The sequence below is a fragment of the Glycine soja genome, chromosome 17 (assembly GCF_004193775.1).
Source record: "Glycine soja cultivar W05 chromosome 17, ASM419377v2, whole genome shotgun sequence".
Lineage (NCBI taxonomy): Eukaryota > Viridiplantae > Streptophyta > Magnoliopsida > Fabales > Fabaceae > Glycine > Glycine soja.
The window spans coordinates 26023651-26095739 of NC_041018.1; the positions used below are offsets into that span (position 1 = coordinate 26023651).

General features: G+C 30.7%; 1 protein-coding gene and 1 long non-coding RNA gene across 2 annotated transcripts; both read left to right on the forward strand.

Annotated features, from left to right (window-relative positions):
• Positions 1-28477: 28477 nt before the first annotated feature.
• Positions 28478-29385, forward strand: LOC114391602. Its single transcript, XM_028352589.1, has 3 exons — positions 28478-28921; positions 28997-29059; positions 29281-29385. Exons 1-3 carry the CDS (start codon positions 28478-28480, stop codon positions 29383-29385), a joined length of 612 nt encoding a protein of 203 aa, XP_028208390.1.
• Positions 29386-45379: 15994 nt separating this feature from the next.
• LOC114393305 lies at positions 45380-49445 on the forward strand. Its single transcript, XR_003662527.1, has 9 exons — positions 45380-46437; positions 46537-46623; positions 47191-47255; positions 47535-47662; positions 47833-47873; positions 47973-48083; positions 48525-48781; positions 48932-48997; positions 49092-49445. It is a non-coding gene; the product is annotated as an uncharacterized LOC114393305 (long non-coding RNA).
• Positions 49446-72089: the final 22644 nt, after the last annotated feature.

The window sequence follows — 72089 nt, forward strand, 5'->3', positions numbered from 1 at the left end:
CAATAGTCACACTAGAAGGAGGATTGAATAGTATGTTAAATAAAATTTTTAGAAACCTTTACCAAAATGGAAGTGATTTATTAAACAAAGTAGTTTACAAGGATTACCATCCAGTGACAAAAATTTCTTAAGCAAAATATGACTGTCATCCAGTAGTTTATAAAAGATAGTTTTTAGTGTAAGACTTGCATGCAAGGATGTGTCAATAATATGCCTTGAAAATATTCTGACAAGCTAAAGGAGAGTAGTCAAAACACTTAGTTTTATACTGGTTCACTCAACCTGAGCTACATCCATTTTTCCTTTACCAACCAGTAAAGAGTTCCACTAATCAATTTAGATTACACCAAGTTTTCTATCCTACAACTCCTAGCTTACAAGTATTCTCTAGATCATTACTGGTACAACCCTTAGACTCCCCCTGAATCTAAGAACACTCAAGTATTATTTAGTCACTAAGCCATTGTTGGCTTTCACAAATAGTAGTTTGAAATAGAATCAAAGATTCTAACACTCATAGCGTGTTTACAATGAATTTTTTAATCTAAAAAATAACTTTGTAATACAAAGAATGAACTCTCTAAGCTCATTGTTTCTCTAAAAAATGATGTTCTTGTGTTTCTCTTTTGAATGTGCAACTTAATCACTTTCCTTTTATTGGTTGTTGTTTTCTTTGAGTTCTTGATTCCGTCTTTATACTAAGAGGTTCATAAATTCTTGAAGGATCTTGAGCATGAAAATATGATTGTTTTCTATCTTTGATTCTTTTTTTGCAACTAATGATAGTTAATGCACGTCTGGATTGATTCTGGATCAATATTTTCTAAAATATTCCTTTATATCTCAGAATAATCATTAAACATATAAAAGGAAAGATAATATAGGTTATCATATATGTTCCTTTTAAAAGGATCACTTTTACATAGCACAATTTGATTCACTTTGATGATGATGGATATTGAGATGTATGTTTGGATTGATTGGACGATAGTTAGCTTTAATAAAGAACGAGTGTGTGTTTGTGCAATGGACGAGTTATACAAAACAATGTAGATTTTACATCGTGTTACTTCCATTAATCAATCATGTTTTCTTACATATAACCAAATAGTTAACATAAACTTATATCTTTGATTTCATCAAAACCTTAAGAGATGTGTGGATTGTCTAGTTCTAACAATCTCCTTTTTTTATGCTAACAAACTATATAAATTTTGATCAAGAAAAAAAAAACATATTTGTCATCAAAATGAATCCAGTATGTATGATGAGTGATTAGAGTACTATGTTTGGAAGTTCTCAACTCCCATTTAGTCTAATAGTTTTATGTGTGATAGTATGTAAATATGAACAAGTGTATAATAGACTTTCAAACACCTTATTTTATTAAATAGTACTTGGTGTATACATCAACATTCTTTCCTAAGACTTCTCCCCCTTTTGTCATTAGAAAAAAGATAGTGTGTTTGAAGGTGAAAGAAATGATGGAGGATATTATTGTTGTCCTTAAGTAGAAGGTGTGGTTAAGATAGTGGTGGATGATTTGGAGATAAGGGTATATCAAAGTTGGTAGGTGGTGATGGAAGTGGTTGAGGGATGGTTTTTTGTGGTTGAGTGTCTATGGAAGCAATGCCTTCCAAGATTATTTTGACGATGCCAAAGAATCAAGAGTCAAGCAAGTTCCAAAGAATCAAGAGTCAAGCACGTTTCAAGAATCAAGATCAAGATTCAAGATTCAAGAATAATCAAGATTCAAGAATCAAGATTCAAGATTCAAGAATCAAGAGAAGACTCAATCAAGATAAGTATTAAAAGAGTTTTTCAAAACATTGAATAGCACAAGAATTTTTCAAAAAGAAAAATCTTTTACCAAGGAGTTTTACTCTCTAGTAATCGATTACCAAAAGACAGTAATCAATTACCAGTAGCCAGTATTCTTTTCAAAACCGATTTACAAAGTTGTAATCGATTACCATAATCATGTAATCGATTACCAATGCTTTAAAATGTTAGATTTCAAATTTCAAGAGTCACAACTTGTGATAAAAAAAATTTCAAATCATTTCAAACTTATGTAATCGATTACACAATACTTGTAATCGATTACCAGAGTTTCTAAACGTTTTGATTTTCAAATTTAAACATGAAGAGTCACATCTGTTGATGTGTAATCGATTACACCTTGATGGTAATCGATTACCAGTGACTGATTTTGAAAAATAAATTTCCAAAAGTCACAATTCTTAAAGTAACTTGTTTCTGAAGATTTTTTCAAAAGTCACAACTTTTTAAGTGACCAGTTTTCACAAAAATCATAACTCTTAAAGTGACTAGTTTTAAAGAAATTTCCAAAAGTCACAAACTTTAATTTGAGTCATCAAATGATTATAAATATGTGACCATGGCACGAATTTCAAAGACAGATTTCCTTTCATGCATAAGAGATTTCCTTCGTCTTTCTAAAAAATTTTGTTCAATACTTTCTCTTTCAAGAAAAGTTCATTGACCAAAAACTTGTGCTATTCTTTTTCTTCATTCCTTCTCTCTTGTCAAAAGATTCAAAGGACTAATCGTCTATGAATTATTTTGTTTCTTCCCTTCTCCCTCTTGACAAAAGATTTCAAAGGACTAACCGCCTGAGATATCTTTTTCCCTTTCCCTTTAAACAAAAGATTTCAAAGGACTAACCGCCTGAGATATCTTTTGTTTCCCCTTACAAATATTCAAGGGACTAACCGCCTGAGAATTCTTTGTCTTAACACATTGGAGCATACATCCTTTGTGGTACAAGTAAAGCATACATCTACTTGGGTTGTGATACTGAGAACAAGAGAGGGTACATCTCTTGTGGATTAGTTCAAGTGGAGCGTACATCCACTTAGTTGTTCAAAGAGTGCTTGTAAAGGATTTTACAAGGTTATTAGAAATCTCAAGAACCGGTGGTTGCTTGGGGACTGGATGTAGGCACAGGTTGTTGCCGAACCAGTATAAATCTTGTGTTTGTCTTCTTCTTCCCTACACTCTTTAATTTCCGTTGTGTACTTTTTATTTCCGCTTTACTTTTGTCTAAGTTATTGCTTTTGTTCTTTACTTTCTAATAACTTAGTAGTAAAGCCTAATTGAATCAGTAACATTAAGAAGGATAAGTTTTTAATTAGTCAAGGCTCATTAATAATTAATTCAACCTCCCTCCCCTTCTTAATTATTCTGAGGCCACTTGATCCAACAAGTGGTATCAGAGCAGGTTTCTTGAGAAAAGTTTCACAACTTCAAGATTCATGGCCTCCTCAAATTCTCTATTTCCCGAGGGAAACTCCATCCATAGGCCACCTATCTTTAATGGTGAGGGTTACCACTATTGGAAAACCCGAATGCAAATCTTTATTGAAGCCATATATTTAAACATTTGGGAAGCAATAGAAATAGGACCTTATGTACCCACCATAGTAGATGCAAGCACAAGCACAACAACAGAAAAACCTAGAGATAAATGGACTAAAGAGGATAGAAGAAGAATCCAATATAATCTTAAAGCCAAAAACATTATTACTTCTGCCCTAGGAATAGATGAATATTTTAGAGTGTCTAACTGTTCAAATGCAAAGGAGATGTGGGATACTCTCCAACTTACACATGAAGGCACCACTGATGTGAAAAGATTTAGAGTCAACACCCTTACACATGAATATGAATTATTTAGGATGAACACTAATGAGAAGATCCAAAGCATGCAGAAAAGATTCACACACATAGTCAATCACCTTGCCTCCTTAGGAAAAATCTTTCCTAATGAAGATTTAATTAATAAAGTTTTGAGATGCTTAAGTAGGGAATGGCAGCCCAAGGTAACTATCATTTATGAAAGTAAAGATCTTTCTTCTATGTCTCTTGCCACTCTTTTTGGCAAACTGCAGGAACATGATATGGAACTTCAATGTCTCAACCAAAATGAAGAGATCGACAAAAGGAAAAGAAGCATATCACTCAAAGCCTCCTCCTCAATGCAAGAAGAAGAAGAAAAAGAAGAATCTGATGATGAAGAGGACTTCTCACTCTTTGTGAAGAAGTTTCATAAATTAGTTAAAAATAGAAGAATGGAGAGACGCCATAGCTTCGACAATGGGAAGAGATCTCAAGAAGGTTCCCCAACACTTAAATGCTATAGTGTAATCGACCCAGTCACATAAAGGCACACTGCCCCACAAATGAATCATGGCCAGAAAAGAATGAGAAGAAAAGCGATGAAGAAAGAAGATCCAAGAAGGCGTATATTGCTTGGGATGACAATGACTCATCCGATGGTTCACAGAAGGAGATCAACCTTCTATCCAAGGACTATGAGAGCGATGAGAACATCTCTCAAGAAGATTAAGCAAAAAGCAAAAGTCTGACTTCCATCTTTAAAGATCTAAGCACTTAAATCATGAAAAAGGTAACATCAAAACCATTATCTTTTAAATTAAGTTGGTTGAAACTTTCCTTTCAATTAACTTGTTTATATGATGACTAACAAAATTTTATTTGTTTGTCTTGTTTGATTGCTATAATGAGTTTGTGCTCATATGTTTAATTGAGTTATTTTCCTTTCTCAAAGTATGAAGCTTATCATTAAAATAAATCTAAATGGTTGATGATGCCATGATCTATATCTTTCAATTTTTGTATGATTACTTGTATGATATGTTTAAAAGTATTTGATTGATTGCTCATGTTTTTCAAAACTATTATATTCTATTTTCAAATAAAATTATTTTGATATATTAAAACTTTCTATGTTAAACTAAAATTCATCTTAGTAAGTGTTGATATTTTTTTTACACTTAGTTTTTAGATAAAGTGTCTGGTAATTGATTACCTTCACATGTAATCCATTACAGGCAGTTAGGCTAAGTGTAATCTATTACAACATTCCAGTAATCGATTACAGAGTGTCTGTGTCTATAAATTCGAAATTCCAAAAACCGCGAGAACGCAATTTTTGCAGCAATGCGACCCTAAAATCCCTAAACTTCAGAACTCAATTTCTCTCTCAATTCTCAACCAAATCACGTCCCGCAAAGCCCAAAATTCATCATTTTTCATTCTCTTTCATCTCCACCGATTAAAACTTCCAAAAACTCCTCCAAATGGCAGATCCATTGAAGAAGCGAAAGGGGGTTGCGACTTTATCTGCAGTCACCGAAACTCAAGCCACGAAACATCCAAAGCGCAGACATCTCAAATTCCTCCCTCCATATCATCTCCTACATTGTTTTCCATGGAAGAACAATGTATCCAGTACAATTCTCTTTTCTCTTCTCGTTCCATTATCGACCCTAAGTTCATAGACTTAGCTTTCTTTGATGATGAAGTGTTTGATTGCTTTCAAGAATTTCAAAATTCTGGTTTAATTCAGTTTATCTCCATGAAACTTCCTTTTTACCCTGAATTGGTTAAAGCCTTTTATTCTAACTTGTAAATTCAAGAATATTCCTTGATTTCCGAAGTTTATGGGATTAAGATGGTCATAGACCAGTCCCTTTTCTTTGAACTCACTCAATTATCCAGCAACGGTGTACCATTTGAGGGTACACTTGATGATGAGTGGAAGTTTGATTTTCTATTTCTGATGCCCGCCGGATGGTTTGCACCAACCAAGCGGATATGACCGGAAGGCTTCTTGCTGGTTCATTGGCATTCGAATGTCGCATCATGCACTACTTAATTGTGTGCATCCTACTCGCTAGATCTTCCAACCTTGCATAGGTTTCTGAGGAAGATTTGATAATCATGTGGGTTTTCTTAATCGGTCGTCAAATTGACTGGGCCCATCTTGTGAGATATCACATGCATAAGGCATTGCAATCAAATGCTCCACTGGTCTTGTCCAAGTAAGGGTATCTAGAGACAATGGCGTCTACAGATAGAGCCCTCTAAGCATAATAAGGGATATAGATGTAATCATACAGGTTGATGTGGTTTCTCTGGATAGGTACTTGAAGAAGATGATGGATGATGTCACTCTTCTTGTAGTAGTTTTGTTTTTTTTTTTTTTTTGAAGAAAGCAACAAGAAAATTCTTATGAGCAATTACTTCAGTTGTTGGTTGCTCCCATGGCCTCCAATTCCTTCTCCATGTGGATCCAAGACGTTTAAACTTGGATACATTGATAGGTGATAGAGATTTTTGTTGTTGCATAGGGGGTGGACTTGATGGTTGAGGAGTGGGTGATGGTGTTACCTCACTTTCGGACAAGCTAGAGCCATCATAGGGTGGTTGTATAGGCAACACTTTTTGAGTGATAACTTTGATGAGTCGAGTTACTCTTGTCTTCCTCTTCCTTGGAATGGTAGAAAGAATGATTGGTTGCCCTTTTTCTTCAATTTCCTACTTCTTTTGGCAATAGGAATTTGTGGTTCTTCAAATTTGCACTTCCTTGGGATATGAGGAGCGTCATCCTTAATTTCACTCATATCCCTCAACATTTGAGCATTGGAGGCTTGCTAAATAGTTCCTGGGACTTCTTTTGACAAAAGCAATCTTTGGACAAGCAAGTAGATGTTGGATCAAGTGGCCTCGGAATAATTAAGAAGGGGTGGTTGAATTAATTATTAATGTGTCTTGACTAATTAAAATTTATCCTTCTTAATATTACTAGATTCAATTAGGCTTTACTACTAAGTTATGAGAAAGTAAAGAACAGAAACAATAACTTAGACAAAAGTAAAACGGAAATAAAAAGTGCACTGCGGAAAAGTAAAGAGTGTAGGGAAGAAGAAAGCAAACACAAGATTTATACTGGTTCGACCATAACCCGTGTCTACGTCCAGTCCCCAAGCAACCCACGGTTCTTGAGATTTCCAATAACCTTGTAAAATCCTTTACAAGCAAAGAGCCACAAAGGATGTACCCTCCCTTGTTCTCTTTGAACAACCAAGTAGATGTACCCTCTACTTGAAGTGAACCACAAAGGATGTACCCTCCCTTATGTTCACTATTACAACCAAGAAGCTACCCGCTTCTTACACAGAATTCTCATATGGTTAGTTCTTTGAATTTAGTGTTTGGGCAAAGAATTCTCAGACGGTTAGTTCTTTGAATTCTTTGTTTGGAGAATCAAAAGAATTCTCAGATGGTTAGTTCTTTGAATTCTTTTGGCAGGAGGGAGAAGGAAAGAATCAAAAGAATTCTTAGATGGTTAGTTCTTTGAATTCTTTTGGCAAGAGAGAGAAGGAATGAAGGAGAAGAAAATAGAATAGCACAAGTTTTTTGCCAATGAACTTTTCTTGATAAAGAAAGTATTGAACAAAAAAATCTTAGAAAGATGTTGAGAATGAATCAGAAATTCCTCTTTTTGAATGAAAGAAATCTGTCTTTCTTAAAATTCGTGCCATGGTCACATATTTATAGCCATTTGATGGCTCTTGAAAAACCAAGTTAAAAGTTGTGACTCTTGGAAATTTCTTCAAAACTAGTCACTTTAAAAGTTGTGACTCTTGAAAAAAACTTCAGAAACTAGTCACTTTAAAAATTGTGACTTTTGACAATTTATTTTTCAAAATTAGTCACTGGTAATCGATTATCATCATAGTGTAATCGATTACACATCAACAGATATGACTCTTCATGTTTAAATTTAAAAATCAAAATATTTAGAAACATTGGTAATCAATTACAAATGTTGTGTAATCGATTACACAAGTTTGAAAATGTTTTATCACAAGTTGTGACTCTTGAAATTTGAAATCCAACGTTCAAAAACATTGGTAATTGATTACATGCCCATGGTAATCGATTACTACTTTGTAAAACAGTTATAAAATTGTTTGGGCTTCTGGTAATCGATTAATGCCTTCTGGTAATCGATTACCAGAGAGTAAAAATTCTGGTAAAAGATTTTTCTTTGAAAAATTCTTTTGGACAAATTGTGCTATTCAATCTTTTCTTTTGAAAAAATATTTTTATACTTACTTATCTTGATGCTTTTCTTGAAGTTCTTGCATATCTTGAGTCTTTGGCATCATCAAAATAAACTTGGAAAGCTTTGCTTCAACAGTAGAGGTACTGGTAGAGAAGGATTAGATGCTTCATGCTTCTTTTTTGTCTTGAGTTCTTTAGCAAGAATCTTTTTTTCTTCTTCCTCCTAGTGAGCTTGTCTTATTGTTTTGACCTTGCTCTTTTGCTCTTGAATGATCCTCTTGACCCTTTTGGCAATGCCAAAGGTGTGGAGAGCTCTGTCTTCTTTAGCAATAGTTTGAGTGAGCTTCCTCTGCCTCCTTTTTTAGATATCTTCCTCATCCACTGGAGTAACTGTCATGTTCCTCTTGATGTCCACTTTCATTGCCTTTAGATTGACAGCGTTGAAGTGTTGTTATCTTGCAATAAAGGTGCTTTTGGTGATGATGGAATGCTTTAACTCCTCGTCCATTCTCTCGAACACATGATATACTTGGTGTTCCCAGATAAGCTTATTGATTAGGGAAACATAGTATATGTCATCCAATCCTTTGAGAGTCTTCATGGTGAGCAAAATGTTGATGTAGACTGTGTGTGGAAGGTCAAAGAGAATCTTTTCCATGAGGTGGAAGAGCACAAATTTGTGAAGATCTTCTAGATCATGTTTGACCAAACATTCACCATGTCGCACATCAAATTGTACCGAACCTTCTTCTTTCCAATAGCTTCTTTGAAGTTGTTCCTATATAAATCCTTCAAGACATAGCTCTCATACTTCTTCTCCCAATCTTCTTGGTACGTGTTTCCTTCTCTAATGCACCCTATGACTTGTGCAATAGAGTCCATGGAAATACCAACCTCTTTCCTAAGAACTTTAGACACGATGGTATTCCAGTCCTTGAATTAAGCATTCCTCTCAAACATTCTGATAAGTTTTGGGTATATGAGTTGGGAATCATTGAAGTAGCCATGAACACCATAGAAGATTAAGGTCTCCTAAATGTTGAGGCCTAATCCTTCTAGAATGCCAATATCAAAGTAGTGTTCAATGTGGATGATGGCTTCTCCATCAATGTGAATAGAGGTGGTGTTAGTGGTGATGACGGTCATCTCTGTGGCATTGGTGTCACTGGCACTTGACATGAAGGTTTGTGATTTTAGGGTTTATCTTATAGTATTAGGGATTTTCAGAGATTCTGAGAGATAAAAAAGATTGTGAAAGGTTGAATGTGATAACTGAACCGTTGCACTGATCATGAGTGATATAAAGGGAATGTGAGTGGTTTCTTTAGGCTTTTTGAAAGATAATAAATTGTCCTATTACTCAATGATAGCTCAACATACTAATTGTTGTGTTTCTTTATCAAAAACACATCATTTTACTTAGTGACATGATTTTCTTGTACCCTTGTCCATTAGTGAAAATGTCAGCAAGTTGATTTTTAGTGGGCACAAAATGTAGTTCAACTATTCCCTTCTAAACATGGTCTCTAAGAATGTGATGTTTAATTTCTATTTGCTTATCTCAAGAATGTACAATAGGATTTTTAGAGATACTTATCATAACCTCATTGTCACTGAAGATTGTTATGTTGCCTTCAAGAATGTTGAATTCTTCCAGTTGATTCTTGATCTAGATTAATTGAGTGCAACAACTTGCTATTGATATATATATTCTACTTCTGTAGAGGAAAACGCTATTGATCCTTGCTTTTTGTTGATCCATTTGACTAGATTTCCACCAATGAGATGGCAGCTTCCACTTATGCTTCTTCTTTCAATTTTGAAACCAGCATAGTCTACATCACAATAACTAATCAACTTGAATTCCTTTTTGTGCTTAAAGTAAAGACCATTAGGAGTTCCAATTAGATATCTAAATATTCTTTTAACAACAATTAAGTGAACTTCCCTTGGATCTTGTTGGAATATGGCACATAGACAAACATTGAACAATATACCAGGTCTGGACACAGTCAGATATAGCAATGAGCCAATCATTACTCTGTATTAGGAGTTGTCCACTTTATTGGATTCCCCGTCCAGTCCAAGACATGTTGGATGCATGGGGTTTTCATCTCTTTAGCATCTTCCAGGTTGAACTTCTTTAGATGTTCGTTAAAATATTTGGTTTGATGGATTCCATTGCCAGTTTGTTTGATTTGTAGTTCTAAGAACTTCAGTTCTCCCATCATGCTCATTTCGAATTTAGCCTGTATTAACTTAGAAAAATCCCCACATAAAGGTTCATTAGTACACCAAATATGATGTCATCCACATAGATTTAGACTAATATACATTGGGAGTCATAGTTTTAATGGAATAGAGTTGTATCCATTTTCCCTCTTTCAAAACCATTTTTCAAAAGGAATGACCTAAGTTGTTCAAACCAAGCTCAAGGAGCTTGTTTTAGTCCATACAAAGATTTATTTAGTTTAAAAACATGTTGGTGAAAAGTGTTACTCTCAAACTCAGGGGGTTGTTCTACATAAACTTCCTCTTGTATTAGTCCATTGAGGAATGCATTTTTTACGTCCATTTGATATAGTTTCATTTTAGTATGAGCGGCAAATGACAGTAAAATGTGTATTGCCTCTAGACAAGAAACATAAGCATAAGTTTTAGTGTAGTTTATACCTTCTAGTTGTGAGTACTCGTTGGGAAGTTCAGATACAACAATTGTATTCAAAAACTCTGGAGTATGTACATCATTTGGTGTATCCATATTTCCATTTGTTGAACATGGTGCATCAAAACTTAAGTAGGTATTTGATTCTCTAGGAATCAATAGCATAATGAATTCATTCAACTCATGAACAATGTCATTAGTTAGAGCTAAAAATAGCTATCTAGTGGAAAAAAAAGATGAGTTTGCAATATTTTTTAAAAGTGAAGGGTATATGTTTTGACAATATCTACAAAAGAATCTCTTGTATTGTCCATAAGCATATCAAATGGTATGTCAATGGTAATATCTTCAGCAGTTATTTAACCAATTGTACCATTTCCAATACCCAATACTCAATCCGAAAATTATTTCACTTGAGTCACCTCTTCAGTTGAAGTTTTAGATTACAGACTCATGTTTTTTTTGTTAAGGTTAAAGCTTTACATAAAGGCGAAAGATATGAAACATTAATACTTGAATGAACAACATCTTGTCTTGTTCCCTTTGGTATGACTGAAAGTATTTGTCTGAAAGTATTTTATTATATCCCTTAACGTTCTATCAACAACTTCAAAACAATGTATGAGTCATAGCAGCTTCACCCCAAATTATGAGTTTAGGCATTGAGATTAACTCAGCTAAAGGAGTACCTTGTTTTATGTTGGAAGTAGAATCTTAATTGACATTTATTGGAATATGAAATCTCGAATGGGATGCTTTTCCGCCTAGAATCAACAAAGCATCCATTCCATCAGATGCCACAGTTAAAACAATTTCTCCTTTAGATCTAAATGTGGCAAAAAAAAGCTCTTCAAAGAAAATTTATGTGTCCCTCCATAACCATAAAGAAAAAACAATATTGCATTATTTAAATTTTCACTAAGCATGATTGTATCATATATCTTCCATTTCTTAGTCGTCATTGTGGACAACAAATGATTATGTTCAATTTCAAGCAAAATCATGTCATAGTTCAATTAATCATAAATTGGATGATTTTGAGATTGACACTTGATGAAATTTCTAGAATAGGCATTAGAGGAAAATCAAATAAACTTTTATTGTTACTTTGTAACAATTTTTCCATTTCTATGAGTGAATTATTTTTCAACTCTTCATCTGTAAACAATAAATTTTTCATGAAAAAATGTAGATAAATTATTAATAGATTAGTATATTATATTATATTATATTAAAATAGAAAGGAAAATGGACAATCGAAAAAAGTTATAATAACTAACATTAATTTGAAGAAGCAATCTTTGTTTTTGAAGAATATCACCACTTAAATACTTCCAAGTCTTTTTGCCAAACACATTTTGGCCTAGACATTTCATTTGATAGAAGTAATGTAACAAATAATCTTCCCAAATAAGATTATGATCCCAAATGACTTGCTTTAGTAATAACATCAATATATTCTCGATCATCATTTAACAAACTTAATGCATAGCAAGCATCCTTAATCGTGGGATAAAGGACATTATTAATTATTATTATATAAGAAATTATGCTCCTTTTGAATAATTAAACAAAATCCTTAATATAACTCTCTAGTTTCTAGAGGAATAAAGTGAAATCTTCCAATTGTTGTTCCTTTTTTTCTAGGACGCCATTGATTTTCTTTTTGCTTCGAAATAAATTAAAACAAAAATTGAGCATACAAAATACTTTTACCTTCAAGATAAATTTTATTTGCATTCATCCATGCCAAAAACTTAGATGTGTTATTTTTTGGCTTACAAACAACATATTCGATGGTAGCATCTTCACCATACATAACAACAAGTTGGCCTGGTAAATGGAATGACAATCTCTCAACAGCAGGTTCTCTATAATGAGTGTCAAAAACAAAAATTCTTCATGTTGCCTCACATGAAGACAAATATCTACAATTCATAGTGCATTTGGATCCCATCAACAAATTGATACTCATTTTGTGTAGTTGCACTATCATAGAAGATGGCAATTATTCAATCATGACCTTTATTGACATATTTAGAGAGATATTTTATAGAGCGTGACCAATTACACCACTCGACATTGATATGTGCATTGTATTGTAGAAGCAGATAACATTGTAAGGACAACATACATGTTATCAATTTCAATGTCACCTTTAATAACATGACCATTATCCGCTCTTCTATACAAAGAATAACCTTTTGCATCAAAAGTTGTCTTGTCAACAAACTTCTTTCCAAATTATCATGTACATTTACCCTTCAGCATGCAGGGAGATCTTCTATTTAGTACACCACATGGTCCATGAATCATCATTGCTTCTACAATCTTATAAAGATGTGGATCTTGTTTTTGATTTGAAATTTCAACAGATATTATTTTGTCAATATCAAACGGGTGCGGATGCATGTAATTAGGATGCAAAAAACCCAAAATATGGTCATGTGGCAGTCCTCATTTTTGGAGTTCAATTCAATAAATAATTGCAATAAATTCAATAAATAATTGCAATAAATATATAGTATTGGTAAAGTTAATTTAAAGAATTTTCAAACATGAAAACAATAAGTAATTAAATATGAAGTTATTAAATACCTGAATTAATCTTTCCAAATATATTTTCTTGCTTAATTTCTAGTATCAGTTGACCAATCTTATTTTGAAAACTCTACATATCAAGTCTAATCTACAGATTTTAGACCATGTCTTTCAATAGTTCTACTTATTTCTGGCCACTTTTGATTGTAGGTAAAAGTGATGAATAAATCTGAATATCCCACCCAAGAACCAATTGTCATGACATCTTGATAATTGTGAAACTTATAATATGTCCCACCATTAAAACTTGATGGTAGGACAATTCTTTTACCCATTGTTGAAGGATTATTTTTCCCTCTTAGTAATGCTTTTGTATGGTTATTATAAATCACATCAGAGAGTTGTTTCTGATGATTTCTTACATAATACAATTTAGATGACTTTATCATAAAGATTTAAATAATATCGTTGATTGTATATTAGTATTCTGAATAGTAAAAAATGTATGGATTAAAAACAATTATGTAGATTATTGTTATTATATATAATTATTAAATAATTAATTAGAATATAACAAAACTGGTTATATAAATTTTTAATTATCTCTTAAAATATTATATATTACCTTGTAAAATACATCTATTGGTTAAGAAAATGAAAACATGACTTTTTTTTAATTAGATATAAATGATAAAAAAAAATAGAAATATGCTAAATTAATATTTGTTTAATCTTAATTACAAGTTTATAAATAGGGAACAAGTGGAACCCTAACATACCATTGAAATGGAATTCATTCATATAAGTTGCCAAAGGTAAGAGAAAGACATACCTCGTCGCTAATACCGGCACCAAGATTGACAACTTTCTTTTTGTAAACTCATCAATACTGTAGAGAGTGGCCACCGAGAGCGAGAACACGATCAACACCGAGTGTGAGTAGGGCTCAAGCTTCAAACAAGCGCGAGTGGGAGTGAGAGTGTGGGCGAGAAGAGGGAGGAGTTGGAGCATCGTGGAAGTGAGAGCTTTAGATCGAGAGTACCAGTGAGAGTGGGCGTGAGAAGAGAGCCCAATTATATATATAAGAAAAACAATGTTGTTTTTTATGAAAACCGACGCTAACATAAAAAATGTTTAACACCGATTTTTTTCATCGCTTAGTTAAGATTGATTTTTCAAAAACCGATGTTAACATTGCTTTGTTGACATTGGTTTTCCAACAAGAGGTAATGACATAATTTTATGTATATAAATGTGACTTTTAAATATTTTTCCACAAATCCCTAGCATGGCATAAAATTGTTGTTGAATTTACCATGCATCATATGGCTAGTAAGTACATTTTCATATTCTAACTAGTATAATTTAATTCAGAATATGAAGTCGCTAGATATTTCAATTTTCAAATATCTTTTGATAGAAGAATAGCATATGAAATTCTGCCAATCAGTGTCCTTAATCTTTATGAATTTGCAATAGTATGAAGTCGTTAGATATTCCAATTTTCAAATATTCCTTTATTGTTTGCATTGCCATCGTCATAGTCTTTGTTAATTTGCAAGCTATTTATTCAATAATAATTTGAATATATATATATATATATATATATATATATATATATATATATATATATATATTATTAATACCATTCTTATACAAATTGTTTGGGTTGGTTCCGGTTTTGATTTATAGGTTGGTTCATTGTAAAAATAGACAAAATATTAAAAAAATTGCAAAATACAACATCAGTTGGTCTAAAATGATGTTGAATGTGTTATACCATATTGGTTTTGGGCAAAATCTATGTTATAAAGGTACATTCAACATCGGTTTTGACAAAAATCAATGTTATAAACGACTTTCAATATCGATTTTTTCATAATCGATATAGAAAACATTTTAGAATGCACAATTTTTATCACATTTCTACATCGATTTTAACCAGAACCGATGTAAATAATGATTTTCAACATCGATTTTAAAAATGATGTTGGAAAGTACCTACTTTCAATGATGGCTCTTTCAACATCAATTCTAAATCGATGTTAAAACTCCTATAGAATCGATGTTTAAAGCCCTTTTATGTAGTAGTGAGCCTATGGTATGAAAAGGGATCCTCTATAACCGATGTTAAAGCCTTTTTTAAACATCGTTTTTTTTTATCTTACATTGTTTTAGTGAAAGAGTTCGTTCTTATAAAATCTATTCTTTTTAAAGAAAAGAGATTAAGAGATGCTAACCATAATATATGAACGGTATATAGCATATTTATTCTTAGTTGGATCTTTAAATTATAATCGTTACACAATATATAACATTTTTTCATTTTTTTTATAAAATAGCTTAGTTGGTTGAGTAAGATGTGTGAGCGATTATAATCTTCTAATGCGTGTCTTTGATTCTTATCGATAAAAAAAATTAAACAATATATTTCAATATATTAAACATAAATAAATAATGTTAAAATAAACTATAAATATATTAAAAATAATAATTTTACACTCAAAATTTGTTACTAATTAAAAGTTAAAAAAAATCATCAATCTTAAAGTTGTAATTTCAATTTGTTGCAAAATTAAATTTGTTCTTTTTTTTTAATTAATCAAATTCATTCTAATAAAAAATAAACTTTTCGATCTTAAATTTGTTAGTGATTTATTAATATACTAATATAAATGAGAATGATGGAGTAAAATTGATAATGTCATCAATTTAATACAAACAAATTAGATTAATTATAATTATGATAACATTATGATAACGTGTCAATTTACCAATCTAATTTCAAAATTATTCAAATAAAAAATATATTGAAACGAAAATAAAATTGGTCGGTCATCTATCAAATTAAATTGGTCACATTTATTATTTATCTTATTTGTTTTTAATTGATACATAATATTGTAAAAATATATAACATTCAAATAAATAGTTCCAATTTAAATTGGGAAATAAAAAGTTTAATCATCAATAAGAAGTTCTGCAACATTATTTTAAATGACAACTTCATATAAAAGTATTTAAACTATTCTAATGATTTTTGTTTATTCAAACAATATATATTACATCAGATTTTATATTTTCTTGGATCTTATATATAAATGTATTTCTTATATTTTAATTATAATACTACTATATAAATTATTGCAAAGCAATTTGTTAATTTAAATAATTAAAATATTTTAAAATGGATGTTATTATATATAATTTAATCATTTATATAATTAAACATAAATTTAAATTTAAATATTAAATTAAAAAATATATTAACATTTGTTCATTCTCAAACTTATATATTTGATTATTTTTTGTTGATAGGCTAGCCAATATGGCTTTTAACGAACGGAGAAGATTCCATCTCAAATTTCTATTCGCTGCTTTTTTTACGGTAATTTTTAATTTTCTATTTTTCTTAGTACATGATATAAGGACAAATTTTGTCCATTATGTTTTATAATAAATTATTTTTCGTTTAAAAAAATAATTATTATATATTTTTTAAAAAAATTGATTATAAATATACATAAATTAAAATTAAATATTTTAATTATTGAAATTTAATAGAGTACTTTTTGGAGAAAAATAATTTGTTCATAATTTATATAAATAATTATAAAAAAATATTTCAATAAAGTAATCAAATCAAATGATATGATTGATTAATTAAAATTAACTAATTGACTATCACAAAAATATGTCAAAGTTAGTATATAGATATTAAAAGTCATAAGATCATTATACATTAAACATTTAAATTTGGTGTAACTTTTATAATACTGGTATAATTTAATCTTATATATATATATAGTTTTAACATTTTTAAATTTGTAAATAATAAATATGAAATTAATTAATTAACTTAGTACTTATTTTTCTTATTTCAAATAACTATTTACGTTTTTAATCAACTATTTATTATTTATGTCAATTGTATTAACTATTTAAAAATGAATTTATTTACTACAAATATTTCCGTTAATAAGTAGTGAAGATATATATAGAAAAATGCTATAAAACCACAAAATATAAAATAATAAAATTAATTAAAGCTCTAATTACATATGATATAAATAAAAATTGAATTGGATTTCTCAAGATTTTATTTAAACCTTAGGGTTAAAAAGATATTTTCCTACAACGAATTGATTAATTTCAAGTTTTTCTTATTTTATATTGATAACGTGAATTGATTATTTTGGAGGAGAATTAAGTTTAGTAACTCAATTAACGTGATATCAATTATGGAGAAATAAATAATTTTAAAATAGTTTCAATTTAAATTGGGAAATTAAAAAGTCGAGTTGCTTATTTTTTTTATTGATTTGGAATCGAGACTATCAAAAGTTGATTGAGACTTCGTTTATCCTCAAGTCAATTTGAAAGAATTTAGTGACTCGATATTCAAAATAGGTGATGGACTTGCTGGGGATAACGTTGAAGAGGAATCTGAAAATTTAAATACCTCGAGATATGTTGATTAAAAATTCAGAAAACACTTCGGATGATTTAATTGACTTTGCATATCCAAACATGTTAGAAAATTTGGAAAACCCACAATACTTTAAGCAGAGAAGCATTTTGTGTCTCACATTGGATGTTATGTCACAAGTAAACAATTATATGATGAGTAGGATTATAGGAGACTAAATAACATTTTTTAGTTCGGATTTAGTTAGAAACTTTTTCACCAAAGATGTTAAATGCAATTAATTGTTTTAAACTTCCTCCTCATAAGCTAGATTTAAAGGTTGGAGTGTCTGTAATGCTATTGAGGAATATTGACCAATCAAATGGATTATGCAATGCTAGAAGATTGCAAGTAAGGAGAATGGGAAAACATGTTATTCAATGTCAAATTCTTACTAGAAAAAAGTTGGTGACATTGTGTTTATACCACAGATGAATATGATTCCTAGCAACAAATGTCACTAGTAAAGTTCCAAGGGAGACAATTTTATATTGTTGTCTCATTTGCAATGATAAATAAATCTCAAGGCCAGACACTTTCTTCAGTTGGAGTATATCTTACAAGATCTAGGTTTACCTATGGACAATTATATTATTTTTTTTCTAGAGTGCATTCTAGAGAGGGATTAAAATTTTTACTAGAAAATCATGAGAACATGTTTGAAAACTGTATAATTAATGTTGTATATAGAAAAGTTTTCGAGTATCTATCTTAATATAAAACATATTTATTTAGAATAATTTTTCGTATTCTTAAGTTTTATTAGTATTAATACAAAATTTTGTACTCTTTTTTGCATTTTTTAATTCACAAATATTTTAATCTTTACATAGTTTTTTCAAACTAACGCATGCATCGCATCAACCCATGCATCCCACGGGTATCAAACTAGTATATTATATAAAACACAGTTGTTGATGGTACATGTTTGCACACATGGCAAGCAATGGTGAAATTAGGTTCTCGGTAATTAATTTCATTTTTACAATAAAACAAACAAAATAAAATAAAATTCAATAAAAATAAAAAAAATATCAGTAATCAAAATGAAATCGCATTAATTTTTTTTTTGTTAAAATAAATCACGTTTAAATTAGTATGAAGGAAAAAATAAAAAATGATTAAAATCTTGGAAACATAAAACTCAATCATGGGAAAACTCATTTAATATTTTTTTTTAAAAAAATTCGTTTTATACCAACCTTTCTATTAGAAACTCTAGTATGACTTTTAAAAAAAAAATCCTTTTATATTAACCCATAACAATATATCTTCTTATTTAATATTTTTTTAAAAAATTAGTATTTATGACAAACTCATTTACTTAAAAAAAAGGTTGGTATAATTTATTTGTTTAAATCAATAATAATATATTAATTGATTTAATTAAGAAATTGATATATTAAGAGAGTAATTATGGTAATTAATACATTCAAGTATGTAATTGAGGTAATTAATATATTTAAGTAGATAATTATGATAATTAATATTACAATTTTAAGATTCAATTGTACCTTTTTCAAAATACATTATAAATAATCTATTGAGTGAACCTTAAACCTCTTACCGTCAAACCTTGCAAGAACTTTTTCTTCTACTCCCTTTTAAACATCACTATTATGAGTTTTTATCTTGCAAGAACTTCTTTTTCTACTCTTTGGTAAACATTACTATTTTTTTTTGTTACTAAATTTATTTTTTTGTATCTTCTTTCTTTAGGGTAAGTTTCTACCTTTTGAAGCAAATTGTCATGTAGAGTTGGTGGTATGTCAATGATAGTTGTATCTTTTATTAATGTTATTTTAAAAAAAGAATAAGAATTTTTATATGGCTAGCTAATGGTATTTGGTGTTGCACCGACATGAGCTATTATGAGTTTTTTTTTTTTTTTATGGTGATTGGATCTTCCTTCCTAGCACATCTTATGCTTACTAATTAACATATTTCAATAATAGTATTCATTTGCTTTTAAAAAAAACATGTAACATTAGCATGTTAATATTAGTTCGTTATTTCTACGTAAGAAATAAAAAATAGTAATATTTAATCAATATCATTCGTATCAAATTAATTATAATGTTTAAACAAAAAATTAATTAGTTATGAAATAAAAAACCAAATAACTATATGTATCGTAAAACAAATAATATAGATTAAATAAATAAATAAAATAATCTAATATATTAATATTTATTTCAATAATAATAATTTATCTTTTAAAAAAATAGATTTATATGTATCGTTATCATATTTATTTTCTTCCTCTAAAAAAATTTGTTTAATTATTTTCACAATGATTAATAAAAAATAAATTATTTTTTATCATTAAAGATTAAATATTAGTACAAGACATTATGCAATGGTAACAACTTTTTATTCGTATAAGTTTTATAAATGAAATCAATAATAAATTATTTCTATAAATATGAAAATCAGCAAAAAAAAAAATTAATTGGTATTTTGTCTTACTAATGTATATATATTCACACATTTATAAAATGAATCATGTATAAAAATAACATGTTTTTATATAAAACATTAAATAGTGTAAGACATGAAAATTTTATCATGATTACAAAAAGAGTGGAAAAAGTCATAATTACAAAATATTATCATTAAAAATGTAGTATCATAAATATGTAAATGAATTTTGGTAATAGTATTGTAAAACTAAAATTTTGATATTTGAAGAAAATTGTAATTTTTTGCTAAGGTGAATATGTGAAAAATCATTTTTGTATTTTTTGCCTTAAAAATAAAAGATTATAATTAAACTAAAAAAGGTTGATCAAGCTTAATATCATTTCAAAATACGGTGGCAAAAAAACTTTAAATAAGAAAACAATTTTTTTATTCTACTAATTTAAATTAAATTGGGACAATAAATTAATATAGTATTACTCTTTAATTAAATCAATATCACGTTAATGTCAATAAAAAACTTTTGAATTATATTATATAATTAATTATTAATGATAATTAATTAGATAGTTTAAGTTCAAATATGGGTGATGAATGTAATTGTACAACTAATTTATGTATATTAAAAATAGTATATTAGAATTAACATAACATTTTAATCTAAGAATTATTTAAGACATTAACTTCAAATTTATTTACTTATACTATTTTAATTAAAATAAAATGTACTTACTTATTTAGTTTATTTATTATAATTATCTATATTGTTTGTTATATTTTAATTTTGACTAATTAGCAATTAATAGATGAATATGAGAGACGAAAAATATTATACATTGCATAGAAAGTTAACGTAACATTTTAAAATATATGATGACATTATAATATTGATAAAGTAACATTAATAACATATTAGTAATTTAATTAAGAGCTGATAAAAAATAATTAAGAGATATTAATAGAGGATAATAAAATTTATTAATTATGATAGCTTACAAATATAAAATTAAGTGTTAGTTAGTATAAAGTTTTAGTAATTTATGGCATGTTTCAAAAAACTTGTTTTTTAAAAACATAAAACTATTTTTTAAGCAAAATAAATTTAAGTAAACAACCAAAAAATATAAATTTTTTATTTTATGAAATAAAAATGTTTTTTTAACAAATAATTTAAACAAACGGACCTTTAATTAAAAGTTGATAAAATTATAATTTAATTAAGAAATGTATTAATAAAGAACAAGAACACTATAACTTATTGACTATGGCATATTATATATATATATATATATATATATATATAATTATAATTTAAAAGTCGTATTTAACAATATAATTCTTTAATTTAATTTAGAGTATGAAGTTTTATTATGTAAATTCATTTGTTTATATATTATTTTTGAACAAATTAGTCTTTTTTTATTACAGCTATACAAATTTTTTTAACTTTAAATTTAAATTTATAATTGTATAAAAAATAATCACATTCAAATATCTTTTATTACTTTTTATTAATAAATAAGTTCTATATTGAAGATATCTGAATTAATATAAAAAATATTAAATTTGTCAACATAATTTTTATACAATCGAAAAAATTTCCTCCAAATTCATTCTGCATCACACAGGTATATATATATATATATATATATATATATATATATATATATATATATATATATATATATATATATATATATATATATATATATATATATATATATATATATAATTTAGCAGATTTTGCTTTCAAGATTCTTTTAGTTTTTAGGTCTTCTATTATTAGGCCCCCTTTTATATGAGTTATTTCTAAAATAACTGTAATAAATATTGGTTGTCCGTTTTCACAATAAATATTAATAAATATAAAATTAAATTGAATAAATATTAATTTTCCGTTTTAGCATCACATTATACTACAAAATTAGTGATTAAATTATTAAATAAGTTTTATGATAATAAAATCAAAACCTAATGAATAAATATTCACATAATTAATATAAATAGTGATTGTTAATATTCACACATTAAATAGAAACAATTAGAAATTATTAATTTTTTCAAACATTATAATATTGCGAACGTTATAATATTTATGTTTTAAAACGTAATAGAGTAAATCACATGTCATTAATTCCTAAATTATTGGAAACGTTATAATATTTTATATTTTAAAACTTTTTTCATTGAATTATTAATTTAGCAATAGTTAAAAAGTGGATGTCAATATTACTAATTTTACGCAATTTAGAAATTAAAACGTTATAATATATGCATTAATGGTAAATGATAATTACTTTTAAAAAGTTGATGTTGCATTTATAATTGATGGCTTATTATTAGCAATGATTTTTCAATTTTATCTGTAAATGAAATAATAAATTAATGTAGTTTTATTTATTATTGGGCCCAATTTTTACTATTATGCTTAATTATTAATAATTAAATAATATTTGTATATAAAAAAGGATTTATTGAAACTGTAATCGTAATAATTAAGACTATTAAAACCATGCTTAATAAAGATATCAATAGTAAATGTATAAATTCTATCAAAAAAGGAAGTAAATATCTAAATATTTTTTTATTATAGCCAAATTAAAATAAATGAAAGTTAAAATTAAAATTAAATGAATTAATGAATTTTAAGTTTAAAGTTTTTAAATTTTACCGTTTCTATTGCCAACAAATTTTGAAGTTTCAAAACTAATGAGTTATCCTTTAAAAAAATTATGAATTAAAATAAAGTAAAACAAATTTTTTATAAATATTTTATTATATTTTTTTAGGAAAATTATAAATTTCTATTTTCTAAATTATCCTTTAAAAATTATTTAATTAAAATAAAGTAAAATACATTCTTCATAACTGTTTTATTATATTTTTTAGGAAACTTATAAGTTGCTATTATTTTTTTGAAAATTTTAACATTAATAAAGATGCTAAATTTTTTAAATAAAAATATTAAAATATTTATTGTTGCAAATATTTATTGTGTCAATCAATTAAATTATTTTGTGCATGATTACTTAATCATATTATGGGATTCTATACCGGAAAGTTCATAATTTGGGGTTGTATTTAAAAATAAATAAATTAAATACATTAGGTTTGCATGTTCCCCAATTTTTAATAACTAAATTATTTTATATCATCCTCAATTTTATTTCTAATTAAAATAAGAAGACATTATTGGATATAAATGAAAATTAAAATCTCAACTTACTGTAATAAGTTTCATGAATAAAACAATTATAAGATTAAAAATTAAATTTTCAACTTTAATATATTATTATAAAAACATTAGTTATTAGGAGTTTCAAATTTTTAATGATTGTTAAATTTCAGCTTAGTGTAGTATAATTTATAATACTTGTAAGTTTTTTAATATGGAAATTGAATACACACCATCTCAATATTAATTTTTATTGATCGCCATTATTTTAACTTATTTTTGTGCCACAATAAAAGGTCATAATTATACAGCAGATTTTATTATATTTTTCACTCATCTTGAAGGTGTTAAAATTTTGAATAGACACCGTCTCAATCCACCATAATAGAAAACATCAAAAAATATTTTTTATTTATATTTTAATTTTAACTTTAACTTAATATTTTATTTTAAAACTTTATTGACATGTAAAAAAAATATATAAAACAATTACAAAAAAAATTATTTTTAAGAAAACCTTTGGGGCTCCCTTGAGGATAACAATATATATTTTCTTTCAAACGGATAACTAAGGGCATTAAAGATTATTTATGGAGTCATATGCTTTAATTGATCATAATTGATATATAAAGAGTATGCAATTTTATTATTGTTTAAAAAAAATTTATTAAATTGCATGATAGTGTTGCACATGGTAAAAACTTTTCAAATTAACGCAGATTAATTGTAATAGAGAAAGTTACGTTTAATTGAATTAACGATGATAATCATTTTTCCTTTTGTTGTCTTAGTTTTTTCATCAATGCATACATTTTAAATTAAAATTAATTCATATTTAATAATTATTGAACACGTTTTTTTAAAAATTACACTACAAATATTTTAATAATTAAATATGAGAAAGAATAAAATGTTTATAAATATTATTTTTTTGTGTTATTAATATATCTGTGTAGTAATTTTTTATAACCTTTTAAATAATTTAATGATATGATAATTGTCCTTGCTTTAAACTTAAAAAAATTCAACAATCTCTAATAAGTGAAAAGTGATACTCGATGATGACCATTTTTCCTTTTGTTGTCTTCGCTTTTTCATCAATGCACACATTTTAAATTCAAATTTATTACTATTTAATAATCATCCAACATGTTTTGATATTCACATATATAAATTGAGGCTTGAATAATGGAATAAATTTATTTTTTATATAATTAAGTAGTTATGGGCATACATATATTTATGGGTAACTTGAAAAATATTGTAAAACTAAAATTATTTTAATCAAGGCAAAAATAAACAATATATTCAAATTAAACTGTAAATTACATAAAACTTAAAATGTAAAATTAAAGCAAAACCCAATATAAAATTAAAAGTTAAAGCAATATATGTATTGTTACAATTGTTCTAATGGATCCTTACAAATAATATTTCAGGATTATCTTCAAACAAAAACGTTAAAAGCATCTTTAGTCTTTAATTTGTTATCTCTGACGAATGAATACCACTTTTCTTGAAGAGACTGGTCACGAACTCATGTTTTGCACCAAAAAGCTGACACGCATAAGTTTTGCCTCCTACATGATTTAAAGTAATTTTTTTGTCTTTTTTGTATAAACTTATCCACAATCGAAGCTGGTATGTGTTGTAAAAAAATAATAACTAAATTGAGAATTTTATGATAAAATAAAAACATGGAAAAATAACTCATCAATGTTTGAGATTTTTGAACATTAGATTCTGACAATACCCTACCCCAATTTAGGGGTGTTCACGGGTACGAGTCATTCAGAAATTCGAATTGACTCGAATTAATCGGAACAATTTAGGTTGGTTCATTTATGTATTTAGGTCAAAACTTAATCGAACTGATCAAAATTATTTATGTACGATTTGGGTACGGGTCATGGGTTTAGATCCGATCAAAATCGAAATGAATCGATCAAATTTGTTAGAATTGTTTGATTTGACTTTAAATACTGTTAATATTGGGACTTGTTGGAACTGCAAATGTTGGGACTACTAGTGTTGGAACTTCCTAAGGTATTACTTTCAGGTGTATTGTTATTTGTTTCACATTTTTTCATATTTATTTTTTATGTCATGTTTATAATATTAATGGATCATATTTTGTTCATTTATTTCGGTAAATCTAGTTGCAACAAATCTAATGGTAGCAAATCAGGTTGCATCAAAGCTTATTACTAGAAATTAGTTTGTAGGAAATAATTGTGATTCATATTATTATAGTAAATCTCGTTGAAGAATATCTTGTTTTAATTTGTATTAGTCTATTTTAGAATATTATGTTGATGATATTAAATGAATCAATTTTACTAGTTTCAAACATTTGATAATATTGTGTGTACTGTATTGGATATTTGAATGAATCATGATATAAAATAATAGTTCTAAGAAAAAAAGATCAAATTTAAATGGGTAACCCGTTGGCCCGAACCGAATCTAACCGTTCATGAATGGGTTGGATTGGGTTAAGTTTCAAAAAAGGGTATTGCTAGGGGCACCCAACAACATTGTTGGTGCACCCAACAATTTTTCATAAACCCCAAAATACCCCTCAACGTATTTTGTGTACAAAAAGCTGGTTTGTTTGTTTTTTGGTTACATTGTTGCTTTCTTTGTTTCTCCATGGTTGTGTTGTGCGGTATTTGGAGCTTTGAGAGAGTTTGGGGTGTGGTGAAGTTAGAGATCTCTGCTTTGGTGTATTATTTGTCGACCAAGGTACATATTTTATAGCTTTTGTGTGTATGGTTGTTTATTCTGGGTACGGGAATGGTGGAAGTTCTTGTTTCAAATCCACGGAAGTACTTCTTCCGCGTGAAATCCTTAAAAGAACCTTCTTCCACAGTTGAAATTTTCAACTGTGGAAGAAGTTTCTTCCGTGATTTAATTTGTTTTTTTTTGTTTTTAAAATTTTTAGATTATTTTGTATGTTATATTGGTTAATTCTATTTGTAATGTATGTCATTGTCAAACATAAAATACGTAAGATATTATTATATTAGTTGGTTGAAGTGTTGATTTTTTCGCCTAGGTTGAAGTATTTTTTGGTGATATGAACTATGTAGTTATAATGTTGAAATTAGGTAATTAAAAGTTGAATTTGTTTGTTGTTAAATTATTGATGTAGATAAAATATATGTGTTGGGTTGTTAAATCTTGAATTACTTGATATTCATAGTTTGAAGTTATTATTTAGTCAATTTATTTAGGTTGTTGTATTATTCAAATTATTTAGTTGAATTAGGTGATAGTTATAGTTTGAATTAAGATGGACGAAGATCAATGGGCACATGACAATACGATGTCTGAAAAAGTTGATATGGATTTTGAAGATGAACAACATTGTGGTGTGAATGAAGGACATGTTGATTGTTCAGACGCTTTTAATACTTCTCAGGTAATGATGTTGATCAGTTTCAGTTGTTTGGTTTAATGTATGATTTGTGTAAAAAGTAATATGCTGGGGTTGTGTTGTAGGTCTTTGCAACCCGAGACGACATTTTGCAGTGGGCTCGAACGGTTGCCCATGAAAACGGTTTTGTTGCAATAATTATGAGGTCTGATACATATACTGGTAGTAGAGGAAGAACTTCATTTGTGCTAATTGGGTGTGAAAGGAGCGGTCAGTACAAGTGTAGGAAGAAAGAATTTGTTAGAAGAGACACTGGCACTAGGAAATGTGGTTGTCCCTTCAAGATTCGTGGGAAACCAATGCATGGAGGAGAAGGTTGGATGGTGAAGTTGATCTGTGGGTTTCACAACCATGAATTGGCGAAGACCTTAGTTGGACATCCATATGCTGGGAGATTGACAAATGAAGAGAAGAATATCATTGTTGATATGACAAAATTGAATGTGAAACCAAGAAACATCCTGCTAACGTTGAAGGAGCACAACGCCAATAATTGCACCACAATCAAACAAATCTACAATGCAAGAAGTGCATATCGTTCTTCAATCAGAGGAGATGACACTAAAATGCAACACCTAATGAGACTTCTTGAACGTGATCAATACATTCATTGACATAGATTGAAAGATGAAGTTGTGGTGCGTGATTTGTTTTGGTGTCACCCAGATGCAGTTAGGTTATGTAATGCGTGTCATCTTGTTTTTTTGATAGATAGTATCTACAAAACCAATAGGTACAGACTCCCATTGCTTGACTTTGTGGGGGTGACACCAACAAGGATGACTTTCTCTACTGGGTTTGCATATCTGGAAGGCGAGCGTGTGAACAATCTTGTATGGGCATTGGAACGGTTTCGAGGCCTATTTTTAATAAACGATCGCCTCCCTATTTTTATTGTCACAGATAGAGACCTAGCCCTCATGAATGCACTGAAAATTGTGTTTTCGGAGTGTACAAACTTATTGTGCAGGTTTCACATAGACAAGAATGTGAAGGCAAAGTGCAAATCGCTAATTGGTCAAAAAAATGCCCGAGAGTACGTAATGGATAGCTGGGGTACTCTGGTAGATTGTCCTTCTGAACAGCAGTTCCCTGAGCACCTTCAAAGGTTTCAAGTAGTGTGTTCCCCGTGGCCAATGTTCGTTGACTATGTATGTGAGACATGGATTGTCCCACACAACGAGAAATTTATCACGGCCTGGACGAATAAGGTGATGCACCTAGGCAACACAACAACAAATAGGTATTTTAATGTTTTATTATTTTAGTCAAGTTTCTTTTAATGATTGTTAGGAACATGATTGTTATTAATTTGTCTTGTCTTTTGTGTGTTTTAAATGTAGGGTTGAATCTGCTCATTGGGCTCTGAAAAGGGTATTACAGAATAGCGTTGGAGACCTTTGTAGTGTTTGGGATGTCATGAACAACATGATCACGCTGCAACACACTCAAATTAAAGCATCATTCGAAACAAGTACGCATGTCGTCGGACATGTATATAAAAAAACCTTATACAAAAGGCTTTTGGGAATGGTTTCAAGGTACGCTTTAAATGAAATTGCGTATGAGTTTGAGCATGTACGTTATTTCAGAAACAATCTATCTTCTTGTGGTTGTGTCTTGAGAAGCACACTAGGTCTTCCTTGTGCATGTGAGCTACAAAGGTATGATGGTGGCAACATCCCACTCGATGCAGTCCATATGTACTGGAGGAGACTTAGTTTTTCAGATCAGGGGTTATGTGAGGCCGAAGTCAGCATCAAGGAAGAGATGGATAAAATATATAAAAGATTTGAGGAACTTGATGTCTGCAGCAAAGTTTCTTGCAAGAGTAAACTTTGAGAATTTGCGTATCCCAATGAGAACTCTATGTGTCCTCCTCCATCAAAGGTTAACACCAAAGGTGCACCGAAGAAACTGATGAAAAGAAGCCAAAGATCGACAAAGCGTGATCCGTCATATTGGGAGTATGCTGATGCTTATCATTCAGTTCAAAATAGCAACACTTCAATCAGACATACTGCGACATCTTCTGAACCACTGAAGCCAGCAAGGATGATCCCGATGTTGGATCAATTTGCGCCATTTATACAGGGTTTCATTGAGGATGTTGTTGAAGTGAAAGCGGATGGTAACTGTGGTTATCGATCAGTTGCTGTTTTGTTAGGTATGGGAGAAGAATATTGGGCACTGATGCGCAACGAATTAATTAAAGAACTTGGCAAATGGTCGCAAGACTACATAAAGCTCTTTGGTGGCACAGAGAGATTTGAACAGTTGAGGTTGTCCCTATATGTGGATGGGTTATCCAAGGTATGTTGTTTATGCTTTTTTTTTATATATAAATAATGTTTACATGACTGACACATGTATGTTTTTGTGATTTAGGTTAGTGTGGACAAGTGGATGGATATAACGAAGATGAGATATGTCATTGCATCAAGATATAATGTAATCCTTGTATCGTTGTCACGACAACAAAGGTTCACATTCTTTCCTCTCAGAAGTCAACCACCGCCCGATTCTTCTACGCACCGCATGATATGCATTGGTCATGTGTTTGGAAATCATTTTTTTCAGGTCCATTAAAAATTTATTTACTCAAAAATTTTCAATTATTCAATAACTTGGCTTGTTCGTTTAACTTATTATTGTTATTTCACTTACAACAGGTTTATCTCAAAGATCGTTCGTTGTCCCTTACCGCCTACGGCATTTTTGTGGTCAAGCAATTCATATCCTCAGGCAAAACAGTGGCCAACTGCATATGTAGGTAGAATGCAACAGTACTTAAGCCTAATGACAATTAAAACAACGCATGTAGACCTAAACTAACATTGAAGCTGTAACATTTATGTATTTGTATTTATGATTGGATTTGTGTTGATGTAACATATCAGTATTGAAATACTAATGAATTGTTGCGTGAACAATCGATCAGCTTGTCCATTTAAAAGCAATTACGTGCTTGACACGACAATTACTGACATGACACGACACGATATTGAATGACGTGACATGACATTGCTTTACTTGTAAATTTAAAAACGGAAAATGGTCATGGGTCTGTTAAAAGTAAAGCCACGCATTTGCATGCGATGTATATAAATGAGACATAGGCAGGCGCCCATCTGTCACACATAAATTGGTATTCACATTCTGTCAAAAAAATTCGACAAACAATGACATTCTTAGGAGAAAATTCTTCTCAGACGATCATGAACTCAAGGTTGGCCTTCATTTTTCCAAATGGATCCGTCATTCACAACGAGTGTGGCGTTTATTTTCAAAGTTCAACTCCAGTGCCCATGCAAGTACCAAGCATGTGCGATTCTGCAACTCTTAAAAGCAGAATACACAACACCCTTCAGCTAAACGATAATCAAGTTGTGGATGAAATTCATTACCGATGACCACTCGAAGATACAGGTAACAAAATTCACTTCCAATGTATGCAATTGAAAGATGACATGGATGTGAACACAATGTTAATGTGTAATGATCGATTTTCATGTGTTGGACCGATTGAGTTATGCACCGCTGGTAGAACCCCAGATGGAATTTTAAACTTACTTGAACGCACTATGACCCCTACTCATGATGCGGTTTTGTATTACAACGGAAGGTGGAGCATGCCACGCCAAAACAACTTTGTAGGTTACGCGTTCACGGGAAAAAATCCCCAAAAATTTGATATTCCAAAAAGATGTACCATAGATGAACTGAAGGATTTGATCAAGCAAGTAACACCTAAAGGGAATCCTCCTCATGGGATTCATGAATCCCAACTTGTAAGGCGTTTGTTTTTCGACAACCTGCTCATTTGGAGTATTCTGACACAATTTTAAAATTTGAAATTATTGAGCTGAAATCTGACGACAATGTGCTGAAGGTGTTGGTAGAGTCCAATTACTGGAAACAATTTGTGCCAATAGAAATTTTGGCTCTCTTTAGTAAATCGGTTATGGAAAATGAGGACGAGGTGGTTACGTCGTTGTAGGATTGAATGCTAGTTATATTTTGCGGTGTTTCATGCAAATTATATTTGTGTCCACCATGTTCAACTGAATGTAATGTGTTAGTGTGTAAACAACTCTTTGTCGCTTTGTTATGTTTGTGACTAATTGATTGTTCAGAATTTATATCGGATGCTTAATGTCGTTGGTACTAATTTATTGTTTTTCTAACTTTTATGACTAATTATAATATGTTCAAAATTATGTAAAATAGTTAAAGTATGTTATTATTATAGTAATTGATTATAAATTTATATAATTACTTTTTTTTTTTAAAAAAATAACGTCGACTCGCACATAATTTTAAAAGAATGCCTAACAGGAATACTTAGGCATATTTGTAACTGTCCAAATCCTTTTATTTTTATTTTTATTTTTGTGCTTTATTTTCAGGTCCGATTCGATGGAACCGGTCGACGCATTTAACTTTTTTTACTTCCTTGACGTGGAAACATGACAAATAGCACCCCGCGAATATCTTAGTCGACTCGCATATTTCATTTTTTTCTATTGTTTCTTTCTTTTAATTTTCCTTTCTTTTTATTTTCTTCCTTAAACTAAACATAAAAAAGAAAAAGAAAAAAGTTTATTATATAAAAGGCTTGAGAATTTGAATATATTTTGTTTCCACGAAGTCTAGATTTCATTTTGTAACATCTAGTACAGTTTTAATTGGTCATCATTCTTATAAAGTTTCGTTGCATTGTTTTATGTGAAAATGAAGATGCATTATTAATTTGGGTGCGGCTAGCTATTGATATATTATGAAGCTTTTTATGATAGACTGCGAATCCCAGCTAAAAGTGACAACTTTTGATTATGACGTTTCTCCTCTCTTTTATTTCAAAGTTCATATATAAAGCCAATTAGCTGGCAGAATAATCCAATTACATAATGCATCAGAATCCCTTCCAAACATACATTTAAAACATAGGTTTTGCATTAAATTTATATATAGAAAAGTGCTAATCCTAGAAATTATGATGACGGGACCAACCTGCTCAACCTTTCTATGACAACAATTGGAATCAAGGGAATTACAAATCATACAGAATCAGGTGGTGGTGAAGTAATGATTGTTTCGGAAGATAAAGTGAGAAAGAGGCACATTTTCACAATTTTTAATTTAAGAAATAGCTGGCCATTTTGGCTGAAGGTCCAAGCAAAATATGTTTTAGGAGTTATTAGTACTAAACGAATATAACTTCATGGCTTTTAAAAGTTAAAGAAAGAAAATCATCATAGATATAGAGATTAAGGAATAAAATTAAGATTTCAGTACCTAAAGTTATCATTTTTTTAGTGTTTGCTAGAGTATTAGTCTTATATCCTCAAGTCTTTGATGAATTTAAACTTATTCGATGTTTGACACATTCCTTGTTGGTTTTCTTAATGTATGCTTGAACTAACTTATCTTCTAATCCAGAAATTTGGCCAAAATAAATTTATATTTTTTATTTTAATTTTGAAAAAAAAAATTGATTTGACGATGCCACTAAATAATATAAAATTTACATGTAAAATAATTCCTAAAAATTAACTAAAACTTACCATTAAACCAGACTTACCTATAATGTTTTGAATTATATATGTTTTAATCCTTTTAGAATTGTAACTTTTTATTTATTCTAGTTTTCTAATTTTTTCTTACAACTTTTCTTTTTTATAAATTTATTTATTTGTAAATATTTTCTACAATCATTTAGTGATTCTGCGACGTGACTTATATATATTTAGATAAGTCATGAATGAAAATACTCTAAGATAGCATAGATATGTCATGTTTAGATACACATATCAATAAATATTGATAGAGATAATTATTAAAAAAGTCTTTTTGGTAGTATTTTTTACAATATTAATAATATATAAAAACAAAAACAAAAAAGGAAAATGGACAACTAAAACCGAAAAGTCACATATTTACGATAATAAAAAATGTTAAACCTTAGTTGTTGTTCTTGTTTTTAAAAAAATAAAATTAGTGTAGTAATTAGCATGACAACGATGACTATTGAACAACTACATTGATTAAAATTTCTTTTGTAAGAAGTTACTATATTATCTATGTTTATCGAATCTTGTTTTATTAAAAGATGATGCAATTATATATTAGCAAAGACAGAAGTTTAAGAAAATAAATCAAATTAAGGATTGGTAACTCAAATTTGGCTTAATTGCGAATTTTCCTACTAAATTTTTATTATTTGGTGAATTTTACCACTCAAGTTTTATTTTCTCGAATTTTTCACTCAACTTTCATAATTTGGTGGATTTTACCATCAAGTTTTTTTTTTTACAAATTTTATCATCCAACTTTCAATATTTCACAAATTTTAACAAAACGATGTAGAAAATAGGAAAGATAACAAATTTGTTTAACGTGATTCAGGTCTTCATCTCTACATCCACACAATTGATTTTGTTAACATGGTTCAAACATCATTCCTACATCTACAACCTCTAATTTATTTTATGTGGTTCATTCATGCCTTTATTCCTACATTCACAACTTCATTTGTGTAGAATAAGAACGTTTGAACACCATATAAGTGAAGAAAATACTCATAAACCTGAGCCTTAAGATTTTGGGTTAAAGTGTGGTGTTATGTTCTCTTATGTTGTTATTCATGACCCATTGGTGTAAATCTCCCTAGTGTTTACCTTCCTCGGTTGCACAACAATTGGTATCAGAGCCGAATGACTAGCTCGGACGAGTAAGATGGTGGCCATGAATCCTTGGCTTAGGGATTCCTTGTATCGAAAGTCTTCCTAGTGGTGGGTCCAAGCAATGTGTCTCATGGGTGGAGCAACGATGCAAGTATCTAGAGTATGTGAGCTTTAATGGCCAAAAGCATGTGAGCTATAATAGCCACCATGGAAATACTCGTGGATTAAAATGGCTTCCGCTCGAGGGAAAGACTACCATGTGGATGAGACTCACATTTGAGGGGAAGATTGTTGAAGTATAAGTGTGGGGTAAAGTCACACATCATGTAGGAATGGAAAGGTTGAACACCATATAAGTGAAGGAAAGACCCATAAATCTGAGCCTTGAGGTTTTGGGTTAAAGTGTGGTGTCAAGTTTGTAAATCATGCAGGTTTTGATGATGTCGAAAAGAATTCACTTGATAATGATTGTCATCATAAAAAAAAGGGATAATGTGAATGTATGAATACAGGTTTTTGATGATGTCAAAGTATAATCAAACAAGATTGCTTCAAGAAACATTCAAGGTTAAGCAAACAACATTAAAAGAATCTCACTGGTTGATCAGATTTTACCTCAAACAAATTGTTTCCAAGAGATCAAAGGCACTGGTAATCGATTACCAGAGACAAGATTGCAAATGGTTTTTCAAAAGGGTTTTGAAATTTGAATTTTGAATCTTGCAATCGATTACCAGATGCTTGTAATCGATTACCAATAACGACACTTCAGAAAACACTTTGAAAAGTCATAACCCTTGAAAATATAATTGTGTAATTGATTACCAGTGAGAAAATTTCAGAAAAGCTTTTTGAAAAGACACATCTCTTCAAACCATTTTGAAAAAACATGATGAGCCTATATATATGTGTGTATGGCTTCAAAAAAGTAAGAGAGAGATGTTCTAAGAGAACTTAATTGTCAAATGCTCTCTCAAAAACTATTGGGCAAACACTTGCAAATCTATTGAGAATTCTTCTAAGATCTTCAATTTGTATCATCTACTCTAAATGAGAGAAATCTTTTTGTTCATCTCTTGAACTCAGTTGTAATCAAGAGATGGTGTGTCTCTTGGATTGTGTGAATCTTGAACACAAGGGTAAGAGATCCCAATGTGTGTTCAAAGTCTGCAAAAGATTTACAGAGATAGTGAAAAATCTCAAATGGGTTGCTTGAGGACTGGACGTAGGCACGAGAAGTAGCCGAACCAGTATAAATCGAGTTTGCAATTCTCTCTTCCCTTATCTTATCTATTTCATTGCAATTAATTTTGTCTTGCACGTTTAAAGAACATTATTAAATTGATTGTTGCTTCTTCTTTTGCATTCTAAGCCTATCATTTAAAAGGGGGTTAAAAGTTTGTTAATGGAAAATTTTGAAACTTAATTCACCTCCCTCCCCCCCCCCCTCTTAAGTTATTAAGGCCACTTGTCTAACAAGTGGTATCAGAGCAGGATTTTTGTCTAAAGTTTAAAAACTTTAAAAATAATTATGGCCTCATCTAACTTTCCATTTCCTGAGGGAAATTCTATTAATAGGCCTCTTGTTTTCAATTGTGAGAGTTATCACTATTGGAAAACCCGTATGCAGATCTTTATAAAAGCCATAGATTTAAATATATGAAAAGCCATTGAAATTGGTCCCTTCATTCCTACAACGATAGTAGGAAATGCAACTATAGAAAAACCTAGAGAACAATGGGATGAAGATGAAAGAAGAAGGGTTGAATATAATAAATCTAGGTCTCATCACCAAAGACTATGAAAACGGAGAAGAGGTAATGTCTTCTAACCATGACTTATCTATTTCTTTTGATGAACTCCAAGATGCATTCAATGACTTCCATAAAGAATTTGTCAAACTTGCCAAATTAATTTCATATTCTAAGAAAACTATTTCAAGTTTAGAAAAGAAAATTTTGAAATTAAATGTAGAGTTAGAAAATCTTAAATCTGAAGTTAAAATTTTAAAATCAGTAGATAAAAACCAATCTTCTACAAAATGGTTAATATAAGAAAACAACAAAGCATCTCATTCATGTGAATGTTGTGATAAATTCAAAGAAGAAATTGTAGATTTAAAAATTGATCTTGCCAAATTTACTATTGGTAAAAATAATTTAGATATTATATTAGGCAAACAAAGATGTGTTTTTGATAAGGCTGGATTAGGATATAATCTTGAAAATCAACAAAAAAATGTATAAAAATTTCTTTGCCTCCACTCAAAAGACTAGTTCTCCTTTCTTAACATGCTTTTACTGTGGTAAGAAAGGTCATAGTGTATCAACATGTTATATTAGAAATAATGGTAGTAGCATTGAAAAAATGGTATGGGTTCCAAAAGGATCCTTAGTCAAAACCAACATTCAAGGACCCAAGAAAATTTGGGTACCAAAATCAAAATATGATTCTATGAATGATGGACTCCTTGAAGCAAAGTTGGTACCTTGATAGTGGTTGCTCCAAACACATGGCGGGAGATGCATAAAAGTTTATTCATATTTCTCCAAAAATAGTGAACATGTGACCTATGGAGACAACAACAAAGGTAAAATTGTTGGAGTTGGAAAGATAGGTATGAATCCCTCTACCTCCATAAAAAATGTTTTACTTATTGATGTTCTTAAGCATAGTTTATTAAGTATTTATCAATTATGTGATAAAGGTTTTTTGGTATCATTTGATTCTCATATTTGCTTTTAATGAGACTAAATTTATTAGGCCAAGAAATGATACTTTGAATGGTATGGCATGCTCTACTCTATTAATTCATTATAAATTGCTGAATGTTTTTCTTCTCTCTCTGCTCATGATTTGTTTTTGATGTTGAGAAAGAGAGAGAGATAGATAAAAGATCAGATAGTAAAGGGAATTATCTATTCTTTTTTAGACAACTTTATATATATGAAATCTATGAAATATTCAACTGTTTCATATAAGCAATCATTGCAAAATCAAGCGGGAATAAATGACCCAAATAGATATTCTTTTTACTCCTAACTTATAGATGGTTGTCATCATCAAAAAGGGGGAGAATGTGAATGTAAATCATGCGGGGGTATTAATGATGCCGAAAAGAATTCACTTGATAATGATTGTCATTATCAAAAAGGGGGAGAATATAAATCAGGCAGGTTTTGATGATGCCGAAAAGAATTCACTTAATAATGATTGCCAACATCAAAAAGGGGGAGAATGTGAATGTATGAATACAGGTTTTTGATGATGCCAAAGTATAATCAAACAAGATTGCTTCAAGAAACATTCAATGTTAAGCAAATAGAGATTGCGCAAGATTAATTCAAGGTCAAGCAAACAAGATTAAAAGAATCTCATTGGTTGATCAGATTTTGCCTAAAACAAATTATTTCCAAGAGATCAAAGGCACTGGTAATCGATTACCAGGTATTGCAATCGATTACCAGAGACAAGATTGCAAATGGTTTTTCAAAAGAGTTTTGAAATTTGAATCTTGTAATCGATTACCAATAACGACATTTCAGAAAACACTTTGAAAAGTCATGACCCTTCAAAATATAACTGTGTAATCGATTACCAGAAACCTATAACCAATTACCAGTGAGAAAATTTCAGAAAAGCTTTTTGAAAAGACACATATCTTCAAACCACTTTGAAAAGGCACGATGGGCCTATATATATGTGTGTCTGGCTTCAAAAAGTAAGAGAGAAATGTTCTAAGAGAACTTAATTGTCAAATGCTCTCTCAACAATTGTTGGGCAAAAACTTGCAAATCTATTGAGAATTCTTCTAGGATCTTCACTTTGTACCATCTACTCTAAAGGAGAGAAATCTTTTTGTTCATCTCTTGAACTCAGTTGTAATCAAGAAACAGTGTGTCTATAGGATTGCATGAATCTTGAACACAAGGGTAAGGGATCCCAAGGTGTGTTCAAAGTCTGTAAAGAATTTACAAATATAGTGAAAAATCTCAAGTGGATTGCTTGAAGACTGGACGTAGACACAGGAAGTAGTCAAATCAGTATAAATCGAGTTTGCAATTCTCTCTTCCATTATCTTATTTATTTTATTGCAATCAATTTTGTCTTGCATGTTTAAAGAATATTATTAAATTGATTGTTGATTCTTCTTCTGCATTCCGAGCCTATCATTTAAAAGGGGGTTAAAAGGTGGAAAGTTTTGTAACTTAATTCACCCCCTTCTTAAGTTATTGAAGCACTTGTCCAACAAAGTTCACTTATGTGGTTACTCATGACCCGTTGGTGTAAATCTCCGCGGTGTTTACCTCCCTTGATTTTCCAACAAAAAGTAACTTTCGACATTGGTTGTGGTTATAACCAATGTAAAAAGTCACATTTATACATTGGTTATAATTACAATTGATGCCAAAAGTCAAAATCATTTATCTTTCATTAGCAATGGTAAAATGTGCAAAAATTGAAAACTTAAGTGGTAAAATTTGAAAAAATATAACTTGGGTGATAAAATTTACAAAATAATAAAAGTTGAGTAGTAAAATTTGCAATTAAGCCCTCAAAATTTTATTTTATGCATCTTATCATAGAGAGTTTTATTTAAGGGATGTATGTGAAAATATTTTTTTAAAGGGACATAAAGAAATATGAAAATTTTGTGAATGAGTCTTATTCCAATACTTTACAAGAGGGAAAAACAAAAATAACAAATGAATAGTTTATTTTCTTTTATTTTTTAACCATCATAATTAGGACATTTAATTCCTTGTGGGACCTTGAGGTATTCTCATAAGTCTTGGTCCTTTGGGTTGGCTATGAGACTAATCTTTTGTCCAGAGTTTAATCACAGTTAAAGCCCATCGCACCTCCCTAAGAGTGTATTATATGAGAATTAAACTAAGTTCATTTCCCATAAACTCAGTGTGTGTTGTCAATTAGGTTACACTTGTTGGGTATGCATAGTTTATTTTTAACTATCAATTCATGTCCATATTTAACCATTACCAAGGAATAAAACGCTCAAACAGACACTCACATTACTCACTTCAAAGCAAGGAGTACATTAATGCTCAAACACGTAATCAATTAAGGTTATGTTTGACAAATCTAGCTAAAAAAATATAAAATTACATAAAGGATAAAAATAATAAAGTTTTACCTTAAATAGAAAAAAATAAAAATGAAATCTAATAAATGTTTAATAACAAAAAGGGAATAAATATAAAAAGCTATAAGCTTGAATCTATAGTTTTAAAAAACACTACTTCAAGTAGTGTCTCAAAAAATATTAGAAGTTACTAAAAAAAACCATATTTATTAAATAATCAAATAAATTTTTCAGCTAGTATGAAAAGTTAGAAGCTACTTAAAGTATCTTGTCAAACACACTCTAAAATTATTTGTAGCATGCACATATTATCTTTTTATTTAATGAATACATATTTAGTGTAACAAAAAAAGACATTTATTAAAACTTAATAAAAAAAAGAGTAAAATACATTTTTGGTCCTCTAAAAATTTTAAGTTTAGTTTTAGTCCTTTTACAATAAAATTGACAATTTTTCGTCACTCTAATTTTGAACTGGTTACACAATGCAAGCTGCATAATTTTCGGTGAGGGATGAACTTGGTGGTGGTCGAGTATCATGGCGAGACTTGTGTTCTCACATCGATGATGAAATTTGAGCGATTAGGGATTAGTGCTGGTGGCATGGTTGTTGGCGATTTCAATGGTAGATGCTTGGCGTTTAGTTTCAAAGTGATTGAAGCTTAGGTTTAAGGGTGATTACAAGAAAAGAAAGATAATGACAGTCTTCAATGGTGAAAGGAGAAGGGAATGGGAGGGAAAAGGGAAGAGAAACGAGTGAGAAGAAGATAAAAGGTAACATTGTTATGCACATCAACAAAAGAGAATGGATAGACCTTGTCAGTGAGAATCTTTTTTCTTTTTTATTTGGTGTTATCTTAAATATTTGATCAACTCTATTATGTGACAATCTCTTTTACTTGATACAAACACATTGTTATAACCTATTGCCAATCTAATTTAGTAGCCTTTTTCATATAATAATCCTTAGATTTATAGTCAATTTCTCTTTTAAGTAATTTTTATGTATTTTTATAATGATTACTAATAAAATATTTAGCACATTAGATTAACGAAATCTTTATATTCATAGGGGCTTTGTCTTTTTCATAGGCACATTTATTCCACTACCTATAAATCAAGCAATTCCTCTCCAACGAACGAACAATGTAATAGACTTACCTACATAGTATAGTACAATTATTTAATGAACTTTGAAAGCCATATGATGAGAATACCTAGAAACCCACCCATCATTAAATTAAGTCTAGTTTTCATATTCCAATGATGTGATTATGGATTAAGGAACATCATCAAATTATATAACTTACTTGAATATTAATTACACGCCCCCCAATGAATAATTGGCTACCATTTCGATATCATCATTGATTGTCAACTGCTCTTAAATGGTGGCAACGGAGTGAGGATCATGTTAAGAGCACCTCTAATGATATTCAAATCATTAGGCAATAATATAGTTCAGGTCAAATGACTTTTTGTTTAATTTTATGCACCACCTAATCAGACAAAACTAGAAAGCTCCATTTCCATAGATATTCCATTCTGATCCGAATTCAAGCACCCATTAATTTATCTTCCAGGTTATGATCATCTATTTTATTCCCATGAATGAAAGTAGTTAAATTACCCGTACGTACACTAAGGAAATTTTGCACTTAATTCATAATTTTTTTTTTTACTGTAAATCACTCATAGTAGAAGAGAAATGCAATTAAACTCTTCTACCCAAACTTAATTTCTCCCAACCTTATTTATTTAAGAGTTGAAAAAAAATTGTATTTTAACGAAAATTTCCTATTAATCAAATACAGCCCTTTGTTTTGTAAGTTTTTTCTGAAAAAAAAAATCACTTTTTACTAAGGTTTATTCATATTATTTTAATGCCAGTTAATTTTGGAATTATCTTTTTCATGTGAAAGTTATCTCTTTTATTAAGTAGATCTTTTTTTGTAAATAATTAAGAGAGACAAACCAAAAACATTTATACAGTACATGTGAAATTTTACCAATTAGGGAGAATTCATATAATCATATCTGATTAATATGTACTTGAAATCCTAAAATACTTTTTCTCATTGCTGCTTTCAAGCCGATAGAACTTAAGTTACAATACAACCTACAAATTACCTAAAAAAATAAATTTTAATTGTCTATTATTTGAGATTTTCACGCGTGAAAAAGTTTATTTAATTTTAATTATTTCTTCTTATTGAATGTTTCATTTTGCAATCTTGAGACATTGAATGTGCATTGAATCGGAAGTTAACAATTTGTTTTCTCATAGAATGCGAGTATCCGACATAGGAATTTGTGAAGTAACCATTGGAGTAAGAATCAAACACAAACACTCAATTAGTTAACCGAACTAACCGACCAGATTGAAAAAAAAAATAATGTTTTTTGTACAAAAAATTTAGGACACAGTAGTTCTTATTAATTTTCTGGAGTAGTATAATTCTTAGATGCTTAGATATGAAAAGGATACAAATTAAGAAATAATCGATGTCAACTAATGCTTTTGCAAATTTGATGTTCAATATATAACATATTTGATTATAACCCAATTAGTTACATTCAATCTTTTTTTACGAGGTACGTTAAATTATTGGCGGGTTGGAATAGATTAATCTGATAAGAGTTTTTAAATTGTTTATTTTCAAGTCCTCAAAGGTCTCAACTCAAACTGAGTTTTTATTTATTCTTTAATTTCTACTCCGATTTACATTTTTTCTTAATTTTTAACTTTCTTGTTTCTATTTTTTTTTTTCAATTTAGCCAAAGTGCCAAAGTAGCATGTCTCATAAAACAAAAAAAAAATAATAATAAAAAATCTTGACTCATTTATTAAAAAATACGTCAACCTATCCTACTTCATTTTTGGTGAATTTACAGTTGGTAAATTAGACGGGATCGGGATCAACTTTACCAACACTAATCGTGAGAATATTTTATATTTAGAAAATTACACTCATATACGGGGAAGGATCCAACAATGGATCAAAGGGGACTGTGTTTTTCTTTTGTAATTTAATTATTTAAATATTTAACTTCTAACAAATAAAATTTAATAACGAATGACCTTTATAAAATTATTTAATAATTTTATACGTAAAAAAAATTATTTTTAATTTTTTTATTCAAATGATATAAGAAAGAAATAATTCATACTAATTTTTTGTTTCAAATTTTGAAAGATTTTTTGATTTTACAGACACAACAGAAATCACAAATAGACAATAATCTCATCATAAAAAAGAAGAAACGTAACTCATCAGATATAATAATAACTAGGATAGAATAAGTTTGTAGTCACTTATGCTTTTGATGAATCTTATTTTTAGTCCTCGAACTCTCATCGTGCAATTTAGTCCTTAAAATTTATTTTAAAAAATGGTTTAGTCTTTGAGACGAATCACATGAAAAAAAGAAGATCTAGATGTTATGTAGGTATGTGACTATACAATTACAAATGACTTAAATGAATTAATTAGTATTACTTATATAAAAAAATGCTTCTACTTTTCGGTAGTCCATTACTTAAAAACTCCACAGCTAAACATGTCGGCTTGAAGTAGTTATGGGATGGATGAATTTCTAGGAAATTTCACAGAAAGCGTGTTAGTGAGAACAAAACACGTTGAAAAATCTTGTGTTGGTTTATAGAGATAGTCATTGATCTTGAAAGCAGCCGAAGTAGATTTTTGATATCTCGGAAAGGGCTACCTATGAAGGGTTTTGACCGGTGGAGGGTTTTGACCAACAAGCAGTTGAGCGAAGTATCATTGTGTAAAGTGTCGTAGTCTGAGAGCCGCCAAGAAGTTGAAAATCAGGTATGTTACGAATGGTATCAGAGCAAATATCTCTCCCAGTACGGTGTGATTCGAGAACAAACCAGGTAGAAGATAGTGGGCATGTAACACCCCGAATGAATCACACTGGAAAAACAGGGATCCAAAAACTATGCATGTATGAAATTATACAATTAAGGATGATTTAAATGAATTAATTGGTACTACCTATACAAACAAGATGCATTTATTTTTCAGTAGCCCATTACTTAAGAACTCCATAGCTAAGCGTGCTTGGCTTGGAATAATTATGAAATGAGTGACCTTTTGGGAAGTTTCCCAGAAAGTGTGTTAGTGAGAACAAAGCATGTTAAAAAGTCTTGTATTGGTTTGTGAGGTTAGTCATTGATCCCAAAAACTGTTAAAGCAGATTGTCGAGATCTCGTAAAGGATTACCTATGGAGGATTCTGATCAATAAAGAGTTGAGTGAAGTGTCATCGTATGAAGTATCATAGTGTGACAGCTGTCAAGAAGTTGACAATCAAGGGTGTTACATTACTCCTCAATTTTTGCATTTTTTTTAACTTCAAGTTGTGACGAAGGACTAAAGACACATTTTTTCTATAAAATTCAAGGACTAGATTGCTCAATATGAATGTTTGGGAACTAAACACAAGATTCAACGAAAGTATATAAATTAAAAATATATATTATCTTGATAGTAATCAAATTTTTGTGGAAGCAATGACTTCCAAGATTATTTTGATGATGTCAAAGAATCAAGAGTTAAGCAAGTTCCAAAGAATCCGGCTTCAAGAATCAAGTCTCAAAGAATCAAGATTCAAGAACAATTAAGTTTCAAGATTCAAGATTCAAGATTCAAGAACAATCAAGATCAAGATTCAAGACTCAAGATTCAAGATTCAAGAAAAGTTGATTTCAAGATTCAAGAGAAGAAATCGAGAAGCAACAATCAAGACTTCACAAGCGAAGTATTTTTTCAAAAAATCTAAACATAGCACAATTTTGTTTTACAAAAGAGTTTTCTCAAAAAAATTTTAAGTTACCAGAGTATTTACTCTCTGGTAATCGATTACCAGTTTCATGTAAATTGATTACCAGTGACCAAATTTGATTTCAAAATGTTTTTAACTGATTTGCAATGTTCCAAAATATTTTTCAAATGGTGTAATCAATTACACTATATTGGTAATCGATTACCAGTGTATATGAACGTTGGAATTCAAATCTAATTGTGAAGAGTCACAACTTTTCATAAAATGCATTGCGTAATCTTTTACATGATTATGGTAATTGATTACCAGTGATAACTTTCGAATAAAAAGTCAAAAGTTGTAACTCTTGACATGATTTTCTCAAGGTTATAACTCTTCCAATGGTTTTCTTGATCAGACATGAAGAGTCTATAAAAGTAAGACCTTGACTTGCATTCAATAGAACTTTTTACAACTCTTTAACAATTTTTGAGAACTTCTAAGAATTCCTTTCTATTCATCTCTCTTCTTGTTCTTCCTTTGCCAAAAAGCTTTCTAAGTTTTGTTTTTCCAAACCTTGTTTTTCTGTAAGTGAAAATTCTGCAGAAAACAAAAGTGTGCTATCTTTTCTTCTCTTCTCCCTTTGCCAAAAGAATAGAAGGACTAACCGCCTGAATTCTTTTGTGTCTCCCTTATCTCTTTCCAAGAGAATTCAAAGGACTAACCGCCTGAGAATTCTTTTGATTCTTCCCTTCCCCTTAAACAAAAGATTTCAAAGGACTAACCGCCTAAGATATCTTTTGTTTCCCCTTACAAAGATTCAAAGGACTAACCGTCTGAGAATCCTTTGTCCTAACACATTGGAGGGTACTTCTACTTGGGTTGTTATACTGAGAACAAGAGAGGGTACATCTCTTATGGATCAGTTCAAGTGGAGGGTACATCCACTTGGTTGTTCAAAGAGAACAAGGGAGGGTACATCCCTTGTGGATCTTTGGCTTGTAAAGGATTTTACAAGGTTGAAAGAAATCTCAAGAACTGTTGGTTGCTTGGGGACTGGATGTAGGCACGGATTGTGGTCGAACCAGTATAAATCTTGTGTTTGTCTTCTTCTTCCCTACACTCTTTAATTTTCGATGTATACTTTTAATTGCCGCTTTTACTTTTGGTTAAGTTTCTGTTTTTGTTTTTTACTTTCTTAACTTTGTAGTAAAAGCCTAGTTGAATCTAGTAACATTAAGAAAGATAATTTTTTAATTAGTCAAGACACATTAATAATTAATTCAACCTCCCCCCCCTTTTAATTATTTTGAGGCCACTTGATCCAACAATTTTATTCGAATTATATATAAATATGTCTATAATGTAATCTTAATAATTAGAAATATATATATATATATATGAGACTTATAATAATATACAAAAGCATATAATTAACCTAGGTAATAACAATTGATAAAAAGACATAGAAATATCATTTTTATCATATCTATTAATTAGTATACATATCTCTTTGGGTTAGATTATAATTAATGAAAAAAATATTATTAAAAGATTAATATATATCATTAATAACATATATTATTAGATTTATTAATAAGTATATGTTTTTTACGATAAGTAATATATATTTCATTAATTATTAAATCTTTTAAGGGAGGATTACTAAAAATAATCAAAAGTATGTCAATAAAATTTAAAATATATAAAAATATAATTTAAAAAACTAATTTAATTTAGTTTAAAATTTATTAATACAATAAATCCATTTAAGTATTTAAATTATATTTTTATATACTTTTAGTTTTATTTATAATATATATATATATATATATGGTTACAAATTATTTATACTTACATCTATACTAAGTCTTATAAATGAGATGTATATGGAAGAGGCTATTGTGCCCATGCTCCAACTGTTAACATGTGTCCAATTTATTGGTTTTTTGGGCATTTTTGCATCACACTTCCAGGTCTGTTGGTTGCTCCACGTATTATTGCACGTGTCTTCTTTTTCTTAAATTGCTTACAGGTGTCATGTGCTGCTGCATTGCCCGTCCATTCTTCACCAACTCCATTTCCTTTCTTTCTTCTTCGTTGCGTTTTGCTTTCTTTCTTCTTCGTTGCCTTTGTTTCTTCTTCATTTTGCTTCCTTCGTTTCTTTCCTTTCTTTCTTTTTATGTGTTTTCCATGTCAAGTCTGGGTTTTGTTTTCTTTATGCTTAAATACTTAAAGTTTCCATTTTTATTTTCAGCTATTATTATCTGGTTTTGGTTTTTCCTGTTGAACTTTTGTTTCATCGGTTTTGGTTTTTGTTGTCGAGATTTTGTTTCATTGATGCATGTTGTGTTTCGCAAGGAATGTTGTTTGTTTTCACTGTTTTGGTTTTCGCTCTTGAGCTTTTGTTCCATGCATGCACTGTGTGTTTCGCACGGATTGTTGTTTCAATATGCATGTTTGGTTACACATGCATGTTTTTTGGTGGTGTTGTTGTTGATTTGTTGTTCACAAATGTTTTCGGCTTTGTTTGTGGTTTTTCAATAACAATAACTGATATCTTTGATGTTGTTTGGTATTTGACAGACGCATGATGACGATGTGTCAAATGTTTCCTAATATCTATGCATGTTTAGTTGTTACCTTTTTTCCCAATTCTGGCTTACCTGAGGTCATTTGGTGTATGCTTTGGTTGTGTTATAGGCAGGGTCAAGAAGATCGCCGAATAGGTAAGTCTTTCAGAGAAGCATGAGCTGACCTATAATTGCAATGCGTTTAATGTTTTCTATGTCTATGCATATTTGGTTGTATCTTTGTTAATTTTATTTGGTGTATGTTTTGGTTGTTATTTAGGCAAGGTGAAGGAGATCACAAAAAGGGTAAAATGTATCTATATTTTGTATTCTATATTCTATGTCTATCTATATTCTCTCTATATCTATACTAAGTCTTATCCAAGAGATGTATAGGGAAAAGACTATTGTGCACATGCTTGAACTGCTGACATGTGTTGAATTTTGCTTTCTTAGTTTGCTTGGTTAACATTATGCTTGCCACGAGGGCACAAAAACGGTTCTGTATAGCCATCTATTTTCTTATGGCACTAAATGCAAGCTGCATAACACCATGAGTGATTGTCCATAACAATGGTTGTTAATTTGTGATTGTACCAATAGTTAGACAAATAAACTCCTGCAGGAAATATCACAGGTGTAAAATTCAGCAAGAGGCAGGCAAAGAAGCGATTAACAAGTAAACATAAATAAGATAATTACTTCACAAATGTTATTTATCTCAGAAATGGTCTTTGTGTCTGACTTGGAAATGATTCCCTTGATGATAACTGAGCAGAACCTAGAGGCTATGAACTCCACTGGGAAGGGCGTGTCAAAACTGAGCGGGTCTCAATGCCCAATTCTGAAAGTCTTCCATTTTGTGGTTGGTTTTGCATGTAGATTTTTTGGGGTGTTGTTTTGATTTGGTGTGTCGATTTTTGTCGATGTTGGTCTGCCTTATGAGTTTTCGTTTTGTTCAATGCATGTGGGCTTTGTTTCATGATTAATATTTGTCCTTTTGCAAAACGTGCAATATTGTTTTTTTTGTACGTTGTTGATTGCTTATGGATGTTTATTTATGGTGTTGAGTTGGTCCTAATTTAAGCGGCTCAGGACAATCAGAAAATCGGCAACTTGATATTCTTTTGTAATAATTCTGTTATGTCTGATGTTATACCATGTAGCTGATGGTTTTCTTGGTGATTGTCTCATCAAATACGGGGCATTGAAAGTTACTATTGTGGCAATGGTCCATGTGTTGCGGCCTGTTCAATTTGTTGTTTTTTTTTTCACATTTCCACTTGAGTGCAAGTTTCAACTTTTTTATGGATTCCCGGTCATTCCCTCAACTACTCCAAAGCTTCTTTCTTTGTTTTTGCTTCATTTGCTTATTGTTGAGTGTTGGATGCTGCTTTACTTGCTTCGTTTCCTTGCTTTCTTTTTCATGCAGGTATCTTGAGTTCCAGTTTAGTTTACCTCCTGCTGACACGTGCAATTTTGTGTTCTCCATATGAGGTTTTTCTTTTGTTGCCTTCCTGCTAAGTTTAGTTGCATATGCATGGTTTTTTGGTTGAATTGTTTATTTTTTGTTATCTAGGTAGTCCCTGAGGCTGTCTTTTGCCCTTTCTCATCACCAAGTATAAGGGTTGTTTTTAAAGTTATGTAGTTACGGTTAATGTCTAATATGTTTTACGGTTAATGTCTAATATTGTTTCTAACATTTATTTAACTTTATTAATTATTCTACATTTTATTGTCGGGTATCATATATAGTTTGTTGCTTTTCTTCTTCAGCAGATCCAACTTATGCTTCTATTTCTGCCTGTTGGAGGATGCTATTCATCCTTAGTTAGCAATTCTTTGCTAGCTTCTAAGTTGGCAATTAATCAGCCGGTGGAATGGAAGCAACAATTAAATCAAAGGTATTTTGCTCATCTTTTATGCATTTTGTTCTGCCTTTGGTGAATCTATTTGCCAAGTTATTAATGACATATTTTGCCGAGTTTAACTCTCTTGATAATTTTGATTGTTAACTTTTAGTTAGTTTGCCAAGTTATTAATCAAATATTTTATATGATCTATGTTTTTCCAGGTTTTGTTGCATGCATTTGCTGAATTTGCATTTATTTCACGGTTGGTTTTTCCTGCCAATGCTACTTTTTTTTATACTTTTTTGTTGTTTTTCCTCTTTATCAGATTCATCTGATTCTTCTGTTATCCATTCATTCACAGGTTCCTATCCTTCATTAGCTGGCAATTGTTTTCAGCCAATTATCTCATAGGATGCATTTCTTACAGAAGCTCAGTCTAGTATTGTTTGGCCACATTAATTGGATTTCTTGGGTAAATCTGTTATTTATGTTTCATATTTGTTTTGTTCGATAAAGAATCTAACCACATGTGGTTGGCAACTAAAATCTATTAGTAAATTCTATTAGCAGGATTGTTCCAATTGTTATCCATAACTATGGATGCTGTTTTTTACCCGTATTGGTGCATTTTTTCCCCTGCATGGTCATTGAATGTTAATGTCAGATTAACTTGGTTTGGTTTTAATTGTTTTGCTTTAAGTCATGTAGGAATTTTTAAATCATATGTTATTCTATTTTGATTCAGAAATATGACATATGGTATATCTAACATGCATTGTTTGCTCATGTTGTTGTGTGGTATATAAAGCATTTAGGCCATTATAATTTACTATGAATGAATAAATATTGATCTGCTTGCACAGTCGTCTAGCCTGCGAATGATTCTAACCCCCGTGCAATTTTGACTCTTCAGAAACAGCGATTGAGACTGGACAGTTTCCAACCAAACCAATCTTCCATTAATTGGAATTTTGGGAAAATGTAGTAATTTAATGCGTTCAATCTGCTCCTTCACCTTCCTATAACATCCTGAGGTTTAGCTTATATAGCAGAGGATGCAGAGGCTTCACCACATTGCTGTAATATGTTATCTTAGATTTTTCCCCAAACAATCATTAGTTTCTGACCATCTCAAAGATGAGCTCGACATCATCAACAACGTCAAGCAGGGTAAGTAGTCTAGCAAACTTTAATTTGCTTAGCTTTTGTTTTCAATTAATTGCTTCTCCTCACCCTGAATCTTTGTTGTAATTGCAATGATTGCTCTCTTCACGCTGAATGGTTGCTGTAACTGCAACAATCATGGCTATCTTATTGTAGATGAGGGATCCCATAATGACCCGGCCCTGCATATTACAATTTATTGCAGCATTTCACAATGAGAAGGTGATATTTGACTACTCTTTTATTCATATTGTTTTTTCAACGCATTCCTTTGCCTTGATACATAACATCTGCGCTTACCACATTTTCTGACCAGGACTATATATAAATACCTTCATTCTACCATTCACAGTGGGCGCCACGTTATCCAAAATTCGCCCGGTTTAACTATGATGGAGCCTCATACCAAATACGCCTCAGACAATATCAATGAAAATTGTTCTTTGCTAATGACCTAAAACAGTTGAGGAAGCACTTAAATATCTACAAGTCAGTTACTATCAACTTTATGGTCTATGAACACAGATGGAATTTTGATCTTCATTTCAGTCCTTCGCTTGAACAACAGGCATGAGGCAGACGATTGAACCATGATATAAAAAAAACTTGAATTATGAACATGCTAACGATTGAACCATCATGTCACGATTATTCTAAATGCTAGCCTTCTATGTTATACGTATATATATATATATATATATATATATATATATATATATATATATATATATATATATATATATATATATATATATATATGAATTCAAATGAGATGGTCGTTTGCAATAACAAGTATTATTAAGATTTATATGAAAGCATGGGATCAATGAAAGCAGGCTTCATCTGATAACTTTCCAATGTTCCATTGTCTCCTGTTTATTGGCTGTGTATATCGATAATAATCAAGTTAAACTTTCTAAAGTAACTGATTAAATTGAGGCTTCTTGAGCGTTCTTTATACAAATAATTGTAATAATTCTAATCTATACTAAGTCTTATAAATGAGATTTATAAGAAAATAAAATAATTATTTTATCTTTCCATTTCTGTCTATCTTTTGGAGTTTTTAAAGTTGCCGAATATTTTCCCTTTCTCATACGGTAACAATGCTAAATCTGCCTATTTCTGTTATTTCCTCATTATTTTACTTTCTCTAGCTTTACATGTATCATTGTCCATTCATACTGACCTGTGATAATAGTTACTAAATTTAGTTCCAACACCCAAATTGTTATTCGATGGACACAAAATTCTCAATTATATATGATGTCTGAATAGTACGCATTATTTATGCCTTCTATTTAAGTTCTTTCTAGATATCCTTTCCTGCCTGTAGATGTTTTAATTTTAGGAACCTCCAACATTCTTTTATTTTGTCTATATTCTGGTGTCTATCCATGTTTTTCCCTTCTGCTGTCATGTTATCTTTATTTCCTGCATATTCAACTGATTATACTTTATAGATGAAGTAATATGCATATCCTATTTTGACATTTAATAGAAAAAAATTATAAAAACTATTCCAGAATAAAACAACTGATCCTCTCATCAACATAGTATCATCTTAGACATTCCCTGGTATAGTCATCTCATATTTATTTGCTACCTATTCGAATGCTTATGTTTTACAGACCATGTAATATCCATGTTCTATTTTCACATTTCCTTGATATAAAAAAAAAAAAAGAAAACCTATCCTAGCATGCTGTGTTCTTAGAGCACATACATATATATAATTTATATGTTTGCCTGTGTAGCTGTTCGATCTATGTCCACATATCACACAATCAAACTTCTTCTGTTTCATCGATGTTAAACTTGATTACCATCACACATTAGTCATTTTGCTGTATTGGTTTTTTCACATTTAATTCAATTATATTAACAACTTTGTTAGATACTTAACTCAATCATAATCTTTTGTCCTTTGCATTTAGTTATTTAAGCCTCTATTTCTTTGCAACATCACCAAACATAACTTCTCTTGCTAAGACAACATACTCAAATGCTAAGTTGTATTTTTTCAAATGGTCTCGGACCGCAAATCAACCACCCATTAATATTGCAGTCTACAGCAGCATTTGATTGTTACAAGGTTAATAAAATGTCTATTTTGGCAACTTTTTATGATACTACTTTGGATATTGTTTTTCTTTTGTTTTGTTATTTTGTCAAAACGCTATATACCTCTATTATTGTAATTATTATATTATACTAATCGTTTTTCTATGATTCTAATTGTCTCAATCGAAGTTCAAAAAAACAATTTTTATCCTTTTTTTCTTGCCATACATTTATATCTAAGTTAATCGATGTTATATTTTATAAGTAAAATTCATTTAAAACCAATAAACTCATTCCAAATAGAACTACATGTATAAGGAAAAAAAATCTTTTTTAACCTCTATTTATTCCAATTTTTTATAGTTTATTCTTTTTTTAAAAACTAACTTTAATTTTTCTGATTTTAAAAAAAGTCAAGACAAAAATAAAGTTATTACTTGATCTATCAACAAAAAATATTATTATTCAATAATATTTATTTCTTTTATATTTTTTCTTTTATTGTAATTTAAACTTCTAATACACATTAAATTTACAAAAAAAATATCAGCTCATATATTTATAATTATAATATATGACTCTTCACATGCAATCCTCGAAGCCAACAATCAATAATGCTACAGAATTTCTACATTCATCTCTATTTCCTCACTTACTGTTGGATTAAGTGGCCTCAGAATAATTAGAAGGGGGGGTTTAATTAATTATTAATGAGCCTTGACTAATTAAAAACTTATCCTTCTTAATGTTACTAGATTATATTAGGCTTTACTACTAAGTTATTAAAAAGTAAAGAAAAAAAGCAATAACTTAGACAAAAGTAAAGCGGAAATAAAAAGTACACAACGAAAATTAAAGAGAGTAGGGAAGAAGAAGACAAACACAAGATTTATATTGGTTCAACAACAACCCGTGCCTACATCTAGTCCCCAAGCAACCACCGGTTCTTGAGATTTCCAATAACCTTGTAAAAACCTTTACAAGCAAAGATCCACAAGGGATGTACCCTCCCTTGTTCTCTTTGAACAACCAAGTGGATGTAAGCTCCACTTAAACTGATCCACAAGAGATGTACCCTCTCTTGTTCTCAGTATCACAACCCAAGTAGATGTATGCTCTACTTGTACCACAAAGGATGTACGCTCCAATGTGTTAAGACAAAGAATTCTCAGACGGTTAGTCCCTTGAATCTTTGTAAGGGGAAACAAAAGATATCTCAAGCTGTTAGTCTTTTGAAATCTTTTGTTTAAAGGGAAAGGGAAAAAGATATCTCAGGCGGTTAGTCCTTTGAAATCTTTTGTCAAGAGGGAGAAGGGAAGAAACAAAAGAATTCCCAAGTGATTAGTCCTTTGAATCTTTTGACAAGAGAGAAGGAATGAAGAAAAAAATAGCACAAGTTTTCGGTCAATGAACTTTTCTTGAAAGAGAAAGTATTGAACAAAAACTTTTAGAAAGATGAAGGAAATCTGTTATGCATGAAAGGAATCAGTCTTTTTGAAGTTCATGCCATGGTCACATATTTATAATCATTTGATGACTCAAGTTAAAGTTTGTGACTATTGACAATTTCTTTAAAACTAGTCACTTTAAAAGTTGTGACTCTTTTTGAAAACTAGTTACTTAAAGGTTGTGACTTTTGAAAAACTCTTCAGTAACAAGTCACTTTAAGAATTGTGACTTTTGGTAATTTATTTTTCGAAATCAGTCACTGGTAATTGATTACCATCATAGTATAATCGATTACACACCAACAGATGTGACTCTTCATGTTTAAATTTGAAAATAAAATTTTTTAAAAACACTGGTAATCGATTACAAGTATTATGTAATTGATTACACAAGTTTGAAATGATTTGAAAAAGTTTTATCACGAGTTGTGACTCTTGAAATTTGAAATCTAACATTTTGAAACATTGGTAATCGATTACATGATTATGGTAATCGATTACAGCTTTGTAAATCAGTTTTGAAAAGAATGCTGGTTACTGGTAATCGATTAATGCTGTCATACCCTAATTTCGTCCGGGGACCATTGTTTCATGGCATGTAACCTTTGTTTGACCGCTTCGAGGTACTTAGCACCCTTTTTTGCACAATATGTGAAGTTCCGAGACACGTCGGAAATCAAAAGGAAGCATTGTTACGCAATCCGTGAAATTCCGTAACGTGCCGAAAATTAAAAGGAAGTATTGTTACGCAATCCGTGAGTTTCCGTAACTTTTCGAAAGCTAAAAAAGGAGTAATTACATGATCCGTAAGGTTCCGTAACCTTACGGAAAGAAAACAAGTATCGTTACGAAATTCGTAAAGTTTCGTAACGTTATGGAAAAAGAATCACCAAAAAAAGCAAAGGGGGTATATTTAGTAAAAAAAGGGGGTGCAAATAGCAACGGTTGCTTCTAGAGGAAGCAATTTGACTCGCCTAGGCGAGCTGGGTGGCAAGCTCCTCCCCTATTTTGCTATAAATAGAGGGAGGAGTGAAGAAGGAAGGGGTTCATCCTTCTTGGCACTTCGTATTCACTTGAAATTACTGAGGAAAATTGTTTCCGTGAAGAAAATCCAAGCCGAGGCGCTTCAGTAACGTTTCTGTGGGTGATTTCACGAAGATTTTCAACCGTTCTTCGTCATTCATCGTTCGTTTTTCATTGTTCTTCGGTCTTCAACCGGTAAGTACCCGAAATCGAACTTTTCAATTCATTCTATGTACCCGTGGTGGTCCCCATTTGTTTCGTGTACTTTTATTCTCGTTTCATTTACTTTTCGTACCCCCTTTTGACGTGCTTCAGTCATTTACTTAAGTCATTTTCTCGCCTAATCAAAAAATAAAATAAATTTTCACCAATAATTTGATTTGTAATATCCGTTAATTTCTATTAAAATGAAATCCGACCGTTCGATCCTGCCGTAACCACGTTGAAACCAAAAAGAGGTAAAATAATAATATAATAATCAAAAAATATCTTTTAGTAAAATAAAGCAAAAAAATCAATCGAACGTTTCTCTTTGGGATTTCTCTTTCTTAATTGAAATTGACTAAATAACTAAAGTGAAACTAAGGCTAAAATCAACTCGTAAAGTCAAGCTCGTCCGCAAAAAATCACTAAAAAGGATTTTAAGATTTAATACCTCAGTTTTTCTTACCAAGTAAAAAGGATCATCTTTAAGGTCCAACGCCTTAAAATGACCACCTTCCGAGTAAAAAGAATCGCTTGATTCACCCTTAAAAAAGAACTACGTAGGTTTGATTTCCTCTTCGATGGAGGGTACGTAGGAGCAAGAGCCCCGCTTTTGTCGACCTCAAAAATAAAAAAGAAATAAAAGTTAGGGTAACACAATTTCACACAATTCTAAAAATAAGGTTGTTGTCCTTTGAGACAAACGTGAGATGTGCTAATACCTTCCTCAAACGTAAATACAACTCCCGAACTTAGAATATTCTTTATGACCGGTTTCCTTCGGTTTTTTCCTACGTTTTCCACAAATAAACGTTGGTGGCGACTCCGCACATTTTCCTCCTTTGGAAAACGCACCCGTGAGCCTCGCCTCGCTCGCCCGCAAAAGGGTAGGTTGCGACAACTGCCTTCTCGTAATCGGTTACCAGAGAGTAAAATTCTTTGGTAAAAGATTTTTCTTTTTGAAAAATTCTTGTGCTATTCAATGTTTTGAAAAATTCTTTTAATACTTACCTTGATTGAGTCTTCTCTTGATTCTTGAATCTTGAATCTTGATTCTCGAATCTTGAATCTTGATTATTCTTGAATCTTGAATCTTGATCTTGATTCTTGAAACTTGCTTGACTCTTGATTCTTTGGCATCATCAAAATAATCTTGGAAGACATTGCTTCCACCATCTCCCCCTTTTTTATGATGACTATCCTGAAATCAAGAGAATACATATAAGTTTTGTTGTATCGTTCACTCATCTCTTTCTCCCCCTTTCTTTTTGAATTTATGCTTAATTATAAAGCTTTGAAAATATTATATCTTGATTTCTAAAATACCCATTTTCTCTCCCCCTTTGGCAACATCAAAAAGCCAAAGTGCGTAAAATAAAATTATACATAAATAATTTTAAAACATACACAAAGCATAATACCAAATGTAAGTACATACAACTAGACATATATCATCAAAATAACTAACACATAATCATAAACATCTAAGAGAAAATAAATATAATCACCATGTTCAGTCATAATTAACTAGTAGCAAATACTAAAAACAATCCCAAATGTTCAGAGAATAATGTTATAAAAACATAGCCAAATACACGGCTTAAAATATAATATAATAATAATCTAAATCTATGAAGATGGTGGTGGAAGGTAAGCAATCAATCAAGTAATTCAAACATATCAAACAAGAATCATACAAGGATTGAAGGATATAGATCACAGACATCATCAAACATTCAGATTTGTTAAAGGTAATTTAAAAACTTGGAAAGTTCAAAGAACTCAATCAATCATGTAAACATTATTTTCTTTGAAACCTATATGCTCAATATCTTTATCATGCTCATGCTTGATAACACATTTTTCAGAATCAAAAAATACTTTATATCTGAAAAATCTTATATAAAAATAAATATATATAACATAATGGATTTTTGAAAAACTTTATGAATGAACCTTAAGCACGTAATTCACATATCATATTAAAAATTATGCAAGAATCATAGGCATCATCAAATATTTGTTTTAAGAATAAACTTCAAGCTTTGAGAAAGGAAAAATAACTCAATCAAACATATAAGCACATACTCATAATAGCAATTAACCAAGACCAACAAATAAAATTTTGTTAGTCATCATATAACAAGTTAATTGAAAGGAAAGTTTCAGCCAACTTAATTTAAAAGAGAATGGTTTTGATGTTGCCTTTTTCATGATTTAAGTGCCTAGATCTTTAAATATGGAAGTCAGACTTTTGCTTTTTGCTTAATCTTCTTGTGAGATGTTCTCATCGCTCTCATAGTCCTTGGATAGAAGGTTGATCTCCTTCTTCGAACCATCGGATGAGTCATTGTCATACTAAGCAATATATGCCTTCTTGGATCTTCTTTCTTCATGGCTTTTCTTCTCATTCTTTTCTGGCCATGATTCATTGGTGGGGCAGTGTGCCTTTATGTGATCGGGTCGATTACACTTATAGCATTTAAGTGTTGGGGAACCTTCTTGAGATCTTTTCCCATTGTCGAAGTTATGGCGTCTCTCCATTCTTCTATTTTTGATGAATTTATGAAACTTCTTCACAAAGAGTGAGAAGTCCTCTTCATCATCAAATTCTTCTTCTTCTTCTTTTTCTTCTTGCATTGAGGAGGAGGCTTTGAGTGTTATGCTTCTTTTCCTTTTGTCGGTCTTTTCATTTTGGTTGAGACGTTGAAGTTCCATTTCATGTTCTTGCAGTTTGCCAAAAAGAGTGGCAAGAGACATAGAAGAAAGATCTTTACTTTAAAAAATGGCAGTTACCTTGGGCTGTCATTCCCTACTTAAGCATCTCAAAACTTTATTAATTAAATCTTCATTAGGAAAGGTTTTTCCTAAGGAGGCAAGGTGATTGACTATGTGTGTGAATCTTTTCTGCATGCTTTGGATGTTCTCATTAGTGTTCATCCTAAATAATTCATATTCATGTGTAAGGGTGTTGACTAGATCTTTTCACATTAGTGGTGCCTTCATGTGTAAGTTGGAGAGTATCCCACATCTCCTTTGCATTTGAACAATTTGACACTCTAAAATATTCATCTATTCCTAGGGCAGAAGTAATAATGTTTTTGGCTTTAAGATTATATTGGATTCTTCTTCTATCCTCTTCAGTCCATTTATCTCTAGGTTTTTCTGTTGTTGTGCTTGTGCTTGCATCTACTATGTTGGGTACATAAGGTCCTATTTCTATTGCTTCCCAAATGTTTAAATCTATAGCTTCAATAAAGATTTGCATTCGGGTTTTCCAATAGTGGTAACCCTCACCATTAAAGATAGGTGGCCTATGGATGGAGTTTTCCTCGGGAAACAGAGAATTTGAGGAGACCATGAATCTTGAAGTTGTGAAACTTTTCTCAAGATACCTACTCTGATACCACTTGTTGGATCAAGTGGCCTCAGAATAATTAAGAAGGGGGGGGGGGTTGAATTAATTATTAATGACCCTTGACTAATTAAAAACTTATCCTTCTTAATGTTACTAGATTCAATTAGGCTTTACTACTAAGTTATTAGAAAGTAAAGAACAAAAGAAATAACTTAGAAAAAAGTAAAGAGGAAATAAAAAGTACATAACGGAAATTAAAGAGTGTAGGGAAGAAGAAGACAAACACAAGATTTATACTGGTTCGGCAACAACCCGTGCCTACATCCAGTCCCCAAGCAACCACCGGTTCTTGAGATTTCCAATAACCTTGTAAAAACCTTTACAAGCAAAGATTCAAAAGGGATGTACCCTCCCTTGTTCTCTTTGAACAACCAAGTGGATGTACGCTCCACTTGATTTGATCCACAAGAGATGTACCCTCTCTTGTTCTCAGTATCACAACCCAAGTAGATGTACGCTCTACTTGTACCACAAAGGATGTATGCTCCAATGTGTTAAGACAAAGAATTCTCAGGCGGTTAGTCCCTTGAATCTTTGTAAGAGGAAACAAAAGATATCTCAAGCGGTTAGTCCTTTGAAATCTTTTGTTTAAAGGGAAAAGGAAAAAGATATCTCAGGCGGTTAGTCCTTTGAAATCTTTTGTCAAGAGGGAGAAGGGAAGAAACAAAAGAATTCCCAGGTGATTAGTCCTTTGAATCTTTTGACAAGAGAGAAGGAATGAAGAAAAAAAATAGCACAAGTTCTTGGTCAATGAACTTTTCTTGAAAGAGAAAGTATTGAACAAAAACTTTTAGAAAGATGAAGGAATCTGTTATGCATGAAAGGAATCAGTCTTTTTGAAATTCGTGCCATGGTCACATATTTATAATCATTTGATGACTCAAGTTAACGTTTGTGACTCTTGGCAATTTCTTTAAAACTAGTCACTTTAAAAGTTGAGTCTTTTTGAAAACTAGTCACTTAAAGGTTGCGACTTTTGAAAAACTCTTCAGAAACAAGTCACTTTAAGAATTGTGACTCTTGGTAATTTATTTTTCGAAATCAGTCACTGGTAATCGATTACCATCATAGTGTAATAGATTACACACCAACAGATATGACTCTTCATGTTTAAATTTTAAAATCAAAATGTTTAGAAACACTGGTAATCGATTACAAGTATTGTGTAATCGATTACACAAGTTTGAAATGATTTGAAAAAGTTTTATCACAAGTTGTGACTCTTGAAATTTGAAATCTAACGTTTTAAAACATTGGTAATCGATTACAGCTTTGTAAATCAGTTTTGAAAAGAATGCTGGCTACTGGTAATCGATTACTGCCTTCTGGTAATCGATTACCAGAGAGTAAAACTCTTTGGTAAAAGATTTTTCTTTTTGAAAAATTCTTGTGCTATTCAATGTTTTGAAAAAATCTTTTAATACTTATCTTGATTGAGTCTTCTCTTGATTCTTGAATCTTGAATCTTGATCTTGATTCTTGAAACTTGTTTGACTCTTGATTCATTGGCATCATCAAAATAGTCTTGGAAGACATTGCTTCCACACTTACATCTTCTCGGCAATTACTCTGTGACTCCCGCACTTCTTCTCCAAAAACCATTCCCCTTCCACACATCTACACCCAATTGTTTTTACTCACCTATATTTGCCATCCAGGAGAACTTTAATCAAGTAGCTTAATATTTGAAACAAGTTATAACACTAACCCCCGATATGACTGACATTTCAACTTAACCCAGACAAGCATGACTTCACATTCATCATCGGCTACAAGCAAGGTTTTTTTTGTCCTCTGCTATTCTACACACAGATTAAAAGACTATTATCTGTTATAGATGACATATTGAGTACATGCATGCATATATTTTCCTTGATTAACATTATCAATTTTGACTCCCAAATTTAATAGCTATTTTGACTGCTACACCACAAAAAGATAAATTTTTCTACCTATCTCTTCTGTTGCTTCATATAAAATTGCAAGATGTTACCATATATTGATCCAAATTTATAATACTCACTCATGCATGTTGATTAAATCTAATACACTTAGCATCAAATTCTGACAACATTAGGTATTTTATAATTTATGAATGATCCATATTCAAGGACTGTTGTCTGTTATAGGTCATATATAAATTACTGCCCCAGTTTTATAATTTATAATACTAATTTGAGAACAAAACCTTTGTCTGCATTAAAAATTCAGAGCCATAAAAAATCTGTAGCACATGCCATTCAATATTGTTTGCCCTGAACTCCACACTTCATACCGATAATATACACAATACAAACAAGTTGGCTTTTACTTTCATATTTTGACTTATAAAAACTACATTATGATCTCTAAGATTTGTTCTTTATTTTTTCCTGTCCAGTTTTTGATAAATTATTCCCTGTTTTGTTCTGTGACTAATTTCATTAATTTTTGTGCTATAGGGCCTATCAAACTGGTTGGCAGCAATATGGTTTTCGGCCGCATTCCGTGTTTCCAAGGTCAACATTCAACCATTTTTCTTGTTCCCTTATTTCATATGAAACAAAATTCTTTTATTTAATGTTAACATGTTTCCTTGCAGAACATCATTGAGGTTCCATTGTCTTACCATAGACAATGGAGGCCATATTACCCGACGTATGTTTTGTTTCAGTATAATGGAACCACACATTTTGTTAGGTTTCACAAATATGGCAGCCGATACTTTTTTTCTGATGGGCTAAAGCAGTTTAGAAGAACTCACGACATTGACGACAGTGTCATCATGCGGTTTTTTATTGCTGACAAAAATACTTCCTTCGAGGTGGATGTCATTGGACCTATCCATAGGCAGGGCTGTCCAAGGTCGGTTCTGGCAACCAGGAGACACATCTTTACACCCGATGTCACTGAACACATGATGCAACACAGCTTCCCTTTGGTAATGGTTTGCTAGCCACCCAATTATGTTCTTGCTATTAAATTATTTTCTTTTATTTTGCTTTAACGCGGACCACATGTTGTTATTTTTCTCACCCCAACTTTTCTTTATGACAGTAAACCTATTCTATTATTAATTTTTTTTCTTTATATTGGTTTAATTTAAATAACCCTGAGTGCTGTAAATACAATACAGGGAAAACATTTAGTCATATGATCACTGTTTTTGTTTCAATGCAGGTCCTTCCACCAGCAGCTTTAAATTTTTTGTTTGGATCACAAAAAGTAATTCCTGTTCGGAGAGGCTATGGCAAACGCAACCAATGGTAGATCACCATGCACGATGGTGTCCCATATGTTGCCCAACCATGGTTCCAATATCTCTCTGAAAATAATTTAATGGCTGGAGATGAGGTAATATTCTTCTTCAGATTTGACGAACACGTATAGGAAGTTCTATTTAGAAAAGAAGTTATATGGGATGATGAGGACCTCTCTAGCTGAAGATCATGCACAGAGACCATGCACACAAACTATTTTTGTTAATTTCTTTTATGTTTTGATTAATGTTGTTACTCAAATACATTACGGTATCAGACAATTTCATCTTTATTACTTTCTTGATTCAATGCTTTTGCCTACAAAGGTTTAACCATGTTAATTAAGTATCCTTTTATTCTATTTAGTTATATTTTTCCTATTTATATGTTAATAAAGCTTGGTCATCATTTTATTCCTATTATGTAATAAAAAAAATTAACTGACTTCTGCGTACATCAGAAATACTATGATTATTATTATTTGCTCACCGTTTTTAAAAACTTTTTTTCCTACAACACTATTCTTCTTACATTATTTTGACCATGATTTATATACATTTTTTTCCAATTTCTCTTTGCATATTTTTAACAACTTTTTGTTTCTTTACATTTAAAATGTATAATGATACATGTCATATGGTTAATTATATCAATTATACATGTTTCGATATATATAGTTGGAGTTAAAGTTTTAATTATGTCATTTAATATATATGATGCTTTTATTATTTTTTCCAAAAATCATGCTTTCTAATTAGATTGATAGTGTCATTTTTATTGACGGTAAATATTTATCATGAAAGTTATAATGTTTTTCATGATTTAGCATAGATATAGTCAATCATTAATATTAGTATGAATTATGGAAATAAAAAACGGTTACCATAGTTTGTTTTTATACAAAATTTACATAAAAGAAATAAAAAAAACAAATAGATCTTTGTAAATGGAAAATATTCGGCTGGAATTGTGTTAACTGTGTATTTTTTTTAACAAAAAATACCAACTTATTTTATCGATATAAAAAAAAATCTACAACTAAGTGTAACATGTTAAGTACTTTATTTAAAGTTAGCATATAAAATAAAAATTTATTATTACCATTTTATAATTAAATAATAATATAATTTGTGGACATCTTATTTGATATTGCCTCTCATTTTTTTATCTATTTTTATTTCAATACTGCCAATTAAATTATTATTTATGTTAAATTTTTAAAAATTTTCATGTTGTCTTTTATTTTACTTATGTTTTGCAAAACAAATAAACATGCATGCTAAATACCAGTGTTTAGTTATTATTATTATTATTATTATTATTATTATTATTATTATTGATCAAAACTAAGAACGGGTTTTAAAGTTAATTAATCTTTGTGAAATTGTAATCTTTTGTTATGTCCATTGTAGCATGTGTGTCGTACACAGGACATTTTATTTTTCCTTATCTTTAACATTTTTTTTAAAAAAAATCGTCATATATATTGCTTTACAATTCTATTTCATTTTATTATTCATTATTATTATTATTATTGTTGTTGTTGTTGTTGTTGTTGTTGTTGTTATTAATAAACTCTAGCTAAAGCTTTTTTTTTTTGTGTTGTTATGGTTTAACCTGAAATACTATCATTATTATTATACCCTGTATTTTTTCGATTAAATTGTAATAACCTAAATTAATACAAATACAAACATTTCTAACTTTCACCAGGGCGACTTTACCTTCAACACTTAAATTATTACTATAATAACATCCATTTTTTAAATAACACACAAAAATAAAACGCATTCGAGGACAAAAATATTCCAATTCGTTGGTTTTTTGGGTATTTTAGTCTGCCTCCAACTGTCACTTTATGCATGCATTCCCGGTCATTCCTTCAACTACTACTCCACCTTTTGCATGCATTCCCGATCATTCAAGAACAAGAAACTTCTTACTCTGTCTTTGCGCATTCTCTCACTGTTTTCTTTGCTTGGTTTGGTTTCTTTCTTTTTCGTTTTTGTACCTTCATCATTTGTAGTTTCATTTTTCAACTGCTCTCAGGCCTTCCATTTTGTGGACATTTGGTCTTGCTTCAAGTTTTCTTGCTTCTTAGGTTTAAATTTTTCAACTGCTCAGAGTTTCCATTTTGTGGAGATTTTCTGTTGTCGTGCACTTTGGTTTGAGTTCTTGCGGTTTTGGTTTTTTCTTTACATTTGTTTACAGTCGCGGGTGTTTTGTTTTCATGCATGCATGTTTGGTGTTGTTTCTTTTTGGTCATCTGTGGTGTCGCTTGCTGATTAATTTGGTTTTTTAAGTTATTTTTTTTTTCATGTTTTCTTCTCATGATTCCTTTGTTGATGTCATTCGGTGTTTCACAGTCTAATGTTCGAGGTAACCTATAATGGTCATGGTTGCAATATTTTCTGATATCTATGCATGTTTGTTTGTTATCCTGGCTTTCATTTTATGCACATGGTTGTTTTGTGGTTTCAATATCTATGTATGTTTCTGAGTTTTTGTTCAAACTGATGGCACGTATTGATGACAAGATAAAAACCATTGATGGATCTAAAGAAAATTTGAAACTTGCTATAAGGATAACTGAGCTCTGGTTTGTTGGGATGTCAGGTAGGTCTGAACAAGCTGAGATGGTCATCATTGACTCTGATGTATGCTTTTAATTTATGCTTTTTGTTCATGAATTGTCTCTGTTTGTAGCCGTTAGTTAGATATTTTTATGATTCACAGGGTGATCAAATCCATGTGGTCTGTAAGCAAGAGCAGTTAAAGACATGGAAAATGGATTTGAAGGAATGTTGTACTTATGTGATGCACAATTTTAGAGTCAGCCAGAATGATGGACAGTACAAAGTTTGTGATCATCCATATAAATTGACATTTATTGGAGTTACGGTTGTCAGATAGTGTGAATTGGATGGGCTTCCTTATAAAAATTATAGATTTGCAAATTTTTCAGATGTCGTTGCTGGCCAATTATAGTCTGGTCTATTAGTAGGTTAATGCAACTAGATTTACATTTCTAATTTCATCACCAGTGTTTGTGGGTTTTGTTTTCTGTTACTGATTTTTACTCAATTTTTTAGACATCATTGGTGTGGTTGACGAGGTTGTCTTTCGTCATATTTCACCCAGAAGTAAAATAGTTGTTTTTAAGCTTATGAATTTGAGGTAAACGTATGATATGTTCTATGAGTTATTCATGGTTGTATGATTGTATAGTTGTATGTTGTTAATTGATTGTTTGTATAATGGTTTGTTTTTTTTCAGTAACCAATTGCTGTCTTGCACTCTATGGGACAATTATTGTCTCTAATTTTTGGAATATTTGGATCAACATGAGACTAAAGGGCCTATTATTGTGTTGTCGACCAATGCCAGAATTAAAGAGGGCCAGGGTATACTATGATATATAGTTTATTGTTTTTCATCTTCATCGGATCCAACTTATGCTTTTATTTCTGAGTGGTGCAGGATCCTATCCATCATCGGTTATCAATTCTTTGAAGGCTTCTAAATTGACTATTAATCAGCCAGTGGCACCAATTGAAGAATTCAATCAGAAGTATTTGCCTCAACATTTGTGAAGTAATTATCTTATTTATGTTTACATGTTTATCGCTTCTTTGGCTGCCTCCTGCTGAATTTTATGGCTGTGATATTTCCTACAGGAATTTGTTTGTGTTACTGTTGGTACAATCACGAGGATTGTTATGGACAATCATTCATGGTGTTATGCAGCTTGCATTCAGTGCCATAAGAAAACAGATGTCTATACATAATCGTTTGTGTGCCCATGTGGCAAGCATAATGATCGAGCTGTGCTTAGGTCTTTGTATCCCTTTTTCAATTTTTATGGCACTATATTTATGTTTGAATTTATTCTAGAATTTAACACTATTATATATGTTTCCAGATATAAAGTTGAAGTGATGGTCAATTATAAAGATGAAAGCACAAAATTTCTCTCGTGGGATCGTGAATGCACTAAATTGATTGGGCAGTCAGCTGATGAAGTCAATAGCCTCAAAGTAGAAGTAGGAGTCTATAATTTCAAAATAAAAATTTGAATCTTGGGATTATCTTTAATTTTATTTGTGTTTTTTCCTGTTCAAGGAAGGTGATCTGGATTTAAATGCCTCCCCAAAAGCACTTGATAAACTACTGGGTCACCTGCTCGCCTTCAAAGTCAAAATCTAGCCGCAGTACAAAAATTCTGTTGTTTTGAAATGCTCAACTGACTTAACTTTAATTAATGATGTTTTGGACATGTTGCCTGATGCGGAGGTGCTGTTTTATGGAGTTAATTTTGTTCATTATTGTTATATCTATATGTTATTTATATGCTAATTTATTTTGCATCGATTCTGTCGGTATCAATCAACATCTTATGTAGACATGTTCAAAGATTAAAGTTACAACACCGTTTGATTCCAATGATCCTATCCACGATGAATCTGTAAGTTTTTAGTATTGGCGTTTGTTTCCAATATTGTATTTGCATAGAGATATTTGGACCAGGATTCTAATCCACATGGATATAGATGATCGAATGGGATTAAGAATTCCGACTAAGATTTGCATCAGGTTGAGCTTTTGCATCAACTTATTGTTATTGTTTGTTCTATCTAGCAATCCATTTCTATAATAGCAAACCATGATCCACTTATTGGGCTTCCCTTGACACCAACAAAACGACAGTCATTTCATGAATGTGAAGATGAAGCAAGAAGCTCCCTGATTTCACCAGCTCAACTATCGTCCAACAAATTAGCAAAACATGACCAGATTGAATAGATTTTGTTGGTTAGGAATAGCCAACACTTTTTCCTTTTTTGTTGGTTATTTGGAAATTGTAATTGAACTATCTTTGTTTTATTTTGATGTGTAACCCTATCTGGCATGGGCTATTGTAGTCTAACATGTTGTTTATTTGGAAATTGTAATAGAACTCTTTTCTTTGTTTTATTTTGATCTATGATCCTGTCAAACATTACGCTAATACTAGCATGGGTTATTCCAGCCTGACATTCTGTTTAAATCTTTTGCACAATATTGAGATGTGTTAATTTATTAACCGCGATTATGATTCATTATTTTTTAAATAACAGATTAAAAAAACATTATTTATTCCACGGTAACTGAAGCATGCGTGGGTGATTTGTTGTTTATAATTGAGTAAATGTCTTTATTAACAAATTTGGTCAATGCCTGTGTCGAGCTTAATAGACTGAGTTTAATTTAATTTAAGTTAATTTATAATATGTATGAAGCAAAATCTGGTATGCAGTTCTGCATGTATACAGGAAGAAACAAAAATAGCTCTCATGTATTCATCATGTAATTTTGTACACTTTTTAAAAATTACACAAGATATGACTTTAAAGAAGGGGAGGCTAAATGTTTTATCAATGAATGAATGCTACTTTTGTTCCTCACAACATACTTGATATCAAGTTCCTTATCGATGTTACCAATCCATGTCTATAGGTACATGTGTCATGATTATTTGAATTAAAAGTATCCACATTTTGCCAACTGTCAATTCCAAATTTGTTTTTACACTCTTTTAGTTGCATTTCATTACTTACTACTTAAGTTAATTATGACAGAGCTCATTTGAATAAGCTTTTACAGAAAAGTTCAACTGAAACGTGCTCAACAATCCTCGGTGTTTGTTTCTGTCTTTTAGAATTTGAGTTTACAATATAATTGTTCCTTCCAACAATACTTCATTGTCCAAATATAAACTACAATATGATCAACTAAAGGCAATAGGAACATGGAAAACCATAGATTTATAAGCAATTCTGATTCAGCAAAAACCAGAAGCAACAAAAAGCGTATTAGACAACAAAAGGTACATGTTAATGCTCAGGATAGTGTCCATGCAAGTGTCAATCCAGCTTCATCCAATACTGAAGATCATTATAACCAACCAAAGACACCACCGCATAGTGTCCATGCAACTGTCAATCGAGCTTCACACGATGCTGAAGATCATTGTAAGCTATCAAAGATATCATTTTTATATCTTTATATTCAACTCATATTAGTTAATTACGTTGATACAATATCCATATATAGTTTGTTATGAAAAGGTAAGGAATTCGTAGGTTTGATGCAAGATTATAGCAATGCATGTCATTTGATTATTTCGTTTGAATCATTATCATGATTTCCTATTTTTGTCATCCTTTTTCTGCTTTGAAGTTAATGTCTCTGGTTCATCAGAGAATGAGAATTCTGGATCAACAGAAGGTACTATTACAAATCTCCTTCATTGATTTATTAATTTTACTTCTAATTATAATACCTAACTGCAATTTTTGTAGAATCTCAGACTATTTCTTCAGTTGGATATCCAAACTATGAATCGTCACATCATGATTCTTCAATGGACACAGGAGGTAAATGTATTATAGAATTCTTTTTTGTTTTTAAAAAACCACAACAAAACACATTTTAAAGTATTTTTATGTTAGCTACTAGTTCATGTTATGATATGTAATTTAGATATTCCTATAAAAATTAAATTATCCATGGTTACAGTTATGGTCTAATATGTAATGTTATTATTTCAGAATATTTTGATCTTGGTGACCAGCTCATGCAATGTAGACATTGTAATGCAAAAATGTGGTATAATGAAAGCATATTAAAACGTTCAAATACCTCAAGCCCACGATTCAGCCTATGTTGTGGAGATGGCAAGGTTGAACTTCCATTGTTACAGAATCCACTTAAATTTCTATAGCAAGTTCTATTTGACCAAAATACAGCTCATGCAAAAAATTATCAACAGAAATAAGAACTTATAACATGATGTTTGCATTTACTTCTGCTGGTATTAAATTTGACAAAACAATTAGTCATTCGAGAGGCCCTCCTACAATCAGAATTCAAGGTCAACCGTGTCATAGGATTGGAAGTCTATTACCAATGCCTAGAAAAAAACCTAAATTTTCACAATTGTATATCTATGAAACAGAAAATGAAGTTCAAAATAGAATTAACACCATGAGGTAGTTAACAACACAATGCCAATATAACATCTCTGATTTACATTGATGTCTATTGTTTATTTTACATTAACGTCCTCTTACTTTTTTATATATTTGAATATCTGGTTTTTTAGCCACTATAATGAAATTGAGGCACATATTGTCTCAAATTTGCAAAAAATGCTGGATGAAAACAATGCTCATGCAAAGAGTTTCAGGATGGCAAGGGATAGATTGACAGGCACTGAAGTGCATAATGTCAAACTCAAATTGATCTTTGGTCGGGAAAAAGATGGTCGTACATATAATGTACCAAGTGTTCCAGATGTTGCTGCACTTATTGCAGGTGATATTGATGCAAATTCGAAGAGAGATATTATTGTTGAAACTCAAAATGGTCAATTACAGAGGATACATTAATTACATTGTAGTTATCTAGCTCTACAATATCCTCTATTGTTTCCTTATGGAGAAGATGGATATAGGCCTGACATTCTACATCGTGATACATTAAGTGGGAAAAAAAGAAAAAGGAATTGTCTTACAATGAGAGAGTGGTTTGCTTATAGACTGCAATGCAGACCCAATGAAGGTCAAACTCTACTGCATTCTAGAAAACTATTCCAACAATTTGTTGCTGAAGGATACACAATGATTGAATCAGAAAGACTTTCCTATGTTAGAAAAAACCAAAAGAAACTCAGAGTTGACAAGTTCTGTAGCTTGCAGCAGTCATCGGATGCTGGAAATACAAAAGGTTTAAGTAAAGGCAAGAGGATCATCTTACCTTCAACCTTTGTTGGCAGCCCACGTTACATGGATCAACTTTATTTTGATGGCATAGCTATATGCAGTCACGTAGGCTTCCCAAATCTTTTTATTACTTTTACCTGCAATCCAAATTGGCCTGAAATTCATAGGTTGCTGACACCTTTGAATTTGACAGCAATAGATAAGCCAGAAATAATCTCCCGAATTTTCAAGCTTAAATATGAGCATATGTTATCAGACCTTACAAAGAATCACTTACTAGGGAAAGTCGTTGCATGTAAGTTCATGCTAATTCCTTTTTTTGCTACTAATAGATAAGCTAATTATTGTAAATTATGTTTTCTTTAATACCTTTCTATTAATGGTATTTGGTTACAATTACAGACATGTACACAATCGAATTCCAAAAACGAGGACTTCCTCATGTCCATTTATTGTTATTTTTACACGCCATCAACAAATATCCATCTCCAAACGATATTGATCATATTATATCAGCAGAAATACCTTCATAGGAAGATGATCCAGAACTCTATAAATTAGTGCAAAATCATATGGTTCATGGTCCATGTGGAATTTTGAGGCCTGCATCTCCATGTATGAAGGAAGGCAAATGCAGTCGATTTTATCCAAAAAAGTTTCAGCCCACAACTCTTATAGATGGAGATGGTTATCCTATGTATCGTAGAAGAAACACTGGTCAGACAATAACCAAGAATGGGATTATAATTGATTATAGATGTATTGTACCCTACAATCCAAAATTGCTGAAAAAATACCAAGCACATATAAATATTGAATGGTGTAGCCAAAACAGTTCTATCAAATATTTATTCAAGTACATCAATAAAGGATATGATAGAGTTACCGTTGTCATGGTTCATGATGACAATGGAACAATTCCCCATGCAAACACTCCGAATGATGAAATCAAGGAATATCTGGATTGCAGGTATGAGTCAAGTTTAATATGTAAATCATGTTATGATTGTATTTAAAATATATTTATTTTGATTATAGATACATTTCTCCATGTGAATCTACTTGGAGGATCTTTGGTTTTCCAATACAAGGTAGAAAACCTTCTGTAGAGAGGCTAAACTTCCATCTTCCAGGACAATATAGCGTTCTCTACCAAGACCATGATGATATTGATGATCTCCTCTCTAACCCAAGCATTTCTGAATCAAAATTTATAGCTTGGATGAATACAAACCAAGCTTTTGTTGAAGGTCAAAGCCTGACTTATTCTGAATTTGTTACTAAGTTCATGTATAACTAGAAATAGAGATGTTGGCAACTTAGGAAAAAGGGTTATACTATTGGCAGGCTTCAATGGGTTCCCCCAACTACAGGGGAATTATTTTATTTGAGTATGATGCTGACTGTCTCTAGAGGACCAATCTCATTTGAAGATATCAGAACAGTTGCTGGTGTTGAATATCCTACATATAGAGAAACATGTTTTGCTATGGGTTTTTTATAGGATGATAGAGAATTCATTGTCGCAATCAAGGAAGCAAAAGACTGGGGCTCAACACCTTATCTAAGGAATCTTTTTGTATTATTACTTTTGACAGGTACCATGAACAAACCTGAACAAGTGTGGGAAAAAACTTGGCATTGGTTAAGTGATGATATTCTATATAGTCATCACAGATCAACAAGCATTCCAGGTTGGCTTACATATAGCTTGACACAAAAAAGTTTTATCATAAACATAATCTAACTTCCTTTTCAAATGTCTTAGGATTACTGATCGAGGCCGTACCCGAATCAAATAAACATTAAAATGTAGTAACTAGGAAGTGATCCTAGGTCGTTTCCCAACGAGCAGTGACAAGCCAAATGTTCATAATATACTTGCAGTAACAGTAACAGTAACGATGGGGGGGGGGTTGTTTGCTTTTGTAAATTAAACAGCGAATATATGTGAATTAGAAAATATCAGAATTAAAACACGTTGCTTCCCCTTGATTCACAAGCAAGTCTCTTATCCTAGGTTACGAGAGTTTATCCTTTATCAGTTTAACCACTTAATCCAACCCTAAATTAAATTACTAAGCGAAATTCAACATAAGGCATTCATTATGTGATTAAGCATCACATACACCAATTACTCATAAACGATCATTAAGCATGAACGTAAATTAAGCGCAGAGACAATTAATCAAGCACTAAGCATGCGTGAATTAAAAGCAACAAATTCAAAGTAATTAGTGAAGAGGAAAAACTAAACAGAATTTAACAGTAATAATAGAACCTCAAAGAGAACTGTGCTTGATCCTCAAGGGAAAACAACGCTGCGGACTTAGCCTTCCATTAATCAAATAGAGAATGAAATTTTATTGATAAAACTAAAAGTCTGAACTGGAATTGTAAAAAAACGAAAATAAAAGAGAAAGAGAAGAGAGACTAAAACTAAAAACGAAAAATAGAAGAGAGAGAGGAGAGAGAGAGAGTCTCCCGCGAGGGAGAGAGGGAGCGTCCGCTAAACTAGAACCTTGGTGCTGTTATATAGTTTTTTTCAGCCCCAAAGCTTACAAATATGTTTTAAATCCAAGCCCATAAGTAAAATCAAATCAAATCTAGATAAGATAAGATAAGATAAGATCTAGATGAAATAATATCTAGATGAGATCAAATCTAAATAATATCTAGATAAGATAAGATCTAATTTTATACAATAAATTAGTCTGCCCTCTTCAAGTCCAAGCCCAATTCTAGATTCAAGCCCAATGCTTCATTAATTCCTGAAATTAGATTAAAAACATCAAATTAGCTGAATGGGCCCAAATAATAAAACTGCCTAATTAATTGACAATTAAGACCAATCAATAATTAAAATGGTGCAAAAAGGGTTTAGAAAATAGAAGAAAATGATGGCACATCAAAACCCCCCATACTTAGCCTTTTGCACTCCTGGGCAAAATGAAACAAAGAACAAAATCCAAGGATATCAGAGGGAGACAAACAAAAACATTCACATATTTCTCAATGAACATCAAGGAATAAAAGGAATGGGTAACATCTAACATAAGGAGATCCAAAAAAAGTCAAGACATTCATGAAAATCATCCAAGCAACCCAATCATGGCAAAATAGTTAATCAGCTCAAGAATGAAAAGTGATAAAGCCTCACAAGATATACACTCTATCTCTCAAGTGTCTAGGCTACTATTTACCCTCAAAGCACCCATGAAAGCAAACACCACATAAACTTGGCAAGATTCTAAAATTGACAATCAACCCATAAACACAAGCACATGAGGATCAAAAGGTCTTTTAAGGTTGTAATGGGGCCAAGGACAAGGTATGGAGAAATATGGAATAAGTGGCTAAATCCCAAAGGAATAGAGGAGCAAAGGGGAATAAGTGCATATTAAGAAAAAAATAAGAAAATAAAAAGAAGTAAAGATAAAAATTAAACATGAAGAGTAGAACCAAGAGTTTCATCATTCTTGTGCCATTTAAGATCTTATTCACTCAACTTTATTGCTTTTTTTTTTGTTTTTTCTTTTTTTTTTTTTTTTTTTTACTCTTTGGCCTTTGAGAAACAACATTTCATTCAGCATGTCCAACATTTAACCAATATACAATGTACATCAAGTATGGCCCAAAATACATCATGAAGCATAGTCAACAAAACAAGTTGTCCAATGAAACAAAAACCCCCCACACTTATTCCCAAAACAATTCCAAAGCTCCAAAATTCCTTAAGGATATGGTAATATCATGGTTTTTCACTTAAGGCTTGTAGTGAGCTTCAAAACAAGGAAAGGGAAACAAGGCTCAAAAGGGCTATCAAAGGAATTAATTCAAGGTAAGTCCATTTGGCTAGAAGCTTATAAGAACAAAATTGCCTTAATCATTTCCAAATATGCATGTGAATTAGGACACATCAACAAGAATCAAGCCAAGGCTATTGTGCAAGCAATCAATGGGGCAAAACACACCAAATGATTATAATGATGGATGGCTCAAATTCTCACAAAGGTAAAATCATCACTTTCAAATTGAGCTTTCAAAACTATCATGACATGTAGAGAAGAATCAAGGATTTCAAGTCACAAAATGTCAAGAACTTTTATTTTCAAAACAATCACCCATTTCTTGAACATATCCTATAATTCAAAG

What these genes read in the sequence shown, in the direction of transcription:
- LOC114391602 (XM_028352589.1), top strand. Translation starts at nt 28,478, where the DNA reads ATGTGTCCTCCTCCATCAAAGGTTAACACCAAAGGTGCACCGAAGAAA. An exon ending in ATGTGGATGGGTTATCCAAG is followed by an intron (nt 28,922 to 28,996) that starts GTATGTTGTTTA and finishes TTTGTGATTTAG; the next exon opens with GTTAGTGTGGACAAGTGGAT. An exon ending in TCATTGCATCAAGATATAAT is followed by an intron (nt 29,060 to 29,280) that starts GTAATCCTTGTA and finishes CACTTACAACAG; the next exon opens with GTTTATCTCAAAGATCGTTC.